This window comes from Bidens hawaiensis, unplaced genomic scaffold (assembly GCF_021521415.1).
Source record: "Bidens hawaiensis isolate Kalapana, Puna unplaced genomic scaffold, B.hawaiensis_p1.1 tig00014893_1, whole genome shotgun sequence".
Lineage (NCBI taxonomy): Eukaryota > Viridiplantae > Streptophyta > Magnoliopsida > Asterales > Asteraceae > Bidens > Bidens hawaiensis.
The window spans coordinates 1-72089 of record NW_027492315.1 but is presented as its reverse complement, the minus strand read 5'-3'; the positions used below and the strand labels follow the sequence as shown (position 1 = coordinate 72089).

Genomic DNA, 72089 nt, shown 5'->3' with positions numbered 1-72089 from the left:
TTGAATTGAAGTTTGGCACTTGGAATTGGCTGCAAAAAATGAAAATTGATGGCCTAGCTGCTGCCTCTTTGCGCCGATCGGATAAGTGAAAAGGGGCTAGGGTTTTTTTTTTATTATAATATAAAATATTACACTCTAGTCCCTTGAGTTGGAAAGATGTAGCAAGTTGGGTGAGAAGTTAGGTGAGAAACGTTTACGAGAGTGGCCAGGAGCTCTCGGAAGAAAGCCGGGTCAAGCCCGAAGGTGTACATAACACTACAAGGCTAAATCTTTTATTGGAAATTTACGGATGTTACATTTCTTTTTTTTCCATTATTCTTATATGTTGTTATTGGTTCCAAAAAAAAAACTCGTCGGTAACCTCATCGGTATAGTGCGCATGTGTAATAGTGTGCATTGCATATATGCAAACGTGTTTGTATTGCATAGAATACCACACTGTTGCACATATTTGATACATACTATTGTATATATGCAATATAAGATTAATACACACATCGAATACACATCAGTACGTATGTGTAATACAACATTAACGCACATGTACACCACATTGACTTTTATTTTATTATTATTTTTTTCCATATAATACAACACTACTACACTTATACAATACACAAATATTGAATATATGCAATAAAACACTATTAAACTCAAAAATACATAGTAATACACATGTGTAATACAACGGTATCGCACAATAATACGTATGAGCATTACAGCGGTTTTTTTTATTTTTATTTTTATTTTTTTTATATTTTTCGAGTGAAATATAAGAAAATATAAGAATAATGGCTAAAACAGCATTTTGAAAATATTTTTTTATTTTTAATTAAAAATAATTATTTAGGAGTTTTTAAGAGCTTTTTAGTTTTCTCTCTAAATGTGAGTTTTCTCTTGATCCTCTCCCTATACATATATATATATATACACATATATATATATATATATCCTAAAAACTTTTAAATAAATTTCACTTAACGATATGTATGTATGTATGCATGCATGTATGTATGTATGTATAAGTTTATATATTTATATTTTAATGGTTAAACTTATAATATTCGTTTAAAAATCAAATGTGACTTTTTTTAGGAATAATTAAACTAATAAAATTCCAATTACACTTCTATCAAAATATACTTAATAATTTAACGACTCCCAAATCCATTATAAACCCTTTTTTCCTTGTATCTTGTTCGTTTATTCCAACTAGGTATTTATTTTGTTTATACTTTAAAAATTAGGACAAATTGTCGGGACTTCTTGCGAAACCAACTAGTTTTCTTTGAATGATACCGTCTTCTCTTTACCGTTTTCCTCATTTCAAGTTAGTTCCTCATATCCCCTTTTTAACGTTTCACGTACTTTTGGGGTGTAGCACGACCACAAGTTTTATCTCGTTAGTTATGCGCTTGTTTACAAACCGATTCATATTTATCATTTGTGTTAATTTATTCTTGCATATTGTTTATGATTATACGTGAACTTGCTTTCAACATGTTTATTGTTTTAAAGGTGGAAGTTACACGAACGAAAACGCATACACATAGTGGGAGGGTCCGATGGGACGTACCTGCGCCGTCTAACGTTACAACTTCATTTGTTTTGTAAGATGGTTCTCATTTCCCCTATTACTACGGCTTCCACTAAAGGAATGGGAGGACGACAGTAGTTGATTTCATTTACTTTACGCTTGAATATTTATTGCATAACGATCGTTGAATCGCGCATTTATATACATATATATATATATATGCGCAAAAACTTATGAAAACTCACCAACTTAATTGTTAATAAATATATTATTTTCAACATGCTGCAGGTTGATACGATGAAGTGTCAGGGCAAGAAAACTAGTTCTACCTTAGGATATATTAAATGAATAGTATTAGCCTTGTTTTTCTCTGTATTGTTATTTGCTTTATTTACCAAACTATTTGTGTACTTTCGAATTTTAAGAAATATAATAATTATATTGTCACCATTAATAGTGTTACGAGCTTATGAGTGATCTGTACGTTGCACCGAACATATTATGCTTAAATCCGGGGTGTTACAGTTCGTTTACATGTGTTGGTGATGACCTCAAACCAAACTTCATTCCAATCAACCATCCTTGTTCTTTCTCCATTATTTGTAGTTGAGTTTAAAGAGCTTTAAAAGGTAATTTCCCAAGGGGCAAGAATTTCCATCAACTGCTCTACTTTGATGGTTAGTATTCTTTCTTTATGTTTTCCTTTTTCCGCAGTGGTAGCATTCGCTTCCTTTATTTTATGTGTGTGTGTGTGTATCTTCTACTTGTTTTTTAAACTTTTCTTTCGCATCTTTGTGGAAGGAATGTGTGGGGTCTTCAGGTGTTTTTTGATGATTGAAATCAATTGATTTGTAACTAAATTCCTTTTTATATGGATAGAATTTGTAAAACAGTAGAAAAAGGTGAGTTGACGTCTGACGATTTCTCCTGCTACAAGAAGGACAACTTTTTACTTTTTTCAAGCACGTGACTAGCACTTTCCCACTTGCTTTTATTTGAATTATCCCTCTAGATGTGTCTCTTAATGATTGAACATGTTTTCCTCTCTCTTTTACAAGCCACACTCCTCGTCTTAACTGCCATGGGCATAAATAATGACAGGATTCACCGTCGTTTCAGTTTTTTCACTCCTTCTCCATTTTTCTTCTAGAATTCTCCTTGATTTCTTCTGGGATTCTTTCCGTAGTGGTCAAAATTCCTCGAAGATTCTCTTTCTTTTCAGATCTTTACCATTCATTCATGGCATCCTCTTCTGTACCCGAGAAAAAGGGGTCTAGTCTGAATATGGATACTGCTACAATAAAATGGAAGGAGTCGGATTTTCATAAATAGGTTTGAATTACCATATTTTGCTAGAATAGGAGCCATAGCTTCCTATTGACTGCATCACTACCTCACAACCTCTGGTAGGCAAGATTACTCTCTATGCCGATTTTTTCGGATCTGGGAATTTTCGTTTACCCATACCAAGTTTATTCGTGACTTGCTGTTGGCGAATGAACTCCATATCACCCAAATTCATCTGATAGCCATGATGCGTGTTCGCCATTTTCAATTTTGTGTAAGTCCCAAGGTCTCTCTGTTATCGTTGAAAAGTTCAACGTTTTAACAAATTGTATTCGTAGGATAGTTGGTTTTGGTTTCACCTAAGAGACAAAGTGGTTCCATTCGTGGGTTAAGCTCTTTGAGCATACATGACTGAAAACACAAGTTCTTTTGCATCCATGCGGACACTATTCCCATCCCCATGGTCTTTCGTGATCCATCAACCAAAATTGTTGGCATGCTTCTTGTTGAGTTCAAGATCAATGCTAATATAGAACACTCACTGCTCATTCTACTCCTCTTTGCTACATTAAAGAGGCTGCTTTAGTTGCCGCTGGGAGGAGTCGTATCTGGCGTAACGCGGGAAAGGTTCTTGTGTTTTGTACTCGATGGTGTTTGTACGTGCTAGAAGGAAAATTTTTTTCTTTTATTTTTATTTATTTATTTTGAAAAGGAAAGCATCATCCTTAGTATCTTTCACTATTTTATTTGTTTTTCAGTGATCGGAAGTGTGCTCTTTAAGCTTCCAAATGATGCTACTGGCAAGATGACTAGCCATGATTTGTTAGGTGGGGAACCTGCCTTCTATAACATCCGGTCCTTTGTACCACCATGATTGTCCGCTTTGCCCGTAAAGAGCTCACAGATTTGTTTTTAGTTGCCCAGGTCTAGACTTCCTAGGAGGTCACCCATTACTACTTCCACCTGAGCAATCCACTAACATAAGCCCAAAATGCGTTGGTGATTTAAGAGAAGAACATTTACTTATGAACCAAGAATCTCTCTTATCCACGTCGATGTGGGATTCTCTTAGGGTGTTACAATTACACCCACCCCCCCCCCCCCTTATGGACTCATCGTCCTCGATGAGGTTTGCCCCATAATCCAATCTAGGATGTGTGTTTCGCCTAAGGTGTACCTAGTGACACCCACGAGGACTCACCATCCTTGCTAAGATTTGCCCAACCATCCTAAATAGCATAGGAGTGGCTCTGATACCACTTGTAACATCCGACCCATTGTTTCGCCAATATTGTCCACTTTGCCCACGAAGAGCTCATGGATTTGTTTTTGGTTGCCCAGGGTGAGACTTCCCAGAAGGTCACCCATCCTGGTACTACTTCCACATGAGCACGCTTAATTATGGAGCTCCCATGTCGTCCACTAGCATTAAGCCCGCATGCGCTGGTGGTTTAAGATGCGGGCATTTACTTATGAACCAAGAATCTCTCATGTCTATGGTTGATGCGGGATTCGCCAATATTTCACCAAACAACACAGGAGTGGCTCTGATACCACTTGTAACATTTGACCCATTGTTTCACCAATATTGTCCGCTTTGCACACAACGAGCTCATGGATTTGTTTTTGGTTGCCCAAGCCGAGACTGTAACGCCCGCTAATTTACGGTTTAAGGATTTAAATCATGTAAAGTATGTATACTTCTCGGGAGTTATCCGGCATATTTCGTTGGCCCTATCATCTTCCCTGTACATTAAGTCATCTAATCTTTCCTCACAAGTTGCCATATCCCTTAAATTAGAAGGCTAGTGTGTAACATGATTATTTATATCATAAAAATAAATAAATAAATAAAACCTAACCCTAGCCCCATTCAGCGCCGATCGGACCAAAGGACCCCCCCCCCCCTTTGCGATTTTCTTCTGTGCGGCCTAATTTAAGCCATAAAACTTCAATTCAAGGTTAGTTTTATGATTCCCCAAGTCTTTTACACCTTAATTGATCCTTATATTACAAGTATTGATCGATAAATGACTTGTTTTAGGTTAACCGGGTGGCTGTTCAATTGAGCGGTTTCGGGACTGTTTTGGTTGAGGTTTTTGCACCAAAATCTTCCTAGGTATGTCTAGTATAACATACTTAAAAATCATGTTCTTTGGTGTTCGTTAGATTGGTCAACTGGTTGTAGTTAACGACCGATTCAGCTCGGGGGAACTTGGTTTGATGTACGGGCTGTTGAAAAATCATTTTTATAAGTTATGGGGCTGAATTGGTTGTCGGTTATTCAAACGGGCCGGTACGACGCACAATTGCATTTATTGAATGGTTGGTGTGTTGTACTTGCGAGTTACCGACCCATTTGACCCGTGTAGCATCGTGTGGACTTGTTGGCTGTGATTTTATCATGATGGGTCCACACGGGGCTGATTTTGATGTTAATGGCCTAAACGACCCTTAAACGCGCGTGTTAGTGTCACCTAGTGCTTCCGGGGGTAAATTGGGAATTCTTTATCCTCGGGTGTATCTAAGGGTCGTGTTGGTGAATGTAAGGCCCCGGGGGCTGTTATGATTGAGTTTGATGAGGTCGAGACTTTAGGTAACTCGAACCATGTTAGAATGTCTGGTAGGATAAACGAGTCCTTTCGATGTCGATTGTAATGTTTGCATGTAAACCGACAGGTGTTTGAGTTTTTTGGGATTACTTAGGGATTATCTAGCTCGTGGTGAATACGTGTCTTGTGTCAGGTGAGTTCATGATGCCCCCTTTTTACTCTTTTAAGATTTTGGGCTAGCATGCACACCTAAAGCGATTTTGCTTGATGAATTGTTTAAAATTATTTTGGATGGGCTTACTTGTATAGGGTAGGCCTTGAGATGATATTATCGTATGTATGTATGTATTATTGTATGGCCAATATTTGGCGATGTTAGTAGTCGTTATCGACTACGGATGTTACGTATGCCTACTTTGTGTTTGCATACGTTGGATGAGATGTTACGTGTTTGGGTTGTACGTGTGCTCGACCCTAATGTTATTACTTGGATGAAGTATATGTAGGTATATAATTATAGGGATGTTTATATATAATTATAAGTATGTTCATATATACTTACAAGGATGTTTATATATAATTATAAGTATGTTCATATATACTTACAAGGATGTTTATATATAATTATAAGGATGTTCATATATGATTATAAGGATGTTTATGTACATATACAAGGATGATTACTTATTATTGATGATGGCCTAACTGTTGTAACCCATTTTATTTTTAAAACTCTTGGAATGATTATGACTATTATTATTTTAGATGTCAATTATTAAAACTTGAACTGACTCAGCTCAAGCTGAATTTGTGTGCATGTTAGTGTGAGTTTCAGGTTAGGAGGAGGATGCGTTTCCGCTTGGACGTACACGAGGCTACTTGGACGGTGGAGGGCATACTTAGTCAGAAGTTTTAATGATGAACACTTTTCTTTTAAAGTTTTATTAAATACATTGAAGTTTGGTTTTGGGCATAATTCCCGGGTTTTGGGAACTTGTTTTAATAATTATAATTATCCGCTGAATTATACTCTGAAATGGTTTTCGAAATGAAATGAATTGTTTGGGTTTAAGAATTTTGTAAGTTTCGTGTATGATCACCAACTGTAGGATTCCCGGGATTCGGGGTCTTACAGAGACTTCCCAAAAGGTCAGCCATCCTAGTACTACTTCCACATGAGCACGCTTAATTATGGAGCTCTCATCTCGTCCACTAGCATTAAGCCCGCATGCGTTGGTGGTTTAAGATGCGGGCATTTACTTATGAACCAAGAATCTCTCCTGTCCATGGTCTATGCAGGATACGCCTAGGGTGCTACACCTTCCTAAGCAAATGCGAGAGCAGTTTATCTTTCCCCTGGTGGGAGCAGAAAGAGCAGGTGAGCCCATCCATAATCCTCGACTTTTGTGTGTTATCGCGTCGGACGATGTGCATGTGATCCTATCTACAAATGAGGAATCTGATGATTCCACGCAAAATTCACTGACTCCGCTTCATGACTTGGGTTTGACAGGCGAGACTGCAAAAGTGGTGGCGGAGCTTCGTGAAACCTCTATGAATCCCTCTCATCGACAAAAGGCAAGTAAGGGTGGGTCGAAGAATAAGAAGATGGATGAAGATGATTATGTCATTGTTTATGAATCTAAGCCCTCCATGGGGGGTGCAAGCTAGGTCTCCTATTCACTCTGCTACCTTTTGAGGGATCTGTGGATTTCAACATTTTAGCACCGGTAAAAAGAAGGCCAAGATCAGAAAGAAGTTGGCTGAAAAATATGTTACATCTCACGGTATAATATTTTCATCTTTTTTAAAAAAAATATTTTTCGTGTGTGTGTATATTGCTTTGGCACGATATACTTTTCAAAGAAAGCCACAAGTGGTGGTCCGGGTGGTGGACCTGTTTTCGAGGGAAGGATCCCTACTCCTCCGTGTGTGTCTTCTTCTCATGCCGCTTCTACTTCTAAAAAGGGTAAAGCAATTCTTCAACCATCTAGGTCTCCTTCTCTTGTGACAAACCCTTTGACTACAGATAAGGGGTGACATCTCCGTAGGGTAGTTTCGAACTTCTTCACTTCCTTGAGACTTGGGTGTGCCTCTATCTATTCTTGGAGATATCCCACCTCCTTCTCGTATAGGACTGCAACATGTTGTGTCTCAAGTTTGGAATTCACAGTTTGTTGGTCCTAGTAGTGGTGGTGGGGATGTTGGTGGAAACAACAGTGGTAATGGAGGTGACGATGTTGGGGCTTGAGGTGATGGCGGAAACCGTGATAGAGTTACTGGTGGAGGTGATCAAGGTGGCTACTTCGATCTAACTCATTTTCAAGAGGATGAAATGGTTTATGTTCCTGCAAGGGACACTAGGCAAGGTACCCGTTTCAACGACATAGTTGTCTGTCACGAGTTTGCTAATTTCTCTCTTCCTTTTGTGGAACCATTGCATCAGTGTGGCCGCTCTCGCAACTAGGGGTGTGTAGAATTAGGGCCAGACCGAAAAACCTGAAGAACCGGCCTGAAAAAAACTCAATACCGGACTGACCCTAATATTATACATATGCATACAGTCCTTAAAATCTAATCCAATCGGTCACAGGTCGAGTTCAGGTTTTGCCCGTGAAGACCTAAACAAAACCGAAGAACCGATATGTCTAGAGCATCACCTTCGTCTTCATTATATTCTTTATGATTTGAAGATAACTCTTTTTACCATTCTCTTATTTCAGTATTTGTCATATTCCTTATGGTTTGAATAAATCTTTTCATCATTCTCTTATTTATTATCTCAATATGCAGATGAACTCCATGCTCTTCGTGAGGTTTAGAGTAAAAAATTAAATGTGATGAGAGAGAGAGTGAGTGAGGATAGATTAGGGAAGAATGTATGGTATATGGAGAACATATAAAGCAACCATACACACTTTTTTAAGTCTAGTAAATGAGTACTCTTAAATTTCTATTGGAAAGATAAATATTTTTTTTGTAATAATTTATTCATATCTAGTTTGTATAGAACTAGATTGAAAATGCTAGTTTCTCTAGTTGTAAATTACACACATCTAGCTTCATATCTTAACTTTTTATATTGTGTGTTTCAGTAGAGAAACATCAAAAAGTTACAAGTAACCTCTTGACTTTTGTTTATACTTCATATATCTCCTCTCTATTCAAAGTTCCACATAATTATATATTTCTTCAGTAAGGTTGCAGACACATGCTAAAGACTTATTTGTCTTCTTCACCTTCTTATTGTCTCTCTTCTTCTTCATTAACCATCAACAATCCTAACGGGTGCTAGCTATTAAGCAAAGGGAAGATGGATATTCAGCCCCTGTTGTTTTTCTCGGTTTTAGCCTTCAAACTCGAAGAGCCGAATCTAAAAAACCCAATACCAGTAATTTTTCTTAGGTCCAGATTTCGATTATTGGTTTTTTATAAATTTCGGTCTCGGTTCAGGTTTTAACCCAGGTTGGTTCAGGTTAACTCATTTGCACACCCCTACTCGCAAATATATCTATTATGACTATGTTAGAGGTGTTGTTCGTTCTTTTCGGGGATTGAGATGGCTCTTGAACGATAGACCATGAGGGATAACTGGTCTCTTATGACCGAGAGGCAACAGGAATTGAAGCAGGAAGCCGAGGGTTTTCGAACTGAAGCTCCTACTGGTCAGTGGGAGCTTGCAGATTTAGGGAAAATTCTAACAGCTGGTAATGCTAGCCATGCTGAGGCCCAGCGGAGGTGGACGATTCCTATCAACGTGAAAACTTGAAGTTGGAAGCTTCTCGTGAGCAGGCATTAAACACTAGTACCAAGTTTGATGCCGCCAAGGAGTTGATTGCGGCTTTGCAAGAGCAAGTGTCATCCCACGATGCCCTATCGATGGAGCGGGATGCTTTGATATCTTACCGCAACGCGATGGTGACTGCTCGTGACGAGGTCATTCAAAGTAAATATGCCGATGTAGCACGCATGTCTACCGAAATTGAGCATTTGAAGGCCGAGTCTGATGCCAATGATGCATAGATGGCAACTCTGACTTCTGAAAACGTGTTGCGTATTCAGAAGGCTGCTAATAAAGATGAGGAGCTTCAATTTTCTAACCTGACTGTTAAGACTCTTTTGGAGGATCAGGCCTGGCTTATGATGGATTTTATCCGCGGGGGTGATAGTCTTTTACTGCCTGATTTATTATATATAATTTTTTGAGCTCGTCCTTATTTGTGTATATTTGAAATTATAGATAGTTGATGTGTCAAGGATGGGCCTGAGCTGGCCGACTCTATGGCAGAGTTGTTATCAGCCGCTAGCCAAGCAGGTCGGAAGGTCGGGTTTGAAGAGGCCGTTCGATTTTCCGTGACTGGTCTTCCCTTTACAGATTTCGACCTACTTAACGTCGACTGTACTCGGGTCTATGAGGAGCTTCAGGAGAAATATGACAATCTCTCTTTTGTGGTAGTCTGCGTCATTTCCAAACTAGCCACTAAGGAGGGTGGGATTGTCCTGCTCAATAAGACAATAAGGCTTTTTGGTTCAACAACCCTCATATAGCTAAGACTGATGTTGGCCCCTCCTAGGTGGCCGATCATGGTGAGGACGACAGCGGTGTCACACCCCAACCAACGGTGGAATGTCGGGGCGCAAAGTGTTGGTTCATAGCTCATAATGCACTAACATAAAATATTAGTGGCAATATCTAGTTATTTTATTATATTCAAATCAAGTACACAATATTCAAAATATTATACAAATAATCGAATAAATTAAATACTCTTGTTTATATTAATATCCTAAAAGCCAAATAAACTAGGTTCTTCAATAACTTCAACAATCCAAGATAAGCATCCTGCAGTATGTGCAAAAATAGGTTTGTCAACAACACATGTTGAGTAACTAATCACCAGATTTTGATACTAATAATATAATATATAATAATATGCAAATCGATATCATGAGTATCAACAATTAAATGAAAGCAAGTAATTGGTGTCGTTTGGCCATGACTCACGAACACGGTCGATGGCTACTAAGACGAAATAAATACAAATAATGTTGTCAGTTGACTATGCCTCACGAATACGGGCTATGGCTACTATGACAGTCGTATGATCATACTATAATGTGATTATGATGCACCTTTCCGAATGCAATAAAATAAATAAGTAAACAAGTAAGCAAATACCATATAACATTCAATTGATCAACAACACAATATTTGAGATTTGCAAGTAATGTAAATAAGATATATGAAAGTATTATAAGGTGCGCATAAGGTCCCCAAAAAGTTTAAAAACTATAAAATAGAGGAGTGATTACTCACCTTATTAATTGGGCGAGTTAAACGATAAAATAAAGATATTAAACGATTACCGAGCTTTAAGCAAGCTGACTGAACCAAAACAAACTGATCTGGAACTCTAAGACAATAAACTATAATTAAAACCAAGAACAACACAATTGGAATCAGGTAAAACGGAGTTAAAAAAACTCAAGTTATGGGATTTTAAAGACTTAAGCGAGCTAGTACAGTTCAGAATGCGAACTCCGAGTCGGGAATCAGGTTTTGACTAGTACAATCAAAAATTAATGAGGAACAAAAATTTTTTTTGGCCCGAACGCTAGTTTTGACCAGAAGGCTGAGAAATCGAATAGTCAAAGAATTTGACTATTATGCCCTTAAGCGGGCCGAAAAGCAATTGACCGACGAAACCCCATCAATCAGTAAAATTGATTGAGGGATTTGTTCGGTAGATAAAAAGCAACGTTTTTCCGAAAGACAACTTACCCTGGAACATAAAGGAGAGATGGGAAAATACGAGTCAACGAGTCTTGAACACCAAAGTCAAACCGTATAATGAAGATTCTTGAAGAAAATCACCATGGACATCATATGAACAAAAATTTAAGATGGAGGCTGAGTTAAAAAGGTGTTTTAGGGTTTTAGGTTATGTTAGTTTAAATAATAATGTCCATAAATTCATTTATTTGGTAAACGAACTCGTTTAGGAAACAAAATAAGTAATTAAAGACAAAATCTGGCCTTTTAACCATCAAAATTCGTTTTTATTATCAGAGGTATGAAGTTGGACATGTTACAATATCATATGACTTATCTTGGGGCTTAAGTTTTGTTAATTAGGTCGGTTTAGGAAAGATTTAGCATTAAACGAGAATCGAAAATGAAATTTGACTGAACAGCGCTACTTCGCGCTACGCGAAGGGTGAACTTTTACCAAACTTTTATTTTTGAGAGTTTTAGTCACTAAAGTTCCAAAAATTCATTTTTAGCCATTTTAAGGATTTTAAGAGGTTCTAAGCATTTTTTGACGAGTTCGAAAGTTATAAGGATATAAAACAATTTTAAACCAAGTTATATACTAATAAATACAAGATTCAAATAATTTGAAAAATCTAAATTATATTCCTGGGTCAGGTTAAACATAAACAAATTAATATACAAAAAATTCGAGGTGTTACAAGTGGCGATGGTAGTGGTGGTGAAGGTGGGAATGACACTTGGGACAGCGAGGGAGAAGAAGAAGAGCTTGTCGATTACAACTGATTTATTTTCATCTTTCTCCCATGATTAAGTCGTTAATGTGACGTGGGAGTAGTATGAGTAGTAAAAGTTGTTAGCTTTTCAAAAGAGTTTGCTTCAGACAAAGTTCGAGTTTTATATTAATATAAAATTGTTTTTATATTAACTAGACCACACACAAGTAGGCAAATGTACCTATCGTATATGTAGTATAGTATGGTAAGAATGAGTATCGATCCATTGACACACTTGTTTCATTTTTACTACTAAATCATTGTATTTATTTTAACCGGAAGTAAACATCATAGTAGTTTTGGCTTGACAAGTAAATTTTTAAAAGAAATTTAAAGACATAAATAAAAGATATATTTTTGGGTTTTTATATTGTTATAGAGATGATCAAGGATAAAAGTGTATCATTTTGGTTAAAACTCCTCTTGACTTGGTTAACAATTAGCTGGTAACATTTGATATAAACTTGCTTTGGTAATTAAATGTGGGAATAACACCTTATTCCTAAGTCATGTTATTCCATTATAATAAAAGAAAGAAATATGCATAACTTCATGATCTCCACTAAAACATCACTTTATATAAAGAAGTTGGTTTGTATTAAGTATTCATAAGATAACTCACTTTTAAGATGAGACAATCCTTTAATTTACTAAGTGAATTGTCCTTGATATTTTAGTAAAAATAACCTTTGTATTATACTTAAAATACCAATTAAAATTAGTTAATTTGTAGGATCAACCTTGATTTCACAAGTATTAGCCCACACAACTCTTAGATAATTATAGAACCTTTGTAATAACCACCAAAGAGTTGTTTAAAATAGATTATGAGCACACTCACTTGACAAGTAAACAACCAATTTTAGTGGATTAATATTAACAATCTGTTTACACATCATTGTCAACATTCCCATTTTAAGATGATTAATAACTACTAATACTCCATTTGGTCCATGTTTATATTAGGTTTTATGTTTTTTTCTCAACCAAGCCCTTATAGGAATGAAAGTTCCCCGGCTTACCATCAAGCTCGGTAGGTAGTTGGTGTCTTTTTTAAAGTTTATTATCCAAGGCGTCACAAGAGTCGCAATTCGCCGGCTTATCATCAAGCTTGGCACTTGGTGTATCTTTTAAGAGTATTTAACATTCCTCATCAAGTGATAATTATAATATAACCATTAGTTTTTATAAACCGATCACATGTTTAACCAATATTATTAAATTTAGTTAAGATTCATTATAAACCATGATGATACTATGAAAATTTAGCCAATACTAATCATAATGTTATTCATCAAAGTAATAGATACAGGCATGATCAAATTAGAACAGTCTAACCAATTTGGATGACTAATCTTTGATACAATAACTTCTTCCAAAAGCTTAATCTCATTGATCTTGAAAAGGTAGATGGATGCGATAATACCCTTATTAATGGTGGTGAAAGAAGGTGGGTGAAGTCTATTAAGTGCTCTTCAAGTTTTTTTGATGATGTTTGATGGTGTATTGAATGTGGTGGATGGGCATTCAATTTATATGCTGAGCAGGGCACTCAACACGGCCCGTGTTGATATGGGTACGGCTGTGTTGATCATTTTGTATAATATTCTTAAATGCTTGTTGTCAGAAAGTACAACATGAGAGTTTAGTCTGGGCACAACCCGTGTTGACTCTGGACATGGCCGTGGTGAGTCTAAAAGCATCTATTTTGTCTTTTCGCTTGCACTATTAACAGGGGGCACATTGATGTCAACATGACCTGTGTTTTCGTCAGTTTTTTCCTTTCCTCTTGTACTTTCAACAAGGGTTGTGTTGGGTGTTAACATAAGCCATGTTGTGACTTCAGAATTTTGTCTTTTCGTCATATGCTTGTAACATGACCATGCCTTGCTTCACCATGGGGTGTGTTGAGTTGGCTTTCACTGTTTTTCTTTGTATATTAGCTCATTTTATTATTTAGGGCTATATTTACCTAGAAATAGAAATTATAAACATTAGTGGTTATTTATTCTAATATTATTGCCGATATTATGCTATTTTGGGGATATTTTAGTGCTGAAAAGATGTATAAATTTATATACATCAGTCGCCTTATTATGGATGCAACCTTTTTTATTTTGCTTCAGGCATGTGCTTGTGCCTAGTTTTTTTTAAATTTCTCTTTAGCTTACTTTGATCATCTTTGTAACCTTTATTCTCTTGTTATGTCAAGCTTCTTTTGATTTGTTCTGTTTCCTACTTGTATGTGTGTGTATTTTAGCTTTCTTGTAGGATTTTCTTGATAATGTGAATAATAAGAAAGAAGTTTATATAATCATCACTGAAATGGCCCTTGGCCTGTTTAATACTAGACTTAGATATAACATTTTCGTAACTATGTTGCATTCCACGTTTGCGGGACTGGTGTGTCGTTTAGTTTTTTCATGGTATAGGCCCTTCCCAATTCGGGAGCTAACTATCCTAGAGCTTCCGCATTGGAAGTTTCTCGTTTTCAAAACACATAATCCCATGTGCTTAATCTACATGCCTTAACCCTTACGTTGTAATATTTTTCGAGTTGGAGCTTGTACCTTTCTTCTCTTATGGCAGCCAATTCTCTTCTTTCTTTCTTTCTTCTAGGAGGTCCAGATTTAACCACAGTGTTGCGTCGTTGTCAGCAACAATTATCTGTACTCTCGCGGAAGATAATCTGATCTTTGTGGGTATCATGGCTTCTGAAACATAATTTTGGTCAAAGGGGTTTAAACCATGACTTGACTTCTTTAGGGTTAAGTGAGCCACAAGACATGTGGGGCCTCGTCTACCCATCCGACTCTCTTGGTGCCTAGTCTGGATTTGATTCCATCCAAAATGCTCCGATTAGCACACTAAACTTGGCCTACTTTGTGGATACGCTACTGATGTGAAAACTTGGTGTTTGTGTAATTCTTGAGCATCTCTTGAAGGTGTATCATTGGCTCTTACGATCGTCAGTGGTAGACCAAAGCGACAAATGATGAATTCCCAAATGAAGTTCTTGACAGTAGCTGTTGAGATAGAAGCTAAAGGATTGGCTTCTACCCATTTTGTGGAATAATCTATTGCTACAATTAAGGATTACACCCGTCTTGGCGCTTCCGAGATTGGGCCAATGATATTAATTGCCCAGTTATATAAAGGCAATGCAACGGTGATGGGTACCAGATTATTTTTTGGACAAAGAGTATTCGTTGAATGGAGCTGACATGAATTGCATTTGCGGATCTCTTTGATCGCGTCCACATGCATTCCCAGCCAATAGTATCATGCTTTCATGATCTTAGCTACAACCATCCTTGGGCCTGCGTGAAGTCCGCAGATGCCTTCATGGACTTCTCGAATCAGGTACTTTGCATCATCCAGGTCGACACATCTAAGAAATAGACCTAGAAAAGATCTCATGTTTAATATTCCATCCGTCAACTGGTACTACAACACTTTGTGGCGGATATTTTTGGGCTTCTGCCTTCTTTTCTAGCAAGGTTCCGAATGATAAATAAGCTTTTATGGGTGTCATCCAGGATTCCGTACCAGTTTGCATGACGTAAACTTATTTTGGTGAGACTGATGGTTCCGCTAAGACTTCCACCAGGACTTCTTTTGACAAATGATTGAAATTCGTAGATGCCATCTTAGTCAACATGTCGGTGGATTTGTTTTCACTCCACTTAATGTGGATGAGTATGTAGGAGGAAAATCAGCTCATTAACTGCTTGTCGTGTTCTAGATAGGAGGCCATGACTTCATCTTTCGCCACACACACTCCGTTAACTTGTCCAGCGATAAGCATGGAATCTAGGTGGCCTTCAACGTAACGAGCGTCAAACTTGTCCGTGATGTGCCACCCTGCTTAAAAAGCCCCATACTCTGCCTCATTGTTTGTGCTTTTAAATTCGAGGCGGATAGGATATGTGTATTCTTGCTTCTATGGGTTTACTAATTTCAAGCCTGCTCCTGATCCCTCTTCATTTCATGCCCCATCTATAAAAAGTGCCCAAACCTCGTCCTTTCCTCCTAAGATGTTGTGGGCTCTTGATTTGCCTCACATTCTTTCGCCTATTCGATGGGCCACTTCTGTCACAAAGTTCGCTAGCACTTGACCTTTTGTTGCGAGTCTGGGTTTGTAATGCAAAGTGCATTCCCCTAATTCAATTGCCAACTCTGCCAACCTTCCTAAAAGCTCTGGCTTACGGAGTACATTTTGGATTCTGTAATTCCTTAGCATGTTTATCGGGTGTCCATGGAAGTACCGGAGGAGGCAGCGAGATGCTAAAACCCGTGATAGCACCAATTTTCGCATTGTGGATAATCTGATTTCAACATTTATGAGGGTCCTACTAACATAATAAATGAGAGTTTGAACCGATTGTCATCCTATAGGAGTACCACGCCCGCCGCCTTATCCAAGGCAAAAAAATACAATCTTAGTTTTAGTTATTCCCCTACTCGAGGGGCTGTGAAGGTGGGTAACTCCATCAAACACTTCTTGACCTCTTTGAAGGCCCATTATGCCTCTAGATTCCATTGGAACTGGGTTTACTTGAGGCAATTTCTAAGTGTTGACACAAATGGGAATGACTTTGTGGTATGATTTACAAAATAGCAATTTATAGTTACCAATCGGCCATTTAAATTTTGAACTTCCTTTATTGATATTGGCAATGGCATCTGGCGATTGCTTGGATCTTCTTGGGGTTAGCCTTAAAGCCGTCTTTCATCACGATAACCCATAGGAATTTCCCTTCTTCAATCCTCGAACGAGCATTTACTCAGGTTCAATTTCATGCTGATTCCTCGTAATTTCTTGAAGGTATCTTCGATTTCGTGGAGAATCTGGTTCTCTTCTGGGGTTTTTATAATATGCACTTCCAGATTGGCTCCAATTTGTTCCCAAATTCTCAATCCATTAATCGTTGGTAAGTGGCTCAAGAATTTTTCAAACCAAAGGGCATCATTTTGTAACAAATCGTGTCGTTATCCATGCGAAAAGCTAATTTATCTTGGTCACTTTCCTACATGTGGAGCCAGTGGTAAGTTTTGTAGGTGTCTAGGAAACATTTGAAGTGGAAAAGGGCTAAAGCATCAACCTTCAGGTCTATCTCTATGTAAGACCACGAATCCCAGGAATCCTACAGTTGGTAATCATATCAAAAACCTAACAAAATTTTAAACCCAAAGCAATTCATTTTATTTTAAAACCAGTTCAAAGTAAGTCAGAAGTACTAAAACAAGTTCCCAAAACCCAGGAAATATGCCCAAAACCAAATTTGAATACATCTAGTACTAATAAAAAAAAGCATAGTTCATTATTAAATTCCCCGACTAGATATGCCTTCAACCGTCCAAGTAGTCTCGAGCACGTTCAAGCGGTAAGCATCCTCCTCATAACCTGAAACTCACACTAACATACACACAAAGTCATCTTGAGCTGAGTGAGTTCAAGTTTTAATAAACGACATTTATATAAATCATTCCAAGAGTTTAAATATAATACAGGATATGAACAAATAGGCAATGGGTAAATGATTAGTAGCTATACTTATATATATATAAATATATATCCCTATGCATAACATCCAAGTAACAACATCAAGGTCGAACACGCGTACGACCCAAACACGTGATACGGGATTTTAGGGACCCGTTATGACGATAATGCCACACGAGCCGCCCCCCTTACGGGCTTTCTAGGGCCCGCCACAGGATTTTAGAACCCGAGTAGTATAGTTTGGCCCGACCAAAATCATCATTCACACAACATTCCATACGATGGTGATCATGCCACACGAGCCTCCTCACAGGCTTTCCAGGGCCCGCCACAGGATTTTAGAACCTGAGTTGTATAGTTTGGCCCCGCCAAGATCACCATACACCGTATGCCAACACTCAGTAGGCATACGCAACCATCCTTAGTTAATAATAGCTAATTAACATCACTAATTATAGGCCATAAGGTAACACATGTGTATACATATATATATATATATATATATATATATATATATATATATATATATATATATATATATATAATCCCAAGATATACCATAATACAAGTAAGCCTATGCAAAATCATACAGTATTCATAATTTATTTCAAAGGTTATAGATCTAAAACAGTAGGAGGAATAATAAGCAAATAAATAAATAAATATCACCAAATACTACATTCATGGTCGAACACACGTACACAGGCCTCTCCACCATGAGTCAAGACTCGAGTAATATATTTGACCCGGACGTGGTAAGACATAAGCACGTGACACGAGCCTCTCCACCACGAGTCAAACCCGAGTAATATATTTGACTCGGTCACGGCTTACACATCCAAACACGTGATATGGGCCTCTCCACCATGAGTATAACCCGAGTAATATATTTGACCCGATCACGGTTTAACATACAACGGGCCTCTCCACCACGGGATTTTAAAACCCGAATAATATATTTGACCCGCCTTAATGATGATCACGCCACACGGGCCTCTCCACCACGGGATTTGAAAACCCGAGTAATATATTTGACCCGGCCGTAATCATCATGCACACACACATCAATGAGCCTACTCACATAGTTCTTAGTCACAAGGAACTAAATAATATCAACAATCGTAGGCTATAAGGTAATATATAAGAGTCAGTCCAAAATATGAACTAAAGTAAATAAGTCTACTCGTATTCAATTAACACCAGGAGTAATGACATCCTCGAGCCTAGACCAAAAGTAATATAAATAACCTTAAGGAATTTAAGACAAGTCTAAAATATCCTAAGGCCTAGATTATAATTAATATATATAATTTTTAGAAATATATAATTATAAATGAATCTAATGATATCCTCTGGCATGGGCTATCAATAATATATAGTTCTTCAGGAATATATAAAACAATAAAGGAGTCTAATAATACCCTTAAGCATGGACTATCAATAATGTAAACCTTAGCCAATCGATCAACCAAACAACATCACCACATGTAAACTATAAATAATGAGTAGTCTGGGAACTATTACAAGGCCCAATAACAACCTCAAGCCTAGACTATAGGTAATATATATATATAAGTTTCGGGATAATAAGATTATAAACGGGTTTAAAAATATTCTGCGGCATAGGATATAATCTAAACATAATTCAAGAAATATACAAATACCATTGAAACTGCACAATATCGTCCAGAACATTTAAATGGATAAAATCGTACGGAGGTGTGTATGCTAGCCCAAAATGTAAAATGAGTTAAAAAGGGGCATCATGAACTCACCTGTCACGGGGCTCACAGTCAACAACGAGCTGGAGAATCCCTAAGTACTCCCACAAATCAAACGTCTGTCGGATTACGAACAATAATTACTAACAGGCCGCATCAACTCGTTTATCCTACGAGGCGTTCTAGCATGGTTCAAGTTACCTAAAGCCTCGACCTCACCAAGTTCAATTATAACAGCCCCCGGGCCTTGTGTTTACCAAAATGACCTTTAGATTCTCCCGGGAATAAAGAATTCCCAAATTACCCTCGGAAGTTGCTAGTTGAACGAATATGCGCGTTTATGAGTCGTTTAGCACTTAACAACCAACTCATCCCCATGTGGACCAAAATTAATAAAATCACAGCCAACTAGTCCACACGACACTACACGAGTTGGATGGGTCGGTAACTCGCAAGCACAACGCACTAACTATCAAATAAACGCGAATTCACGTTGTACCGACCCGTTTGAGTAACCGACAACCAATTCAGCCCCAATACTTCAAAAAATAATTTTCCAACAGCCTGTATATCAAACCGAAGCTACCCAAACTGAATTGGTTGTTAATTACTTCAAACCTCGCGTTAAACGCAACAATTCACTATTTTAGACAACCGAATACTAGCTTTCAATCTACCACTAGTTGACCAATCAAACGAACACCAATGCACACGATTTCAAAGGATGTTATATTGGACATACCTAAGAAGTTTATGGAGCAAAAACCTCAATCAAAACAGCCCCGAAAGTGTTCAAAAGGACAGCCACCGGTTAAGCCTAAAACGAAAGTATCGATCAATAACTAGTATAACATGCAGATTTTAGCATGCAAAGATGTATTTTATTAAATAGGAAAACCATAGAAATAAATTATGAAATTTTTACTAGAGTTTAATAAATGTCATAGGATTTTAAAAATATTTTTTTTATATTTTTCCAATGCACATAAAAATCATAAAAAATTCCTCCAACACAGAAAGGTACGTGCAGCTATTTCAGTGCGCAGAAAAAGTGTTATATTTTTTTAAAAATCATTACCAAACCAAATTAAGCGATTCCAATTGGGTTGTAATATTAACTAAAAATGTGAACTTTCAGAAGTGAAATCAACCAATTTGGACTTGTCAAAAAAGAGTTATGATGTCGGGAAGACAGACCATAATCCGTCACCCCGCATCAGCTTTGACACACAATTTTATAAAATCATAAAAACCATTCAATTCTAGTCCAAAAATTACAAATTATACTTTTCTGGAGACAAGACTCAAAGAAAAACATCATGGAAACAATAATCAATCAAAAACAATCAATTTTCATCGAGCTACAGATAAAACAATAAACGAGTACGAATCTGTCAGCAACTGTTTTAATCAAAACTCAACCCTAACATATTCAACAAAGGGTTTAATGGTGAAAAATACTTGTATTAGGGTAGGACTAACCTTGAATTAGTCGAATAGGGTTGGTTTATGGCTGGAATCCTTGAAAAATCGATGATGGTGGTGGTGCTTCTTGACTGCCAATCGCAGGAACCAAGAGGGAAGTGGACAAGATAATTAGGTTTAGGAATTTTACAGTTAGGCCCCTCTACAAGCAAATTGGTGATACCTTGGACCAAAAGGTTTTAAAATGAACTTCTATGAAGTACCCGGAAGCCCCTCAACTTAAAAATCAAATCCCGTTTGACATGCAAACTCTACAACGTGCATACCGTTAAACAAAAATTAGCGGTGTTACATACTAAACTGGTCTTCAAAGAATAAGAGGTAATGTCTTGAGCAAAAGGATGGATAAATGGATTTTTAAAACGTATAGCAAGGCTCCTAAATTAAAAAGATAAAACCCTGCATTTTTAAACAACTTTTATAAACGATCAAGCCGATTAACGAAATTTCCGGGCGTTACACTCTAGGAGAGTGTAAAAGTCTTTAGGGCAAGCCTTATTCAAATATTTGTAAGCTATGCACATACGCCATGCTCCTTTGCTTTTCAGTATCATGACTAGGTTGGTTACCCACGCTTGATAACAAATCTCATGGATGATCCCAGCCTTCAGCAGTTCTTGGGCTTGATCATTCATTGCTTTCGTTTGTTTCGGTCCCATTTTCCTTTTCTTTTGTACAAATGGTGTGAATGTTGGGCTAACCTTTTAGCTTGTACCTAGCCAACCTATGTGGGACTCCCACCATTTCAGCGTGTTGCCAAGAAAAGACGTCCATTTTCTTATTAACATCTGCTTTAAAAAAGGAGCTTATTTTTTCTGAAATTGTGGGTCATGTCGTAATCGCTTGTTACGGGAATTTAGCATTTAAGACCCACTTTTCTAGTTCTGTTCTGGTGGAGAATTTTTTATTCTTCCGCCACCACGCAATCTTTGTTAGGGTAGATCAAGGTGATGCCTGTCAGCGTCGGTACCCTATTGCTCCGTGCATGGTGGAAGGATTCGCATTGAATTCCCCTATTGCTTCCCTCCACAAGATAATATCGTGCTTTGAGGTTATCGATAGAACCAGATACTCGAAATTCTCAGTTCTTGAATGATTCTCGCCGCTAAGGGTAACTAGGAATATGAGTTGACCCAACAGGTGGGTAACTTCATTTGAAAACCCAGATGCTGGTGCGTTGACTGATTCTAGTCTCGCTTTGTCTTCCTCTTCTAGATAATCGAAGCAATGCTGGTACAGAATATCTAGCGTGCTGCCTTAATAGATGAAGACATATTTGCTCCTATAGTGACCAAGCAAGGCTGTGATGATCAGCGGTTGATTTAAACTAGGCCCTCCTTTAATTCTTGGAAAGACGATGGGTTCTTGTTTCTATGTCTCACTTCCGCCTTTGATTGAGGTTTTTATTTGTTTTTTGGGTGGTCCATCTTCGCAACCAGGGCCTTGGTTTCTAGCATGCTTTCATGTCGCCACAACCAAAATGCTTCTTCAATTTCATAGTTTAGATCAGTGCTGTTGTCGGTTGTGTGGCCAATGACTTCATGAAACTTGCAGTATTGGGGTTGTCTAGATGTTTCCTGTTCGACACCGGCTTCAGTTTTTAAACTCGATGTTTTCGGTCGCTAATAAATGAAACAATGTTTAAGAAAGTTGTGTCCTTTAACACTTCTTGTATCCATGGTTTGAGTCATCGCCATTTCGACCCAATAATGATTTTGCAGCCTAGCCATGGGAAGGATCAGTAGGAGGTTGGATTCTCGACAAGAATGGCCCTTTGTCTCTCTTACGTCCCTTGTATCCCCTAGTCTCTCGTTTTGGTTTGTTCCACGGATATTCTCTTTTGTTTAATGACCTTTCTATTGCCGCATATCCTTTAGCAGTCATCATGATTGCGTCCCATGATTGGGGTATACCTTCTCGACCCAAAAAATAGTGGAGGAGGTCGTCACTCCTCACCCCAGGTAGAAGCCTTCTCTCATCATATCTTCACTTATGTTACTAATCATAAGGCCTTCCTTGTTGAACTGGTTAATAAAATCTTCGATTGATTCATTGTCCCAGCGGACCACTGTTAGCATGTCTGCAAGGCCTCTCTTATATCTTCTCTGTTGGCTAAAGTGTTGAGAGAAATTTTCTATTAAGTCTTTGAAGCCAGTAATATAACCCTCTAGGAGTCTTTCGAATCATTCGCGGGTCGCTCCATGAAGATTCAATGCGAACATGTGACACCATACGGTAAAGTTCCACCCATCCACACCACCTACCACTATAAAACTTTGTAAATGATCACTCAGGTCTGTCATACCGTCATGCATCCCTACTAAGGTAAGAATTTTTGTATTTGACGGGAGAGGAGCTTTCACGATTCTTGTTATGAACTTTGACTTTTCTGCAAAGGCTTTTGGATTATATGGTTTGGTGAAGTCGACGTCTGCAACAGAGTAATAGTTTACTTGACGTTTTATGCGGCTTTAGCTTCCAGAGTGGCAACTGTACATGTCACTATCATTATGATCGCTTCAGCTGTCTCCATGAAGGCTTTAATCTTTAGCAGACTTGTTTGCCATATGGGTTTCACGGCTCTGATCGTAAGTGTATTCACGGCTTTTGCCTTAACTCGCCCTCTTGTCTTTGGCCTGACCTTTATAATCTCCAGACCTTCCACTTTTGTGGGTCTTCGATTTAGGGCTTAAGCTAGTAACCTAGACACGACGGCATGATTGGGGTCCTTCATCACTCGAGGATCCTCCTCCCCTACTTATCTTACAGATAAGTTAGTATTCTAGGCATTACCCGTTATCCTTGCCCTATTTGTTGTTCTTGTAACCTCCGCTTAAATTCTGCACCTATTCTTTCTTGTTCATGCTTGAGCCAGTCTACCAGGTCTTCTTCGAGGTTTGTTGACTTAGATTGCCTCTTGAAGTGAGAAGATCAAGCATCCGCAAAACGAAACGATGGGTCTTGTTGCTACAGATGCTCAACTTTGATGTAAGCATTGCCATTTTAATTAACCACGTTATTTCGTCTTTCCTCTACCTGGTTGGGACCGCATTTGGTTATTACCAACCAGTTCGACCAAGACGGGGTGAACAGGGGAGGCTGAACGAAGCTCATAACTATCGGATATTGCTTAATAATAGGAAGTATTGCTTGTTCTAGCCAAAACGGATGGCGCCAATGAAAAAACATTACCCTCTTCGGGTTAATCCAATATCTCATCTGGTGGTTTACTGTAATCTGTCTTCATGAGTCATTACCGATCTAGCTTGTACATTGAACACGATGAGCTAGTTATGAGAAGGGAAATAGAGGGGGGGGTTCTTCTCGTAACAACCCTCTGGCATGTCAATTAGTATTCATAGTAAAAGAGTAAATTGTGTTGAGCAAGAGAGTGTGGATCCTTTTACCATTGGCATGGAAGTGGTATTTATATCTGGAGAGGTTGAGAAGGATTGGACCACCTGTCACTTTCAATCGAACCTTCTATTCTTATGGTTGAGCATATTTAAGGTTTGTGATTGGATGGACTAGCTGGCGTACGAAGACAGGTGTAATTTGATAGTATGATGTGGGCATCCTATGATTGGTTTATCATGCCATCGTGGTCATTTGGGGAATATTGGACTCTAATTGGCTCAGATTTTACCTATCGTATGCTCTATCTCTTTTATGGGTGACAAGTATTCCGCCCATACATGATGTATGGGTAATAAATTGGTAAAAGGCCTTCTGCAGGCGATTTGTTAATTAGCCTGAGGGTGATTTGTTGATCAGCCTGCGAACGACTTTCTTTGTTCCACGGCTATTCGGCATTGCTTGCTATCCATTGGTAGCCCTTAACTTCTTGTGGGTGGATCTGTGACCCTACCTCTACAGTATCCAATCCCGAATTTTACAATACTCTTTAATTGCTTGCTAAGTAACATTTGTAACCCATTACAAGAGTCATCCCAATTTTGAAGGTTGAGTTGAGTTGACTCAAAAGTTTTGTTACACTCTTGACAATTTCTCATCAAAGTTTCAAGTTGTGTTTCTTTATTTAGGGCTTCATGTATTAATTTCAAAACTTCTTGATCCTTTTCTTTGAGTTTATTTTCAAACTCATGTTTAGAATTTTAAGAATTTTTTCATGTTCTTATTCTGTTAAACTGATATTTACTTGTTTTATATTGACAAAAGCCTCATTTTTTAGTGTTAATTTCTCAAGTTCCTATGGTGATACTTATAAAGATATAACAATTAAGGTAGTTGTAACATTAGTATATTCTCAAGTTAAGGTAGTTGTAACATTAGTATATTCTCGGTTGCTGCATCAATTTTTAATGTGGCCATCAGCTAGCACATTCAATTCCGATTCTATCTTACCATTTTAGTAATATCAATAATTGTGTCATCAGTTGTTTCAACAACTCTTACATCAGTTGTTTCTTCCCCATCAATATAAATAAATAAACTGATAGGTTTATATTAAGTTGTTAGGCTACGTGTAGTATGGGGCTACAAATTGGGAATATCTAACATGTGGCGTCTAGTCAGCGAATGGGGCAATTTTTATTTTAGGGGTGTAAGACTATCTTCAATGCTAAGTGCGCCCTTAGGCGCCCTTAAATGCAACATCATTTGCCACACAATATCCTTACAAATCCTTAAAAACCTCAATTTCATCTCCAATCCTATAAATATCATTACCCTCTTTAATTTCCGCCTCATCACCTACCCATTATACACAATATTTATATAAAACTTAATTTTTTTTACTTTGGGTCCACCTTTATTAAGGGCGCATGCCCTTATGTAAGGGCACTTCTCCTAAGGGTCCATTGGAGTAATGGTTTCGTAGCCCCATGACATCGCCAAGTCATCTTTTTTTATTTTCTTTTTATAATTAAATTAAGCAAATAAAAAACACATTAAATTAAATAAATAAATAAATACATTAAAATTAAAAAATAAATATCGAAAAAAATACATAACAAAAAAAACCATAAACTTCGCGCATTTTTTGTAATCGTCGTTGTTTTAATAATGCGGCGTCTTTGGTAAACCCCTTTGAGATGAGGTACTCGTAGTCTCATTCCATTTGTTGCAATTCAAATAGACCGACAAGCCGATCGTTGGTTTCGTTGCTAGCACGGAGGGTAGGGAAACGTTTCGTGTTTTGGGTTTGAAATGACCGAGCATATTGTTTAGTCGGTCCAATTCTTCGTGGGCCCCCACATCGTAACTCATTTTTTAAACATATGAAAAATATATCAAATCTTGAAATAAAAATATGGATTTAATGCAAACTTAATATAAGTACTGAGATTTCAATATAGTGAAATCAAATGTTCATGTACCACCACAACTTTTCGAATTTTCAATTGAACCCAAAATAATAAACAAATTATATAAAGAAAACGAATTGAAAATCGACTATTCATGTATCACCATGATTTTTCATATTATTAATTCAAAACATGAGAAATAATGAATATATACCATTAAAGAAAATGAATAGAAAATCGATTGTTCATGCATCACTATGACTTTTCAAATTTTCAAATATTACTTAAGTTTATAAATAAAGAAAACGGGTTGAAACTCGACAATTCGTGTAATAGCACGACTTTTAGAAATTTCACACAGAAAACGAATTAAAACTCGACTATTCACATAACCCAATGACTTTTCAAAACCGCAATATAAACAATTGAGTTTTCGGAATCACACGTGGTATGAATTATCATAAATTGTATGATCCAATAAAAATTAAAAATGCGTAATCAAATCGAACCAAAAGAGGGGTATTCATGTATCACCACGACTTGACAGACTTTCAGCTAAAGCACACAAATCAAAATGCATAATCAGATCGAACCAAAAGCTAGGTCGCATGAATCACCATGACTTGTATGACATCCTAAGGAGTGTAGCCATATCCCGTTCACAAAGAGGACATGGTCACGTTTGAAAGCTTAAAGTTTTAATTCGTGTGGCGTTTGGTGTGGTACGCTTTGGTTTAATAGGTTTCATGCCCTTTACAAACTCTCCAGGTAAGCAACCAGGTCCCGCGGCTGATTGGGATTTGTGCGCATTGCTTATCCTTAGGTTTCAATAACCTTGGTTTCAAGAGTTTGGAACACAAGCACGTCCCCCTTACAGTTACCACATACCCGCCACGTAAAGCCGTCTTTAAGAAGAAGAAATATCAAAAAAACTAATTAAAATTGCTTGAAAATGATTGAAAATCTTTGATTTAGGTCTAAGCCTTGGACTTGTGTGTGTGCTTGTGTACATGAGGCGTAAATGAAATTACAATAAAATAATAATAAGTGCATTCGAACAATCAAGTAAAGGCCCACTAATTTCTAATCATGCAACTTAAACAAATAAACAAATAAGCTATAACTAACTAGAAAACTACGTCTAATGTCCTATCTATGGTCACGGCTCTTATACCAATCTGTAACACCCCGACTAAAGTGGAAACGTCCGAGTGTGACGTACAGATTGTTCAAACACACTTGACACTATTAAGTGAGCATAATATCATTAATTCATTTAAATCACAAGTACACAAGTGTTCAAATAAACAAATACATTCAAATAAAAGATAAACTATAATAACTTATTGATTATTATTGATAACTTAGAACTAGCGTCTTCGTCACTTCAACCTCTAATAATTGTACCTGCAGCATATATATAAAATACGGTCAAGTAATTGAATAGTTGGTGAGTTCACACAGATTTTATATATGTACGTAAAAACCATGCAATTCCATGAACAAGTGTAGTAATAGCGCATGCAATGTCCTTTCCAGTGGGTACATCCAACGTACTCGGATCAGCGGTCCTTTTTCCACTCATAACAAAATGGTCCTAAGTGCAAAAGGGGCGTATGATCATACTTATTGAGGCAACCATGAGCAAGTAATCAAGTAAACACACAAGTCCATGATATGAATCACAGTTTTGTAATGACTCGACAAACCATTGAATAGATAGGATATATATATGCTACCCCAAATTTTTTTTAAGCACGATAAAAAGGGGGTGTGAGAAACTCACCTTTGATATGAAGCGTAAATAAAAGAAAAGCCGAAAATACGTCAACGAAGTCGAAACAGTTGAACCTCATGAACTATAAATAAAATAATACAAAAATTTAACAACTAACTAACAGGGTTATTAAAGTTATTTATTGTATAATTTTATGGGAATATGTATTATTTTATTATAATTTTTACTAATTTTAAGGCATTTGATTATTTTAATAATATTTTATGTTTTAACAGAATTTTAACGGTTTAATATTATTTAATTAAAAACTTAATGTAAATATGAGAATTATGGTATTTGCAAGGCACGATTTAATGTTTACAAGATAAACTAGTTTTAATGTTTTAGCGAATTAAAGTTAGATAACTAAAGTTTAATGAATTTAACAGATAAATTATAATTAACAAGTTAACTATTTATGAAAGTTGGTTTTGCATGGGAAATGATGAAATATAATTTATACTTATTTTATAAAAATTTTATTTGGTTTAAAAATGTTTATATTTGATTTATTATGATTTTTAAATAATTTATTCGATTAATAAATATATGAAAATGGTGTAAAAAAATAAATAGTAGGCATGCACTGACCGGGGTTTGAATCCGGGTCTGGTGTGTACTGTCCCTGTGACTTTGCCATTGAACCAGCCCATGATATTAGTTTAGGGATGGAAAAATAAATACATAATAATTAACCATGTTAATCACCATTTTCATAAAAACCCTAGAGATCTAATTCTCTGATATGGTTTCATATTTGATTGATCTATGTTAGTGCTTTTAGTTATTGGCCACAATTGAATAAAAATCATAACTCAATTACCTGGACAAGTTATGTTTGGACGACGAACGGAGATGGCTGGATATAGTGTCTTTGACGGAGAATTTACGAGGTTTTGAGAAATTTTAGTATGATTGGAAGATATAAGCAGGTTTGATGGAGAGTTTATTTACAGTCCTAATTGAGCCGTTGAGAGTTTAATTACCGTTAATGCTTGTTTAATATAATTTCGGTCGTTTGGAGGTTTAATTCAATCTTAATATCTTCGTTATTACACGTTATAATAGTTGATTAATATTAGTCGTTAGTGGAGAAGCAATTTACAATCATTTATTGATGTTAAACTAACGTTTTGATGAGGTTAATGGTTTGTCGGAAAAGTTCACATCGTCGCCGGCGGGGGTCGCCGAGAAAACGGGGTAGGCTGGGGGGAGCGGCTGGTGATATATATTATTATTATATTGTATTTCAAAATTAAACTTACAATTTTGATCCCTTTTTTTAAAGTTTCTTTTAAATCAAAATATATATATATATATATATATATATACTCTTTAAACCTTATTGTTGATACATGATTCGACGTCTCGGTCTTTATAATGTATTATTATATTAATTTAATGTATCAAGGGCATTTTGGTAAGGTCGCCGAGAAAACAGGGTAGGCTGGGGGGAGCGGCTGGTGATATATATTATTATTATATTGTATTTCAAAATTAAACTTACAATTTTGATCCCTTTTTTTAAAGTTTCTTTTAAATCAATATATATATATATATATATATATATATATATATATATATATACTCTTTAAACCTTATGTTGATACATGATTCGACGTCTCGGTCTTTATAATGTATTATTATATTAATTTAATGTATCAAGGGCATTTTGGTAATTAATGTAAACTGCTCATTCGCCTAAATGTAAGGCACATTCATTATCCCTTAACGAGTCTGTCCATTCATATAATGTAAATCATATTCGTTATCCTGACTAACGAATGAACGCTATTCGTGTAATGTAATAGAGATGAATGACTTAGTGTCATTCGTGTCATTTAATGTAACGAATAAGGAGTCATTTGTTAAGAAGTACTTAACGAATGAACTCATCATCTATATATAGCACTATACTTTATTCAAAAGCAATGAGAATTCCTATTTTACGATTTTGCACTGTTACTCTACCGAATTCTCTCCAGACACATACATGACATAATCGTATAATCTTCATCCTATTCGTATCAGTTTAATCGTATTGACTCGAATCACATGTTGTAATCATATGAACTAGATCCGTAAGGCTCGATTGAATTCTCAATTGGTATCAAAGCCAAGGGATTCAGATCCACATGTTATTCGAGTGATTAATTGTGTTAATTGATTGTTAAAGTCAAAATACAATCTGTTAACAAGCATACGTAAACCGTAACTGTAAATTGATTCATTAAACATCGATTTGAACCTAATTGAACAATATAATGGATTCGGATTGATAGTTTAGGCTGTTATTGAAGGATTTGAGGTTTAATTGTATTGAATTTGAGGTGTGGATTGGATTTGAGAAATGTCGGGAATCGTGTGAGTTTGAATTTTGAAATTGGTTTTGATTTGTGGTGAATTGAGTGTTTGGATTGGTTCGGACGTGTTCGAAATTGGATTCCGAGTGGATTAGAGTTAGGATTGTGTTGTTTCGATAGGATTTGGTTTGAGTCTGGATTTTTGGACAAGTTTGAAGGTCATTCGTGCGTTTGAATGCCCATTCATTATTGCCTATTCGTTAAACGGTTGTAACAAATATTTGCCAGCTGTCAAACAGTTATAACTGACCATTCGTTAAAACTTGCCGTATTCGTTATCAAGAGCCTTTGTCAACACATTCGTCAATCAACTCACTCATTCGTTAACGGATCACATTGGTTAAAACAGTGTCATCAACTCATTCATCATTTTCATTCGTCAAGTTCATTCGTGTCAATCATTCCTCATTCGTGTGTCTTTCGTTTAAACAGTGAATCACTCATTCGTTAAAGTATCTTGTTCATTTGTGTCTCATTCGTTGATCAATTTCCAATTTTTGTCAAAATCAGTCCTCATATTTTCAAAAGTTGACAAAATGGCTTTTCCAATTTCGTACTACGCGTTAGCTTCTCAGAAAGCGTTAATGCAGCAAATGTTAACTATGGACAACGAAATAGGGTCTCATAACAAGTGTCCAAAGCTGCTTAAATTATTTGACTTTTCGAGATGGGAACCGAGATTTAGAGCACATTTGGGTTCACTTCATCCTGAATGTGTTCGTCATTTAGATGTCGTTTGTCTACCACCAAGTTGAAAGCGTGACTACTGGATATTCTGACAAGTTGTTCAGTATGTATGAGGCTAACGAGAGGAAAGAGATGGACAACGAGAAAAAAGCTTATTCGACAGTGACAATGGCTTTACCTGAGAACATCTTCCATCAGTTCAATCACATCAAGCCATGTGTGACTCTATTTGCCCAATTAAAGACAAAAAGCTTAGGTAATACGTTGGAGAGCAAGAAAACGATGGTGAAGTTTCAATTCCGAAACTTTTGATTGCTCAAGAAAGAGACTATGGAGGAGATGATTTGCAGGTTCTGTCATTTGATTGCTGAGATGTCAACGGTTAAGTTATAACCGAGTGAGGTGGACAAGATAGATACTTTGAAGAAAGCATTACCAGCAACGTATTCCACATTCTTGCTTGTATTAAAGGAGAACGGCTATTTCAATAATGAAAACCTCACGACCGAAGAGTTTATTATCAAACTTGAGGAACGTGAGTACGATATGAAGTGTCAGACTTCATTGAAAGATATCCAGAATCCTACTCTGCACGGTGGAGCGTTACCTACAAGCAGCAATGGAAGTTCTATCCCGATTACAGCTTTCTATACTCAGAGTCCTACTGATGGTAATCGTAGCAGTAATCAGCCTCCTAACATATGCTTCACGGCATCGGGATCCACAACTGGATCAAGTCCGTCGAGTTCACCCCCGAACGAAAACATGAAAGAGGCCGAATAACAATTTTCTTTCATGTGTGCGTTCATGACCTCATATGAACAACTTGTGGGAAGTAAGATAGCCACAAGTGAACTTACCAATGAGGACTATGATCAAATCGATCTAGATGATCTTGAATTTATGGATTTGAAATGGAATATTATGACATTCGTGATAAAACCGGGTACACCTTAGTATTCACACATCGACTAAGCGATTAACCGCTTATTGCGTAACAAACAAACGAATAACCGAACGGATTTGGTTATGACCCGGATATCCCGGGGGGGCATATATAAGTGATAAACGTTTAATATAAGCCAATATATTGATATTATGGCTTTAGTACGATAGAAAACCAGTTAAACGAAAACATGCTCGTTTAACTACCCGCAATGGCTTTAAACGCGAGAGATAGTTTCAAAACAAGCGTTGTATCATCCGAACCTGAAAAAGACCTACAAAACATTTATTGGGGATGTTTTAAGCAATCCGTGAAAATAATTTTGATTATTACAAACAAATAGTATGTTTTTCTAAATTTACAAGAAATTGGCCAAAAAACACTCATTTTCGCACCGTTTGTAGTACCCGATATATTTTTCGCGTCAAAACCTGAACCTGAAATAAATTTGGACTCGAGATTTCACGTTCGGGCATGCAAAATGAGACTAATGGGCCAAAATTGGGCCCAAAGGGGGTCCAAAAAGGTATAGCCCGCCAATACTCCCCCGTTGAATACTAACGCTACTCTCAATAATGATAATCCCCCACCAAACTAAAACAATGGTCGTAACAACCCAAATCCCCCACAACAGGGATATCAACCTAAAAACCTCATGTTATGTAAACCTATAGATTATAGTGGTACTGAAGGACCAAATGGACTGATTAAGTGGATCGAAAAGACTGAGTCCATTATCAATATCACTAACTGTCCACCAGATTGTGTTGTCAAATATGTTACTTCTATGTTTATGGACCACGCCCTAATGTGGTGGAATACTAATGTGCAAATTCGGGGACAAGAGGCAATCAACCATATGTCTTGGGCAAAACTTAAAGATCTTATGATAAAATACTTTTGTCCGATAAATGAAATTCAGAAATTAGAACAAGAACTTTGGAATTTAGAAATGAAGGGTGCAAATCAATTGGGGTACACCCACCGCTTTAACGAACTGGCCCGTCTAGTTCCATGGTTAGTTACTCCAGAATCTAAACGTATCGAACGCTACATTTGGAGTTTAGCTCCCAATGTAAGGAGTCTGGTTAATACAACTGGTCACTTAACTTTCAAAAATGTCATCATTGTAGCTTCTGACTTGGTTAGAAGTGGTGTGTTGAGAATGCCCGGGGAATTATCTGGTGCAAAACAACCCGATTATAAAGTGAGAGTACAAGAAAGACAACCGAATAAACGTACACGCTTTACAATGTAAAATTACGCCATGATCAGTTCTGACGTGAAGCAAGAAAAGTTTAGAGGGTCTTTGCCAAAATGTGGGGAATGTGGTTATCATCACGTAGCTGAATGTCGTACCAATGTGTGTCACAAATATGGGAAGTTTGGACACTATGCCCAAAATTGTAGAACTGCTATGAATACTATCAACCAAACAACCCAACTCCAGGAGTCACAACCACCCCGACCTCAACCAATCTGACAACAACCAATCCACTAAAACCAACCCATATTAAACCGTGGTAGTGTGGAACACATCAAGAAAGACTGCCCTAAATTGAATCCAATTGCAATGGGAAGACAAACGAAGGACCGGCATCGACGTCCAACTCAGCTAGAGGTCACGTATTGTGATTAAATCGGATAGAGCAAGTGTAGTAACAGGTACATTCTTAGTTCTGCCTAATATACTTTAGTTTTATTTAATACGGGCACTGATAGACATTTCGTTCCTACAAACTCTTACTTTGGAAAAATATACCAACTAGTAAAATAACAAATCCTTAACTATAGAAACCACTAAGGTAAGACTATAAATACTAACCATACCGTTCAAAAAACTGCCCTCTCAATCTAAATTACTAACTATTCCCTATCGACGTACTCCCGGTGGAAGTGAGGAGTTGTTATGTAATAGTCAGTATAGACTAGTTAATTGATTTCACAACGGAAGTTGTATATAAAGATAGGACTGTTATAATACCTCTTCTAGATAAAGAAGTGATCCAGTACATGGAGAAAAACCTTGTACCATAATGCCTTTCGTATCCCATCTTAAAGTAGATATTGAAACAGTTACATCAAGGAATTTATGTGGACCCCAGCAGGATGAACACTCTTCCAGTATTACCTAAATATTTATCCTCTTAACTCAAAAAGACGGAGATTATAAATGGAAATGAAACAAAGTAATAACATATACCCCCCAGTGACTAAAAGCGAATAAGAAGACTTACATTATCGGTGACCAGAAATATGGAACGATTGCTTTTGTACCCAAGTTCTAGGGGCATTACTTGTATACTACTAACTGTACAAGTTACACAAACCACAAAAACCTAAGATCTATAAGTAATCAAAAGAAGAAAATATGAGGCAATGGAGATTGGGTAGAATTGTTAAACAATCATAACTGTGAAAACCGATGAAATACCTTACGGTGAGAACCAAAACTTGAACTTCAAGATTTTATAGCCTCAATGATCGGATTATGAACGAGGAAAAGGCAGTCCAGATGTTCTGTTAAACCGAGTACTAGTATAAGGTGTAAAGTTGTAAAGGAAAATTATGGATGAACTGGAATGAGAAAGACCATAGTCACATGTGTTGTAAAGATATACCTATAATAAGTTAAGATGGAATATCAAAAACCCACGGGAACGTTACAACAGTTTGAAATACCCAATTGGAGGGGGAAACAAATTACAATGGACCTCTTAATACACATTCCTAAAACATCCCGAGAAAGTAATGCAACCTAGATGATAATTCACTGACTGACCCAACCAGCATACTCCTTACCGATCTATAACAACTACATAACTGAAAAACTCACCTTATGTTAACAAAATCGTATCCCGACATGGTGAGCTTATTTTAGCTATTTTAGGTCGAGAAAGCCATTCCACCTCTTATCTATGGTGAGTTGTATATGAAACTTGAGACCGGAATAGACCTGAGCACGGTCTGCCGTCCTCTAACAAACGACCGAACCAAATAAATTATTCAAGCATTAGAGGAAAGTGGGAACGGTACCTTCTACCAGTTTAATCCTCGTACGCAAACAGTTATCGTAATATTATATAAGCGGCTATACCCTGTGTTATACGAGCAAAAATGTAATTCGCCACTTTATTAAACTGAAAACTGGCGACACCCAAAATACAAAATCCAATTCGATTTCGGGAACCAAAGGTAAAGCCCATAATATTAAAAACAAACTGAAAGTCGCTTGAGGTTGACAAAAGAACTATACCGACATACTTGGAAGTTGTTGATTTAGAAAGGGTAGTTGGGTTGATGAAAACAATGAGTTAACTCTAAAGTACATAGAACCATACAAAGTTGCCTCGAAGGTTAACCTTATAACATATTTACCGAAACTATTTCACTCACAATATTATATATATATCGAATTAGAACGAGTGCCTTACTGACAAGCCGAAATTAGTACCACTTGAAAACTTACATACAATTAAAATTTGTAAAGGAACCCGTGAAAATGTTGAACGGGGAAATCAAATAGTTACGACACAATAAAATTTCATTGAATAAAGTTCTGTGGAATCCACAACGGAGAATCAAACACGTGCGGAAATAGAAGAACGAATTCCGAAGCAAATATTTATAACTTTTCCCTAAAAGGGCTTAATTGGTATATCGAATTTCGGGGACGAAATTTCTTAACTGGGGGAGAATGTGACATTCGTGATAAAACCGGCTACACCTTAGTATTCACACATTGAATAAGCGATTAACCGCTTATTGCGTTACGAACAAACGAATAGCTGAACGAGTTTGGTTATGACCCGGATATCCCGGGGGGGCCATCTATAAGTGATATACGTTTAATATAAGCCAATATATTGATATTATGGCTTTAGTAAAATAGCAAACCAGTTAAACGAAAACATGCTTGTTTAACTACCCGCTATGGCTTTAAACGCGAGAGATAGTTTCAAAACAAGCATTGTATCATCCTTTAAGACGAAAAAGACCTACAAAACATTTATTGGGTATGTTTTAAGTGATCTGTGAAAATATTTTCGATTTTTACAAACAAATAGTATGTTTTTCTAAATTTACAAGAAATTGGCCGAAAAACACTCGTTTTCGAACTGTTTGTCGTACCCGATATATTTTTCGCGCCAAAAACCGAACCTGAAATAAATTTGGACTCAGGATTTCACGTTGGGGCATGCAAAACGAGACTATTGGGCCAAAATTGGGCCCGACAAGCCTAGCCCGCCAAAGTTGACTAAAAACCCCTTATTATTATTATTTTTCTCTTTAGTATTAAATAAGATTAGATATTTTAGAGACATTTTCTAGAACTTGAAGCATCAAACTCTCTTCTTCTTTCACACACACAAGAAAACCTAAGGTGATTTTGCTATTTTGATCAATTTTATGCATGTTTAAACTTGTTTAATTTCTTATAAAAATAGTTTGATTACCAAAAATCACTTCTAACCTTGCAAAAATCCTAAAAATTGTCCAAAAACATGTTTTGATCCTACACATGGTTAGGAACCTAGTTTGATAAGTTTTTTTTGGCCATAAACACGGATTAGAGGGTTTAAATCGTCTTTTAACGGTTCAAAAGTTTGGTTTAAAGCCCTAACCGAAACCCTAAGTTTCAAGGCTATTATGTTGATGATACATGCTTGGTTTGTGATATAGGACCTGCACCTATCTTACTTAGGAGAACATAAACCCAGAAATGGGATTAATAGAGCGAAAACGGACGAAAACCGCAAAGATAATGCTGAATTGCTCGATTACGGGTTGTTTAGGGTTATATTGTTAGCTTGTAAACTTTTGCAGGGGCATCAGGGACCATATGAATGAGTGCCTCTCCAAATTTGGTAATTTTTTGACCATCCGAGAATATTTGTCGAATTTATTATCGAATAGGGGTGTTTATTTGGGAAAGAAATGCTTTAAAAATTATGAAATTTTGTGGAGAACTCAGATTTGGTATAATATGTTCACATGTGAAATTTGAGGTCATTTGAAAATCCTAGCTATGCATTGTGGATTCGAGTTTATTTGGATTTTCATAATCGTTTTTGGCTCGAAAAGGATATTTGGCAAGGTTGTTAGCTTCTGGAAATTTTACATGTTGTTTTGGGAAGTATTTGATCACTCAGAAATTTTTCCGGATTTTTCGGAAATCGTTTAGTATAAACGGACGATTTTCGGGCTAACTATACCATATAAAATGAATTTTTGTAAATTGATAAATCAGTAAAATAATCCATAAATATTTTTATAAAAATCTACATATTTTAATTAATAGGTGTCTAAATTTTCATAATTAAATGATAAACAGATCATTAATTGTGCTAACTTGAGCATTAAACAAATTCAATTCTGATAAAAACCGACGGGTTTGCGATTAACGAACGTGTTAGAATATCAGAACATCAACATCGATAAAAAAAAGCAGATTTTCGGGTTAATTAAGTAAAATCAAACTTTTTATGTGAAATCCGGACAATTTGGATAGGTTGTGCGCGTTTTTCTCCAAACCAAACTGAATAAAAGGAAATTAGTCCCGTAACGAATCTAGACCCCTAAATTGTGATCTTTCTTTATAACTTAATAATTTTATCAACCAACACGTTTACCCAAGTTTACATACTCATACTTATTTTCCAAACGCGTAAACAAGCAACTTGGCCCAGCTGGTGAAACGGGGAAACTGAGCCAAGTTCGGTTTTAAATATTAGACATTGAACAACATCACAATCGAAGCCTACTGACACTTTCTGGACATAACAGCTATGCCAGACTAGCTATACAGCCCAGTTTAGTATGAACATTATAATAATATTAAACTATTAATAATATTATAATATTAATTATAGGGACTAAGTGATAGCAAGGGAAACGAACTTTCGGGGTGAACAGCATGTTTATATAGATGAAGACATCGCATTGAACAACTATTAAGCCGTTAGTTTCATGACCCCCTCTTTTCAAACTGTTTACGAACTTTCGGGGTGAACAGCATGTTTATATACGTTATCTATCTGAAAACGGTTCAGGATGTAGCTTATCTGAACACTTTAATACGAAAAGTCCCTATAAACATAATGACTGACTACGTGCTGATGAAAGGTGAATAGCATTGTTGATTGATAAATTAGATGAAGACAGTACGAATGCCAAAACATTATGAAATTACACGTGACTATATGTCTATACGAACACGCTATGAAATGTTAAACCTAACAAATTGGCGAATAACGTAGTCTATGAAGGCCATGGGTATAACGTGCTCTGTGAAGGCCATGAGGCTATTGTGGGCGGAAGGGAGCCATAATAGTAACAAACTAAAGTTGAGTATGGCCTATTTGCCAAGTTCTGCTGCAACTTAATAAACAAAGTTGAGTATGGCCTGTGTGCCAAGTTCTGTTGCAACTTAATAAACAAAGTTGAGTATGGCCTATGAGCCAAGTTTTCCTCTAAGGAGAGGGAGTAAAAACAAAACTCGGGAATTCTTAAGGAATTTCCCAAAATAGAAGATAATCTACCAAAAATAAAAGATTTAGAAAATATTTTAAATGGTGAGGCATAGCCTCGGAATTCATGTGCGTGTGCAATAAATAAATAAGATAGAATAAAACAATTAACTTAATTAAGCTGTAAACAAATTTAATAGCACATAAGGCAGTTCAGATAAGCATGTATAGGGTCCTAAGCATATGTCTAGGACAATTTCTAACGACCTATCTTAAAACCTTTGGCTCTAATACCAATCTGCCACACCCCAACCTAAGGCAGAAATGCTGGGCATGAGCATGATTGTTCACAGCTCGAAGATACTATCATGAATATAAATGACAAATCTATTTAATTATTTTATTTCAAATAGTACACACAATTTTACAAATATGACAAACAATTTAAATACATGAATATAAACTTAAATAATGATTGTCTTCGTTAAATCCTAAGGTCTTGTCTAAGTGTCCAAACTTCAATTCAAAGCAACCTGCGTATGCGTAGAAAATAACAGAGTTTGTCAATAACACATGTTGAGTGAGATGATCACCAATTTTGACACTAACAATAATATGTATATAATATATGATAAATTTTTAATGCGCAAACAAACATATGTAAGTAGTAATCAGTCAAACCATATACAAACCATAGACATGCTAGTGTGCCACTAAACCATTGCCAAGCAAATGGGCATTGGTTACAAAGACTGAGATTGTCGGTTTACCATCGCCAAGCGAATCGGGCTCAGGTTACTACGATAGCCTTATGATCATACTATAGTGAGAATATGTTGGACCTCTCCAAATGCGATAAAGTATACAATTAAGCAAGTAGCAATTAACATTTAATTGAGATACACACAATAAATATGTTTGCGAATTTGTGTATATATATGATATAAATATATAATAAGTACGCATATGTCCCCAAAACATTTGAAAACAATAGATAAAAAGGGGAATGATCAAACTCACCTTAGACTAAAGGCAAATGAATACAATTACGAATAAACGAGTTAAATATTAAGCGAGTCGTCCATTAATGCGTCAAACGAGATAAACAATCAGAACCTGAAACTATGAGATATGATAATATAAGTAAAAACGAACTCGTTGTCATTGGAATCAATCCAAACAGATGTTTAGAACTCAAGTTATGTTAGATTTAATATTTAAACGATTCGGTACTGATTAGAATTCAAACAGCGAGTCGGAAGTCAGGTTTTGGTCAATAGTGTTAAAATTTCGTTACGAGAATAAAAGTCTTCTGGACCGAACGTTGAATCCGACCAGAAGTATGAGAAAATGTAAAGTCAAACTTGTTGACTATTTTGCCCTTTAGTGGGTTTTATGAAATTGACCAGTCAACACCCTTCAACCACCGAAATTGATTGAAGGTTATTGACTAGGGAATATATATGAACGATTTCACAAAAGAAAACTTACCCGGATAGTGCTTGAATCGATGAGAAACGAAAGTCAAAGGTCCAAGTATAAACAAAGTCAACCGATTAAGCTTGTATCTTCAACAATAATGCAAAAACCAAAGGATTTTATGAAGGATAGGAGAGGGTGATGGCTAAGGATGATATATTAGGGTTTTGGGGAAGTTTGTGGCAGAAGAATTAAGCTGTGTTTATATAGAATACACAAAAACGAACTGTATTTAGTTAATTTACTCGTTTAAGCAACCGAATATGAAATTAATGACTAAATCAATGAAATAACCTATAGATTTCATGCTTGATCAGTAAGTAATGAATATGGACATGTATTTTAGTTAAATTCCTTTTCTTGGACCTTAATTCAATCGATTTATGCCAAAAATAAGCGATTTGCATGATAAAAACGAACTAGGTAAGGTAATCAAGAACCAAATCTGATCAGGCACGCCAAAGCGGCGCGCGAAGACAAGGGGAGGTCTGGTCGCACGGTGCTCCGAGTTCATAGAGGGGAAGTTTGATTTTTGTCAATAATGGCCCTTGTAGTTTGAGAATTGGTTAAATATTGAACATTTTATGCATAAAACAAGAAATGAACATTCTATGAAGTACAAAGGGTATAAAGTGAATATGAGAAACTTAAATACTTATAAATATTTGATTTTGATTTATAATAAAGATCTAAAAATGTTTCCGGGTCGGGTTAATGTAAACGAATATGAGTTCGAAAAATCCGAGATGTTACCAAAAGCTCTTGGGGAATCAAGCTAATCTAGCCATGGTCGAACCTTCAGAAAAATTCATGGATGCAAGTGGGGATAACTTATCAGATGAGAGTGATTCGTCTGAGTCGGAGACTGAGTCTGACAACTCAAGTGTGAAGAAAACCTAATCTTTCGCTTGTATGGCGAAAATAGAAGAGGTTTGTACTAATTCCTCATTTAGGTGGTGTTTGTTTTTTGTCTGAGGATCTTCCTGGCCTCTTATGTCTGCGCCACGCAGACCACGCGCAGACCTTTAGGATTGCAAACTGTTTGTTTTTCTGAAGACATCATTAAAAAACATCTTCGCGCCCTCTTATCCTAGAAGACATGGACCTTCCTCTTTTCAAGTCTTCTGCATCTTCTACCTCATTCAAAACCCTAGCCCCCCTTCATTCTATCATCTTCTCCCCTACCATCTCCTCCATAGCCGCGCCGCACCACCGCAACCTCCACTACCGGCGCCGCACCACCGGCGACCTCCACTGCCGGCGCCGCACCACCGGCAACCTCCAACCCCAGCGCCACAATAGCCGTCGCTCCCGCTGCTCCTCTCTAGCCGACCACCGCCACTGCTCCTCCACCTAACCCAACCGATCGCCACCGCTCCTCCACCTACCCCAATAGAACGCTGCTGCATTCCTTTCTCCCCACATCACCGCAGCCTGTAACGTCCAACTTTTGTTAAGCATTTAATAACAGAAAGTTTTGTTAATAGTTGTGTGTCGTTAAATTAATCGTGTGTTATGTATTTGAGAGTTGGAAGTGGGAGTGAGTGGTGGGACCCATGAAACCCCTATATATATAGAGACCAACCACTTCTTTTCTTTCTTCCCTTTCCTCTCACAACACACAAACACACACACACACACACTCAAGAAACACACACACCATCTCTCTCTCTCAAGACCCGAATCCATTCTGGGATTAAACTAAGGAAGAGTTTGGTGATTCAAATGTTTTCAACTAACAAGAATCACGTCCAGATCCTCGAGTTGCCAAGATCTGAACTCGAACCCACAAGCAAAAGGTAGGTTTCGGTTTAAATGGTTAAGTTTTATGGTTAGAATCGGCATGCAAACAAATATAGTGATAGATCGGGTTGTGAAATGTAAGAAAAATATAAATTTGGTAAGTTATAACCTCTCGGGTGCACTTTGTGATAAAAAGGTGGTGTTTAGACCTTGAGAGATGGGTTCAGGATCAGGTGCATGGGGTCAGAATGTGTCGAAGGTTGGGAAAGAGTAAAAAATCAGGTCCTAAGGAAGAGCCGCGAAGTAAAATGGCTTAAAAATGGTAAAAGCGAAGAAAGGCAAGCATTTCGCTTCGCTCAGCCATGAGAAGCGAAACAAGCATTTCGCTTCGTTTAGCCATGCGAAGCGAAACGCTTCCATGCAAAGCGAAACAGTCCCATGCGAAGCGAAATTCTTCCATGCGAAATTTTATACAATTCATTTTCTGATGCATTTAATGAAATTTTATAAAATTCAACCCCAACCAGGGGCGCTGCCCCTTGGACCCTACTAGGGGCTGCCGCCCCTAGACCCCGCTACCAGGGGCGCTGCCCCCGGACCCCCGTTAGTTGAGGGTTTCATAAATTTAGATGTAGGTAGTTGTGGTAATAGATAATTGACACGCGTAATGCGTTATACAGTTAGCCGTGCTCAACAAAAGAAGGGAATTACTATTAACGGCGAGAGAAACCGACTTCAGGTGAGTTTCTAGCCCCTTTATCTGTTATGTTTTTGGGGTGTGTGCATACTCCTTTGTGATAGTTGTTAATACACTTAACTTAAGTGGTAAGTGTATGATATGTGTATGTCATATGTATGACTAAGTATTGAATGTTATTATGGAATGTTCATACGAATGAATATGTCATATGTATGACTAAGTATTGAATGTTATTATGGAATGTTTATACAAATGAATATGTACATATACGTATATCCATGACCAGAAGATATGTAAGGTATGCATGAATGAAAATGAATGTATGATCGAGTGACGTGACAGGTATGATAATATCTGAGACAGAAGGGACCAGACCCTAATAATATCTTAGACAGAAGGGATCAGACCCTGAAAATATCTGAGACAGAAGGGACCAGACCCTGATAATATCTGAGACAGAAGGAACCAGACCCTGATAATATCTGAGACAAAAGGGACCAGACCCTAATAATATCTGAGACAGAAGGGACCAGACCCAAATAATATCTGTGATGGTAGAGATAGAACAGCCTATGGTAAATTACAAGGCCTTATGAAAGAAAGTAGGTAAGCGTGTGTGCATGTATATAAAGTTTGTATGAAAGAAGTAAGAGTAAATAAGGTATGAATACGTATCTTCGGATGCGTATGAGTAAGGATATGAATGTATTGTATGTTAAATGATTAACTAGAACTCACTCAGCGTAGCTGACTTTTAGTATGCACGCAGGCAAATATATTGAGGCAGCTGGCTTGAGGAGGGACACATGGCATAGACAGAAGAGATTGGCATCTACGATGAAGTGTCAAGATTGTTTTAATTAATCACGATTTGTATGTTAAGACAAGAATGAATGTTTTGTAATGTGATGTATGAAGTTTTAAATTATTCCACGAAAGTTTTAATTAACTCTGATTTTAGAATTGTGTTTATGAGTAAATCCAACACCAAAGTAGGGTTACCGGGAACGGGGCCTTACACAGCTGCACGCTGCTCCGCCAACTCCAGCCCTAGCTGTCACCTCCACCACCGTCTACCTTAGCATGCTTATTTCTTCAAGATTTGACAGTCTATTCACCATTATTTTGATTGTTCTATTATTACTAGCTTGTTGTTGAATAAAGTTTATAAAAAGTTTAGATTTATGAATCTGTCGTTTGATTTTGCTAAAATTGTACAACTATTACTAGTTTGTTGTTGATTAAAGCTTGTAGAAGGTTTATGAATGTTTGTTGTTTGATTATTGTTAAAATTGTACAATTATTACTAGTTTGCTGTTGAATAAAGTTTAAAAAATCAGTTTATTTAATTTTCCGTTTATTATAGCAGTCTGCAGACGTTAAAAAACAAACAGTCTTCTTGTTGCAGACTGTAAAGTTTTGGTCCACCTCTTCTGCTGCAGATGCCTGCGGATATGGTCCGCAGACTGCAGACATTTTACCTCTTAAAAAACAAACAGCAACTTAATGTATGGGCAAATGAATGTCATGAGACAATCACCTCTAGAGTAATTACTGAGTGTGATCAATGTTGCGAACACAAGTGTAAACTTGAGTCGGCTTTGCAACAAAATGATCAACTCATAAGTGAACTTTCAATGCTTAAGGAATGCCACAGACAGAAATCTAAACTTTTAGATCAATCCACTTTGAAAATTAAAAATCTGTTTGTGAGCAATAACGATTTAAAAGCAGAGGTGAACTGCAAACTGGTAATAATAGAGCAGCATTTTCAAGAAATCCTTAAGTAGCGAACCAATGTTACTAAACTTGAAAATGAGATTTTAGAATTGAAAAATAAAATAAGCAAGTTTAGGGACTCATCTTTTCTTTTGAATAAGCGGCTGACCGACGGTAGTTTTTGGCTGGCAGTAGGAGGCTGGCGGGCAGAAGAGATGGCTTATGGTGGCTAGGGTTTTGATAATGTTAATCCCCTTAAACTTTTTGTTTAGGTTAACTAGTTATAATAAACTAGTTAAGCCAAAACGGGCCATCAAGCTCATCTTTAATTTCCAAGCCCAGTCCATAAATATCACTAATATCTGTCAAACCCAGTTAACTAACTTAAGCCGATTTAATGCTCGTTACCCAATGTGTAACTCTCACAGGTCATAACTCGATCAGCCGCGTTGACTTAACCGAACAGGTCCATAAATCCAACACTATGAACACCTCTAATCCCGATTGCCACACCGTCTACACTTAGAATAATCCAAGAAAGCACATCCAAACTAATTCATTTAATTGCCCTTAGATTTAAACTCACATAAATTGTAGCTTTTAAGAAGATGTATATGAGCTTAAAATCGGCATATTACATGTTAGAGTCTAGATGCATTATGGTACTTATGTTCATGGGTCTCATGTACTCGTCTGCACCATTCATCATCTGTTCCACGATATATCTACTCGCTCTTTCTGTCGGGGGAACGCGTCCCAAAAGACAAACTTGTCTCTGTTGTCACACAACATCGACCACGGAGTGCATAAGCCTAACCCGTTGAACGGTCCTTGTCCACAGCATGCGGTATTTGAATTTTCAAATCCTGCAGAACAGAAAAGTACATTAAAACTGAATAATAATAAGTTAAGATAAAAATGATATGAATTACCAAATGCTTGAGGATTGGTGATGATATTATTATGCATCAGTTTGGTATTGGCTGTGATGAAAACATGATCACCGAGTTTAGCATTAACCCCTTGAACCAATCGGACAAGTTGTGGTTCAAACAACTCTGATGCAGCCTGAAGATCGCCAGCACATTCACCATTTGAACTGTGTAGAGCCATCTCTGCTGGTGCACAACCCAGTGGTCCAGTACCCATTAGAATTGCCCTTCTAACTCCACTCTCATACAAATTCTGTTAACAGTGATTCATATTTTAACCAAGGAACCTTCAATTAGAACATCTTTTTTTATAGTACGTTTAAACTATCATAATCAATAAGCTAGGTCTCTATAGCATTCTACTAAACATTTACAGTTATGATCATTAAGAGTACATTGGTAAGTAGAGTATGTTGCTTTCTAGTATGGGTGGTTAATGGGTTTTAGCCTTTTAGGTTATTGTAAAACAATAAAGCATTTAGTATAGAATAATTTAAGTCAAGTTATCGATCTATTAAATGTATATGTTTCTAAAATGTATACACTAATTGTTACTTATACACTAAATCAGTAGTAAAAAATACAAAAATAAATAATAAACCTCTTTAATGTTGGCAAAGCCTCCACATAATTTTAATTTGGCAAATTAGATTTTAATAATCCCAACTAGAGGTGCACAAATCGGGTTCAACTGGAAAACCCGAACCGGTTCGAAACCGTTTTTTCACACCGGGTTGTAAAATGGCACCGGTTCCAATCAAGAACCGGTTCGGTTCCCGACCCGAACCGATGCCCAGATATGCTAACTTTTAAGAACCGGGTATGGTATGAACCGGAACCGGTTTTTACGTAAAAACCGGTTCCACCGGTTTTTTATGAAATTTAAATATTATAGCCGTTAGAAACCGGTTCCAACGGCTATATAGCCGTTTTTGACCGTTGGAACCGGTTTTTTTAACTATAAATAGGTTATTTTTTTACTATAAATAGCAAGGTTTGTTTGTGTACTTGTTAAACCACTTCCAAAACTATAAAACAAACTCCAAACCACAATTAACCTTAAACCGACAACAAATGGCAACTAATGATGACGTTGTTATGGTGATCGAAACAACAAGATGCCCCGATGTTTGGGTTCATTATGATTTGTATCTCATGACCGACTCACATGAGTTGGCACGTTGCAAATATTGCTCGAAGTTTCTTAAAGCAGGGTCCAACTCGACATTACGAAAACATACGAATAAGTATTGTCGAGAGAAAAGAAGTTTGGATGCTAAAAAAACGGAAGTGGGAGAGTCGTCCGGCTCTACAACCCAAAAATAAGTATTCCCGGATTAAAACGACGGACTTTGTTTTTTATGTTTTAGTTGTTATGTTTAGTATCGTTTATGTTTTAATAATGTTTGTAATAGTTATTTTTTAAATAAATAAAATATTCGTCGTTATTAAAAAAGTAACAAAAATTAATCATGAGTAACAAAAGTAATTATAATAAAACAAATCAAAACTAAATATTAGTTGAACAAGTTACAAATAATTTTACCAAAACAAATAATTACAACTCTTCTTCGTCTTCATTCTCGTCTTCACCCTCGTCTTCGTTATCGGAAGAAACCCCGTCCTCCGCCTCCTCATCATGAATATGACGCTCTATTGGTATTTCGTCTTCAAAGTTCGCCTTGTGTTGTACAAGATCCACCGCATCCAAATGGTCCTTTAGGCAAATGCAAACCTCTAGAGACTCGGGAGTTAGTTTTGTTCTTCGCATAGATAACACCCTCCCACTAAGAGAAAAAACCGATTCGGAAGCAACCGTTGAGGCTTGTACGGCAAGAAAATCACGAGCCATGGCGGATAGAATGGGAAATTCGTTTTGTTTACCTTTCCACCAAGCCAACAAATCAATATTGCGAATTCCGTCGACCGTTGCGCCCTCAACATAGTTTGCTCCACTATATCGACCAAGTTCGCTACTTGGTGTGTTTCCTCTTTGCCTCTTAGATGCCGATTCACGAATCCCATTCATCAAGTTTATAAGTGGGTCATTGCACGGCCTACTAGTTGTTGTTTTTTTCACAAAAGACGATCTCGTGCTTGGACCATACATTTGAAAATAATGGTCATAAAGGTCTTGAAGGTTTTTCTTGAACTTGTCCTTCGCTTCCGTCGACAACTTCGGGTCAATCTCGTGCATACCTAAGTTGTCGAATATTTTCTCAATCGTTGTTTCAACCCCATTAACATTCCAATAGGGGTTTAATGCGGCGGCACAAGTAAAGACCGGCGGTATGTTTTCAAAATATTTTATGAACTTTTCTTTCATCACCGCAACAATATTTTCGAAGAGTTTATTCTTCTCCGCAAAGCTTTTAAAAACACAAGACATATAGTACAATTCTTGCAAAACCCAACAACTAGTAGGGTAATAGACTCCCGATAATTTTGTTGTTGACTTTTTGAACACGTCAAGATACTCCAACAAATAACCGACTTGGACCCAAACACTTTCCGGAAACATATCGGCCTCGCGTTTTTCAACAAGATTGTTATGAAAAGCTTGTAAAGTTTGGCGTTGGGCAAAAGCACACTTTAACATATGACAAGTTGAGTTCCAACGGGTTGGAACGTCCCAATTCAGCCCCAAATACTTTCTTTCAACCGACTTGCAATAGTTCTTATATTCAAGATGTCTTCTTTTACCACTTTTGAAGACATCTTGTAACATAAGTCTAAAGTATTTTAAATAATCACAAATGTTTTCATTGTCAAGACCTATTTGAACAACCAAGTTGATGATATGTGCAACACATCGGACATGAAAAAAATCCCCGAAACAAGGTGGTGAATATTTAATGATAAATTTTTCAGCCGCCTTAGTATTATTTGAAGCGTTGTCAAACGAAATCGAAAATATTTTATTTCTCAAGTTGTAAGTCGTTATAACTTCATCAAGTAATTCAAACAATTTTTCAGCGGTATGTGGGAACGGGAAGTTTTCAAAAGCGATGGTGCGTTTCATCAATTGCCATGTCACTGGATCAACCCAATGAGCGGTGACACATATGTATGATTCTGGCAACCCGTGTGGTGCCGACCAAACATCGGTAGTTAAACTAACCATGGCTTCTAAAGAATGAAAAGACTCGATTAACTCTTTTTAGCACACTCCCACAACCTGATACAATGACGTCTTAAGGTAGTACGACTTACATGTGTGTATCTCGGTTGTAGAGTTTCGCGAATCAACGACGTCAACTCCGGGTCATCAAAGTGGTTAAACGGCAAACCTCGTTGAATAACGAACTTTGCCATTCTATCTTGAACTTGAGTCGTGTTGTAACGAAATAGTGTACCATCTTTACCCAAGTCAATTTGATCGGTCGCGCCAATCCCTTTCAACGCCTTGCAATATGGCTTCTCGATGTGCTTTCTCAAAGTAGAGTTGGAATCGTGCTTTAATATTGAACCACATAGTTTGCAACGAGCCTTTTGATAACCTTCGTCATCCACAATCAAATCCCAATTCTTCCATATGTCTTGGTTGCGGTTATGGTTGACTACCGTAACAACCCTTGGGTCCTCCGTAACAGGAACGTGGGCAACAAAAACACTCTTCTTAGCCTTCTTGTTAGTTTTTTTGATGGGTGCCATAATAATATTTAGTTGGATGGTCGGGTAACGGAACGGGTTTGCTAAAGGAGTAGTATTTTAGTTTGTTTTTGAGTTTGGTGGTGAAATTAGTGGTGGAAAACAAGTTATATATAGGTTTGGGCATCAAAAACCGGTTCCAACGGCTATATTACCGTTGGAACCGGTTCCAACGGCTAATTGGTGGCTAAAAAACCGGTTCCAACGGCTATATTACCGTTGGAACCGGTTCCAACGGCTACTTTGACTTTTGTTTGACTCTTCAAAAAAAAACCCGCCGGAACCGGTTTTTCCGGGTACGAACCGAACCGGTTACAATTAAAAACCGGGTAGGAACCGGGTTGGAACTGATACTAACATACAAATATGAGAACCGGGTACGATTTTCGGGTAAAAAAATACCCAAACCGGGTATTGTACCAACCGGGTTGGAACTGGAACCGGTTCCGGTTCGGTTCCACCAGTTAGGTTCCGGAACTGGTTTTTTTGTGCACGTCTAATCCCAACTAAATGTTATTGGCCGATAATAATTTCTACTTCGTCTATTGCCGCTGGTGGTCCCAAATTTAAAAAAAAATTGGCTCTTAATGGTCCCCCGTTAAAAAAAACTTAACGGCGTTAAGTTTTTTTCGAATTTCAAACTGATTTTTCAGGTCTTTTGATCGGAAGAATGAAACGAACCGTATGATGCAAAACGTAGCTCAAAACGATGCTCCAAATAACTTGAATAGTGTTTTAAAGAGGGTGTTTGAATAAACAAAGTTGGAATTATTATCGGCCAATAACAGTTAGTTAGGATAGTTAAAATACAATTTGCCCCTTTTAATTTTAGTGTGATGAATATAATGACTAAATTAGAATAAATTTAATATGATATAATTCATCAAAACTCAACTTGTTCCATTTTTACACCTTTTAAGGTATTTACTTTCAAGTTCAACATTTCTTAGTACGCTGAGTAACAAAAAGGTAGCATTTAGTGAGTATCTTATTTTTATTTTAAGCAAAAACAATTTGATTATATTTTATGGATCAATTTATTCTACAAAAGGAGACAAAAATGAGAATGATGAGAATGATTTATAGTCACAAACCTCCTAAAAAAATTTAATAAATAAAAAATCATAACTCAAAATTTAATAAGAAAAAACAAAAAAAGTAAAAACACAAAAATGTTTTCATCGTCTTACTCGTTCTTAAATTAAAAAAAAATAAAAAAAACACAATGGTGAGGGGAAAAGATCATTGTGTCTTTTTGTTTATCATTGTGTTTTGTGTTTATTTACGTAATTAATTGTGTCTTTTTTTTTGTTTTTTGACATTGTGTTTTTTTCTTAGTATTGTGTTATATTACTCAACATTGTGTTATATTTTGTTCGGCATTGTGTTATATTTTGCGATCTATTGTGTTTTTTCTTAATTATAATTGTCACTTTTGTCTCTGCCTTGTGTCTTTTCGACATTTTTTTTTTGGAACAGGAATGACAAGGGAAACATTTTTGTTTTTTTAATTTTGTTGTTTTTTATTTATATTTTGATTTATAATATTTTTTATTAATTTTTTGGAATTTTTTAACGGTTTTTTGTGTGGGTACAAGTCCTTCTCACATTTCTCATTTTTGTCTCTCTTTGTATTTTAACCTTTCCCTATTATATATTACTCTTAAGCTTTAACAATAGAATATAGTTTTTACATATTAAAAAAAAGGTGTAATATATGGAAAATGTATTATTTATCTTTTCATATTCATATATAGTGTTTGTTAAATGAGTTTCTCTTTCTATAATTTACTATGTTTTAGATAAGTGAGAAATAAGTGCACAACAAAAAGTTTACAGGATTGATTAAGAAAAATAAATGATAAAGCGTTCAGTAAAATAATAGATTTGGTTTTCATAAACTGAATTAAACTTGTGTCATATTTGAGTGGATATTGGTAATGAAGGATTTTAGCTAGGCCTTGTGCAAATGTTGTCAGTTCGAATCCTGAGCCCACCCGGTTTTTCGTCTCACCGTGTATTACGCCAGAGAGTTCTGCTCTTGTGGTGGCACAACGGCTGTCAAGTGGCAGTCGGCGATATGATTTCCCAGGGAATGCTCAAGTCAAACTCTGAAACCAGCGTGGGCCCGGTTAAGACAACATAGTCTGGTCAGAGTGAGATATCGGGGCTCTCCAAATTTAGAGAGTGCGGTAGCATAAATATAAGAAAGTCGCCGTTCTAAAAAAATAAACTGAATTAAACCTAAGAGAATTGTTGAGGAAATAAAAAATGTTTCCACCAAAATCAAGAATTTTATAGTTGTTTATTATTATTATTATTATTATTATTATTATTATTATTATTATTATTATTATTTTATGTTATGTTATCTAAATTTATATGTTTGTTTCAAGTAAAAATGGATTGTTGGCTGATATGAACTTTTATTTTTCATCCCCAGTTACTTTAACTCTAAGCATGTAGTATTTCCAAAATATATTTAGTTTGTGCTTTTCAACAATATTCGGTAAATAAAAAGACTTTACTCTGTATATATATTAGTTAAATCTTTTGATACAAAAATAATGAATTATATTGCTTCTTTATTTATTTAAAATTAATTTCAAAAAGTAGTGTGATTACACATTAAAGAAAAAAGAGTAGTGTAACTGTGTGAGTGGAGTACTGGACTGGTTGTAATCGTTTGTCCTATACACATTATCTTCTTTCATTAAATATATATACCAAGAAAAATTAATATTTTCACTACTTTTTTAAAGTAAAAGAATACAATATTAACAGAGATTAAAATTTAGAATAAATTATTCAATAATTTGAATCAGAGTTGATCGTTTGAAATTAATATAGAGTTATATCAATCACTTTTGTAACTTTGTAAAAGCTTATTACAATTTACAATTCTAAATATAGAGTTTAACATCTTACAATTTAATATATAGGGACAACTTAATACAAGGGAATTTGTAAATAATGCGTTTGTCGAAGCATATTTGATATTCTATGATTTAATAATTGTATCACTAGCAACAAGACTATATTTACTAATAACGTATTTACTTGTGAATACATTATTCCTTAAGCATTATAGTTTCATAGAAGTGTATTATTTTATATATATCTATATCTATATCTATAATATATATATAAATGAAACCCCTAAAATCCTACATGTCGCGATGTGGTCGCCCCCCTTTTATGGAAGCCACCAGATTGCTTGATTTTTAAATGAATGCCTCTCATTGATCTAACCCAAATTCATGAGTATGGGTCTTACCAAAACCAGATAGCTCTTAAACGGGTTACAACATCTCATTAAATCAAAAATTAATCTTACCAATTATTTGATAGGAAAATCCTATAAAATAGGGATATACTAAAATTTAATATCTAATTTAAAAAGAAAAGGATATTATTTATAATTAATAAACAATTTTATAGTAAAAAACATAAGCGGGTCATGGGTCACCAAATCCAGATAGCTTTTAAACGGGTTATAACATATCATTTTTTATGAAACTCTTTCATCATCAAACCATAAGTATATTATTAACTTTCTTATAATAAAGAAAATTAAAATCCAAAAAGTAAATATTAAAAAACAAAAAATGTAAAACAATCATTCTCTCAAGCCATCAGATTGCTTTATTTGTAAATGAAGGCTTCTTACGCATTTGACTCAAACTCATGGGTAAATGTCTCACCGAACCCATATAGCTCTTAAACGGGTTATAACATCTCATTATATTAAAAATTAATCTCATCAAATATTTGATATGAAAATCCTATTAAATAGGGATATACTAAAAATTAATATCCTATTTTATTTAAAAAAAGATATTATTTATAATAAAGAAAATAAATGGGTAATGGGTATCATCAAACCCAGATAGCTATTAAACCAGATTATAATATATCATTTATTTGTAAAACCATTTCATCATCAAACCTCAAGTATATTAATTATTAAATTTCTTACAACAAATAAAATTAAAATCCAAATATACATATATAAATATTGAAAACGAATAATGTAAAACAACCCTTGTAATACGGGGGATAAAATCTAGTACATATATATATATATATATATATATATATATATATATTCTAATAAAGAAAACAATTATAGACACATGTCACTAAGAAATTTATTCCTAGCCTAAATTTAACACTCAAACTATTCTTTTATTTTTAATAAAAAAATATATATGTCAATATAATCAAAACATATCAATGCATCTTTTAATTAAATAATTAATTACCTAAATGATAGAGATTAATAATATACGAATATTTATGTCAATGTAATCAAAATATTTATATCTTTAATGAATTATGTACCTTTTTTATTATTAAATCATTTTATATAAACATATAAGTGTAGAAGATGAATATGGTAAAATTCAATAAACGATATTTATATGTTTAACATGATAAAGCCAAAAAGAAAAATTATGAATGAATAACAATTTTATTCTAACATATTCATTCACCATCTATGGATGCATGGAATTTTTATCCATCTCTTTTGAAACTATAATACAAAAACGTGTTTTATTCAAACTAATTTTATATATGATATTCTTTTTTTTATGTTATTCATAAAGAAGCATCTTATCATCTTTTGTAAGAATTCATTATTCCATTAAAAAAGTATAATTACAACTTATAAAATTACTAATTGGGTCTTTTTCTTGATCATGAAAAAATTGCGTTAAACTACACTACATATGAATATTTCATTAGAAAATATAATTTAAACTTATGTAACTATTTAATTTGATAAAATATAGTTTTTTTTTCTAAATTTAACATATCTATTTTTTATAGCTTAATTGTATTTATTTTAAATATTCCGTGCATCACACTCTAGTTAATGAATATAGTAAATAAAATAACACGCTATGAACATTTAGTGGTTTTCACATGCAAATTGCATATCCTTTTTAACTTAATTAAAGCTTACCATCATAATCTTGCGATACTCGGAGGGAAACATAATCAGGAAGATTATATTGTTGGCGCCTTGCGGAGAAACTAGTCAAGTAATAGTTGTTCACAAAATCATTGCCACCTAGTGAAACGAGGACCAAGCCTTTGTTTACAAGCTCTCTTGCTTGTTTTTCACCTACTATTTTACTTATTCTTTGTTGATACTCTCTGAAGTACTGTATTTGTACGGCCACCCGAAGTACGTTTGCCTGCACACAGTCAATTACTATTATTTTGCTACACGCTGGCTAGATTATACAATAAAAAAACACGAACCTAATACCCATAAAAATGTAAAGAGTCTTGGAAGCTATAGTTTTGCTCTCAACATATATGAATGAATTTCATAAAATCTTTTACTTGCAAGATCAATTCGATTTACTCAAATGTGCAACTTCCATGTCTAAATTGATACGCGATCACTTTTTGAAATGTTCTAGGTTTAGACCTTACCATAATAACATAAAAAATAGTATTACTGAATTTAAAAACTTGAAATAATTAAAAACATGGATTTGTTAGGTGCAAACTAATGTATTTTATATATTATGTCGGTTTTTTATGAGTTTGAGATCGAGTTCTTATCATGAGAATTTTAATTGGTAGCTTTTAACCACATCAGAATTAAATGGTGAATTTCAAACCTGCGGGAAAACTCATGAACCCCAATGGGTAATAAGCAATCAAGTACCCAATGGATATTAGATAGGATATGAGATATAGTTTAAAATCATGTAGGAGACTGACATTACAAAACTCATTCCAAATGCAACCAATTATGTTATTTAACCAAAGAAATAAGCTTCTTCATATACTTCGTGTTAACCTGTCATGCTATTTTAAAGATTTTTGTGTTTTATATTTTAGGTTTATTGGATTTTAATAATTTTAACTAAATGTTATTGAACGATAATAATCCCAACTGAATTTAACGCTACTGGTGGTTCCAAATTTTTCCGAATTTCAAATTGATATTTTAGGTCTTTTGTTTGGAAGAAGGATACTAACCGACTGACGTAAAAGTTAGCTCGAAATAGTGCTCCAAACGGTTTGAATTTTGTTAATTGGAAGTTGAAATACCCGAATTGAAGCAATAATCAAGCCGTTTGGAAAACCATTTCAAGCTAAGTTTTACATCAATTGACAAGTACCCTCTTTCCGATCAAAAGCCCTAAAAATTATTTTAAATTTCAGAAATACTTAACATCGTTGAGTTTTTTTAACAGGGAACCAGTGAAGGCAATTTTTTTTTAATTTTGGATTCACCAGTGACGATTAACTCAGTTGAGATCATTATTAGCCAATAATATTTTGTTGGGATTATTAAAATCCAATAAACCTATATTTTATTAAAAACTAATAAGATTTGGTTTAGTTCATTTTTATTAACGATTTCTCATTAATAACAAAAATACGATAAATTTAAATAATGTTTGTGCTGGTAATTAATGTGTTTTAAGACATTATTAATGCATCTAAATGTTGTTATCAAACTTTTAATATAAAAAAATAGCTTGTGTTATATGTTTCAATTTCTGCAATCATACAATTTTATCTATTACAAGTTATTATTGATATCTAATTATAATTTATACAAATATATATGAGGTAAGCTTACAAATTGGTATCCGGTATCATTGAGTATTCCTACTCCTGCAGACGCAAAGTTTGCACCCTTAAGAAGCTTTGCTTCCGTCATTTCTGGACTCAAATACGGTAACACGGGTTCAGATCCCAAATGTTCACCTGTCACAACACAGCACTAATCAATTATCACATATTATTAAACAAACATTTAAGATCCTATTGTTGAAAATAATTCTCTGATATTATTTAAAATAACATTGTATATAAACATAACCACATAGAGAAAGATGAGAAAAAAAAACACGAAACTGATGATGTCAGGGATGTTAAGGCCATTTGAGAAGCGGCCGTTTGGACGATGTGATGGAGTGTCGATACCATAAGGTGGCATGTCAGCTCGTGCATAAGTCACCAAAAAGTTATTGTTCCCATTATCAACCAGGGAATCTCCAAAGACGAAAAATGATCGTGGTTGATTCGCTTCAGGAGCCCCGTTAACCCCGATCACCAAAAGAGGGATGAGAAACAAGGATAGAAAATCCATACTATAAAATAATTTAGAGAGGAAAAGAAAAGGTGATTGAAGGTTCTTGTTCCTCTTCTAAATGGTGAAAATAGACATGATTGGTTGGTTTCATGATCTATTAATACAAATTTGAGACAACTCATTTAATATATCACATTTCAGTCATTAGAATAATATTATATTGTGGTTTAAAAAGTCAGCATAGACTTTTGCAAAGCGTTTCATCACTAAAAGAAGTGCTATAATTCCTTGAAAAGTAATGAAATTTGAAATAACATTAATATATTATCAAAATTTATTGTTGCCGACTTCTATTTACTGAATTGTTTTGACTCACTTTTTTTGTTTTGAAAAAATAAAATAAAGGTTTCAGGTTAGGTTAAGTTAAGAGGGTTTCTCAACTACAGTAAGTTTCCTGCTAAAGGGAGACGGGGTGGTCCGTTATGGAAGGGCCATCACGAGTGATGGCATCACGAACACCGCCGCCGGTCCCCCCATCACGCGTGATGGGGGTCCGGCCGTGATGGCCATCACGTGGTAAATACCAAGAATCCGACCGTTGGGTGTAAAAAAAAAATTAAACATTATAAATTAACAACCATTTCAATCCAACTCAAAATTAAATCTAACTCAAAACACTCTCAATCTTCTACTACAAAAACCTATTTCTTCAACACTTCAATTCAAAACAAAAAAATATGGATTTTCCGAGCAACTCGTTTCCGCTAGACACCGATAGCTCTTCGTCTTTGGACGATGACATTGTTGAATGGTTCCCGTTGTTATATAACGAACTTGAAGGCCCGAGCCGTCCAAAGAAAAAAATGGTAGATTGTGATCGTATACATGCCCACGAAGTGCTAATGAACGACTATTTTGTGGAGGAGCCGAAATACAATGACGAGACGTTCAGGGATCGGTTTCGTTTGCCGAAATCTTTATTTTTAAAGATTGTAGCGGACGTCGAAGCAAGCGAAGAATGGTTTCAAGAATCTTACAATGCGAGGGGCAAACGAAGTTTTACGGCGCTTCAAAAATGCACATCCGCTATTCGTCAATTAGCGACAGGTAACCCACCCGATCAATTCGATGAATACTTACAAATGTCTCAGAGAACTTCACGTGAATGTCTGCAATTCTTTTGTAACGCGATTATTAAATTGTATGGCAAAGAGTTTCTACGAAAACCAACTGGACACGACATTACACGTCTTTACGCCGCGCATGAGGCTAGATGGCATTTTCCAGGGATGCTCGGTAGCATCGACTGTACACATATCGAATGGAGGAATTGTCCACGGGAGTTTCGAGGGGCGTATGTTAGGGGTGATATCAAACGACCGACTATCGTACTTGAAGCGGTTGCGTCAAATGATTTATGGATTTGACATTCTTATTTTGGTGTTCCTGGCTCAAACAACGACATCAGTGTTCTATACACATCACCGTTGTTTCAAAGCGTGATAGATGGTACCGCACCCTTCTGTCCGTATTTTGTCAACGGGAGATATTACAGACGTGGCTACTTTCTTGTCGATGGTATCTACCCGGCATGGTCTGTTTTTGTGAAAGCCTTTTCGTTTCCTGTCGAGGTCAAGGAAAAGGCGTTCAAGAAGTTGCAAGTGTCGAGAGAGCTTTCGGTGTCTTAAAGGATAGATGGTGCATACTTAGTCGACCGGTTCGTGCAATGAAAAAACCAATGATCTCTAGCATATTATATGCATGCATCATATTGCACAATATGCTAATAAAAGAAGACGGACGTGCAATTTCTCCAGATTGAGTGCCGGATCTCCTACTCAAGTTCCCGTTCCTGAGAACGTGCAATTAAACTTGCGGAACGAAGATATTCACCATCGGTTGAGATATGATCTAGTTAAACTTATAGGTTCTTTAGGTTTGGAATTTCCGAATTCGGACGAGGAGTAGATTGTTTAATGTAACTTTTATTTTTTTTAATTTACTATTGTTTTTAATTTTTAAGTTGTAAAAAAATATCAAAAAAAAATTCCATCACACCACACCACACCACCACCCCCACCAAAATTCCATCACTAGTGGTGGGGTGAGGTGGCACACCGTGATTGGTGGGAGCAAGTGATGGTTTTTAAACCACCCCCACCTTCCTAAGGGTGGAATGAAGATTATTAAGTGACCCCATCGATAATCAAAATGGTCATTTAAAAAAAGAGTAAAGATTTTTGTTTCTTTTATTATAAAAAGAACAAAATTCAACTTGTCCAAAATTTAATTTGATATGACAGAATGATCGAAGTAAATTTAAAGTGAACTTGTTTTAGATGTATCATCCTTGTCATAACATCTTGGTATGACGACAGTTATTTTAGTCAAATCCTTCATTTGTTCAAAAAAATAATAATAATAAAGATGTTTGTGGATTAATAGTCAATGGTTCCATGCATGATTAGGTTAAAATAAAAATTATGATTTTTTTTTGAGAAAGATATGAAAGCATCTGGTCCATTGATTTTTAAAATTAGATGGCTAAGATTAGTTTTGAGAGAAAATTAAGTATTAAAATTAGATGGTTAAGATTAGTTTAAGAGAAAATTAAGTATGAAATAAGAGAGAAGGGCAAAAAAGTAATCACACACATTTATTGACTTTTTTTTCTACATGCAAGTCACATGTTAATTCCTCTATTATTTTAAAACATATATAACTTTTTTGTATGACATTTTTTAATAAAAAAAATCTCCATAATAACAAGCGTTTTGTTTTCTTAAATATGAATATCATTTTGCTATATATATATATATAAAAAAAACTAATGGGTCTTTATAGATTGTGTTATAAGTTTTGACTATTGTGTTTTATAAATTGTGTTTTAAGAATGATTTTACCATAGTGTTTTTTATATTGTACTTTAAACTTTTAATATAGTGTTTATTTATTGTTTTTCCATTTAAACAACCATTACTCTCGGAATAATTATCATTAAATCTTACTATACTAATATAAACAAAAATAATGATGTTTAGTTGTTCTAATCACATTCAATCGTAGTATATAATTCCCTCTTAATCTTCTAATCTCTCTTCTTCTTAATCAATGCTATTTATGAGTCATGGGTGAAAATTTATTTGGGCCATGAGTTACAAAATTTTCAATAAATTTCAACATATTTTGCACACATTAATGACAATATACAACAATTTAATATCTAAAATAGGGGTGAGCAAATTAACTGCCATAACCGTTAAACCGAATCATAACCGACATAACCGAACCCATTTTAGCCGATAACCGACATCAGTGGGTTTTTTTAAAACCGCAAAATACGGGTCGATTTTGGTTAAAGATAATTCCAAAACCGATATAACCGAACCGACCCATTTATTTAACCAACAATATGTTTGGGATTAACTTCCACCAAACATGTTGGACTATATCATTTTGATGTTTTTGATTCAACGTTTTTATCAACTTAAGTTGAATTTCATTGTTAGATTATATAATGTTATTCTTTTTTTGAATATTTGGTATTACTGTTATGGATCATATACTTTGTTAGATTATGTCATATAGTTCTTTTGTAATAATTTGCACCAAACTTTTAGGCCCAGTTACATTGTTTTGGTTATAGTTAACCGACTCATTATAACCTACAAAACCGATTAACCAAAACCGTCATAACGTGTCGGTTATGGTTATCCGTTAACCAACATATCGGTTATGGTTATGGGTTTGGCTCAAACTGCCCCAAGCCGACCCATGCACACCCCTAATCTAAAATACAATTATGCCCATGTATATCTTATATTACTTTTCATTAAATAATTTAGCATTTTTTTAACAATAAGACTTGTGAATTCAGTTTGAATTATACAATGCTTTTCGCTTCATATATATATAAAGTTTTTATCAATTATGCTATTTAACTTAAATTTCCAATTAATGTGATGATTTAGTTTTGAATTTTTAATTTAGTTTCTAAACATAATTATTCTAAAAAAAAACTTTTAAACATTAAAACATGATCAATTCAGGTTTTTTGCTAAAAAATTATGAATTCGAGATGTTTGTTTTTCCGAAACGTCAGTTCATTTTTTGAATTTCATAAATATTTATGAGATAATCAATTTCAACAAAAGAAATCTACATATGCTAATAAACAAAAATAATGAGCATGATACATCTTAACAACATTCAATCATAACTTCAATTTTCCTCTTATTTTCTAATCTCTATTATCCTCAATCTATATTATCCATAGGTCATAAGTTTAACTGGTATGACCCATTAGTTGTAACATATATGAAAAAAAAGGTAGTTAATGTAATTTATATTACACTAAATTTTTTAATCCGTTACATCTAACTTTACTATTAAATATAGAAAGTTCGACCATTATTTTTTAAAAAATAATATATAACTATTGAATATCTATAGTAAGTTTCAAATCAAATGGTGAATTACTAAATTAGTTAAACAATGATTTACAAACCATTATCATATAATAATAAGCGACCTATCTTTATAATATATATTTAATTATGTGTGTACTTCAAATTTCGTTGATTAAATGCAATATTTATAATTTTACAATTTGTAAAACTCTGTTTACCAATATTTGGTTTTATGCCATCCAAAAACATTATTTCAATCTTAAGAAAATGTAAAATTTAAATATAAAATATTTGAAGTGTGTGTGATATAATATTATAATTAATCTATAAATTCCAAAGAAAAACTCTAAATTATGTATGGTTAAATACCCGAATTTTACTTATTTGACAAATCCCGTGTAATACACTGGTTCAAAAGCTAGTATGATAATGCAAAAACACAATTCTAGAAATTTTGTGTTATGATTTAACAAGAATTAACACAAGATTAGTGCTAAAACTTGAGAAATTTAGAAACTTTAGTAAAGAGAGAAAGTAGTGAAATGTATCACTTATGAATGCGTATGTATGAGGTGCATTTTCTCCTTTACATTGAGCTAGTATATATACTACAAAAGATTAGCTTTTTCTCTAGACAAGATTAACTATTTGATGGTCATGTAGTATGGCACATTATTAATAAGTTTGACAAAGTGCTTATCCACGTGCTTGGAAGATCTAGATGGGTAAATCTTTATTGTGAAATAGATATTCATAAGTCATAACACTCCCCCTTGGATGACACTTTGCAAATTTTGGGGTCTTGAAGTACTGTCTCGTTAAAAACCTTGCTAAAGAAAAACCCAATGGGTAAAAACCTTAGCTAAGGGAAAAAGAGTGCAGTTTGTAGCTCCCCCTCAAGTTACAACATATAAGGTGTTACATCCTCTGTACATGGCGCATGCCAATGTCATGAACGTGTTTCCGAAATGTTGCTGTGGGAAGTGCTTTTGTGAAGAGATCAGCTGAGTTGTTGCTGGATTGGACATATCTCATCTCAACCTGATTGTCTTTAATAAGGTCCCGAGTATACTCAAAGTATCTTGGTGGTATATGCTTTGTTCTGTCACTTTTGATATACCCTTCCTTCATCTGCGAGACACAAGCTGCGTTATCTTCATAAATAGGAGTTGGACTTCGATCTTTCTCTAGTCCACTAGAGATCAATATGTGTCGTGACATAGATCTTAACCATACGCATTCTCTTGAAGATTCATGCAGTGCAATGACTTCAGCATGATTTGAAGATGCTGCAACAAGTGTTTGCTTTTGTGAACGCCATGAAATCGCAGCTCCTCCATTCTTAAATATGTATCCAGTTTGAGATTTTGCTTTATGGGGATCAGACAAATAAGCTGCATTTGCATAACCAACTAACCCTTCTTTTAAATCGTTAGGATAAAACAATCCTAAATCAACAGTACCACGAAGGTATCGAAAAATGTGTTTAATCCCGTTCCAGTGCCTTTTAGTAGTGGCTGAACTAAATCTTGCTAACAAATTAACTGCAAAAGAAATGTCAGGTCTTGTACAGTTAGTAAGATACATAGAAGCTCCAATTGCACTGAGATATGGTATCTCTGGACCAAGAATCTCTTCATTATCTTCGCAAGGACAAAATGGGTCATTGTCAACATTGAGTGATCTAACAACTATCGGGGTGCTTAAAGGATTTGCTTTGTCCATATTGAAATGCTTTAAAATTTTCTCAGTATAAGTTGACTGATGCACAAGTATGCCATTATGTATATGCTCAATCTGTAAACCAAGACAATATTTTGTTTTTCCAAGGTCTTTCATTTCAAACTCTTTCTTTAAAAGAGCAATTTATTCATTGATGTCTTTTTGCGTTCCAATTATATTTAGATCATCAACATACACAGCTATGATCACATATCTTGATGTTGTCTTCTTAATAAAGACGCATGGACAAATAAGATTATTTGTGTATCATTTACTTATCAAATAATCACTCAAACGATTATACCACATCCTTCAGATTGTTTTTGTCCTTACAAGGATCTTTGTAACTTGATGGAATACATTTCCTTAGGCTTTGAGCTTAATGCTTCGAGGAGTTTAAATCCATCAGGAATTGTCATATATATGTCACTATCTAGTGATCCATACAAGTAAGTTGTGACAACGTCCATAAGACGCATCTCTAAATTTTTAGAGACTGCTAAGCTGATTAAATATCTAAAGGTTATTCCATCCATAACAGGGGAATATGTTTCCTCATAATCAATCCCTGGCCTTTGAGAAAAACCTTGAGCTACAAGTCTAGCTTTGTATCTTATAACTTCATTTTTCTCATTTCGTTTTCGTACAAAAACCCATTTGTACCCTATTGGCCTTACAACCTTTGGTGTAATATCAATAGGTCCAAAAACCTTTCGTTTGTTAAGTGAATCTAATTCAGCTTGCATAGTGCCTTTCCATTTATCCCAATCATGTCTATTTTAACAATCATTAACAGATTTTGGCTCAGGATCATCATCTCCACTCATGATGTCACTTGCTACAGAATAAGAAAATATTTCATCAATATTTTCCATTTCATCTTGATTCCACAAGATATGTGTCTGACCATAGTTTATTGATATTTCTTTATTATCATCAACATCCTCCTCATAGGAGGTTTTAGTATTCAATGTTTCATCAGGATCATTCACTTTGTGATTAACTTCCTTTTCAAGAGTTTTTTTCTTTCGAGGATTTTTATCCTTTGAACAGATTGGTCTTCCACGTTTCAAACGTTTCTGAGATTCATGAGCCATTTTGTTATCTACTTGATTATTTGGAATCTCAACTCGAGCTGGGGCATTAGCATCTGGTATATGAGATTTAGTAACTCTGTTTGTATCAGTAAATGCATCAGGCAATTGATTTACAATTTCTTGTAGGTGCATTATTTTTTGAACCTCTGTCTCACATTGTTTAGTCCTTGGATCAAGATGTAACAATGTAGGTACATACCATGAGACATCATTTTCTTGTTTTTTTTTCTCCCCCTAATGTAGGGAAAAATACCTCATTAAAACAGCAATCAGCAAAACGTGTTGTAAATACATCACCCGTTAAAGGTTCAAGATATCTTATGATGGAAGCGGATTCATACTCAACATATATTCCCAACCTTTTTTGAGGTCCCATTTTTTGTGCGTTGTGGTGGTGCAATAGGAACATACACTGCACATCCAAAATTTCTTATTAATGGGATACATCAGGTTGTTGGCCAGACGCAAGTTGTAGGGGAGAGTATTTATGATTTGCACTTGGTCTCACACGAATTAATGAACCAGCATGTAAAATTGCATGACCCCAAACAGACACAGGAAGTTTTGTCTCATTATTAATGGTCTAGCTATTAACTGTAGATGTTTAATCAATGATTCAGCTAAGCCATTTTTGTGTGTACATGAGCAACGGGGTGTTCGACTATAATTCCCATAGACATGCAATAATCGTTAAAAGCATGTGATGTAAATTCACCAACATTGTCAAGTCTCACCCTTTTAATGGTGTAATCAGGGGAATGCGCTCGTAATTGAATAATTTGTGTAAGAAATTTAGCAGAAGTTATATTACGAGTTAATAACAAAGAGACATGAGACCATCTACTTGATGCGTCTATTAAAACCATGAAGTATCTAAATGGTCCAGATGCTGGATGAATTGGTTCACATATATCTCCTTGAATTCTTTCAAGAAATACAGGTGATTCCTTTTCAACTTTTACAGACGAATGCCTTGTAATTAATTTTCCAAGATAACAAGATGTACACACAGGAATTTTATCCGATTGTGGAATCTTTTGATATTTCAATGGATGCCCATGAGTATTTTCAATTATTCTTTTCATCATTGTAGATCCTGGATGGCCTAATCGGTCATGCCATAAATTAAATGTCTCAGGATCATAAAACTTTTCTTTGACTGCCATATGTGCCTGAGGCACATTAATATGTGTATAGTGTAAGCCAGAATGGAGCATTGGCAGTTTTTCCAATATCTGATCTTTGCTTATGATATGCAAATATTTTTCATTACCAACAGTACTTGACTGAGTATCATATCCATTATGATATATGTTTTTGAAACTCAACAAATTTCTTGTTGATTTTGGGGAAAATAAAGCATTTTCTATTATGAGCTTTGTACCATTTGGTAATGCTAATTAGCTTTTCCCACTCCTTCTATCAAATTTGTAGGACCTGATATTGTATTCACGATCCCTTTTGTTAGTTTCATTTCATAAAAATATTTTTTCGATTTAAGTATAGTATGCGTGGCTCCACTATCTGCTATACATCTATCTTCTTCATTTATTTGATCTTGTGCTCCACTGATATTCATTTTAATCTTGAAAGTATTAATAAAATAGTAAGTGCATAACGAAGACATTATGATATTTTAATTAAAACTTTATTTAATCGAAAAACAAACAGTACATGAAGGAAAACACATAATTAACGATAGTGGGGAACACACTTAGTTGTTGCATATAATTATTGTGGTCAAGCAGCATTTGTTTCAGAGTTCCACATCAAAGTCTACAGTGTTCAGCTCAACATTGAGATCATCAAATTTATCCACATGGTTCACTTCCTTCTCTTTTCTTTTGAGAGAGGCTTGGTAAAGCTCACATAGATGCGGAGCTGTGCGACAAGCCTTTGAACAGTGGTTTGTACTTCCACATCTAAAACATGAAGTGCCATTGTTTTCGGACCTACCAGATTCATTCCATTTATTGTGTTGGTTGGAATTGTTATTTTGTGGAATGTGATAATTGGTAGTTCTTTGATTTCGACCACGACCACGACCACGATCACGTCCACGGCCATGAAAATTGCCTCGGTAATTATTATTACCTTTGAAAAGACGGTTTCGACCATTAAAGTGGCTTTTATCAAAATGACCACGACCACGGCCTTGTACCCACTTTTTCCCAGAGTCTTTAGTATCATTATTAATAACAAAATTTGCTTCTGGGATTGCTAGTGATCCAGTGGGACGAGATTGATGATTTTTCATTAAAATCTCGTTAATCTTTTCTGCTACAAGGAGAAATGAATTTAGATCGGAATATCTTTTAAAATTTTGCAACCTATATTGTTGTTACAAATTTATATTTGATGCATGAAATGTGGAGAAAGTTTTCTCCAACATGTCTTCCTCAGTAACAGTTTGCCCACAAAATCGGGGCGTTGAGCATATTCTGAACAAAGCAGAGGTTTACTCATTTACTTTTTTGAAATCTTGGAACCTAAGATTGTTCCATTCATCTCTAGCAGTGGGAAGTAGAACTTCCCTTTGATGGTCAAATCTGCTTTTTAAATCTTTTCACAAAGCGTGTGGATCCTCACAATTTGAATAATCAAATTGTAACATCTCGTCAATGTGTTTGTGGAGGAAGACATCGGCTTTTGCCTTGTTTTTTTCTTTGCAATTATTTCCCTCCATTCAGTGGCGGATCCAGGAATTTTTTTTAGGTGGTTCCCTCTTAATTTATAAGGTGGTTCCTACGCGTCTTCTATATATCCGTACACTATTATTTCGAAACTCGGGTGGTTCCGGGGAACCACCCGTTTGTATGCTGGATCCGCCCATGCCTCCATTATCATTTTCAAAACACCCATTGATTTGAGATGTCGTTTAACATGTGTCGTCCATGGCATATAATTATCTCCGCTGATGTTAAGAGCCGGAAATTCAAGTTTTTCGATGTTTGTCATTTTATTACTAAACACAAAAAAGATAAACATTAGGATTACATACTTATTAAAATTGAAAGAAAATACAAAGGTAGAGCTAGAAATAGATAAAAGAAAATGAATAAAACAAACTTCTTATGTGAGAGATTATAAATTAAGAACAATAATATTATCAACATTATGGTGGTTAACACCAAAACCGGATGGATCATTTCTTGAAAATTATCTTGAGTAATCTTGAGTTGAAGAGTGTTTATGGTGAAAGAAATGAGATTGAAAATTAGAAATTTATAGGGTAATTTTATACCCGTTTAATAACGGTTATATTACCGTTATAGCCGTTACATAACGATTATATATATATATATATATATATATATATATATATATATAAATTATTTTAAAGTAAGATAGTAAATAAGATATTAAATGAAGTTTATTTTATAAAGTATATAATTAGTACGCACAATAATAAGAATAAAAATGTTATTAAACATAAATAAATGTAAGCTCTAACTGAAATATTAGCGTGTATGTATAAATAAAAGTTAGTTGCGATGAAAGTAAAAGTTAGATGCATAATGAAAAGTTAGATGCGTAAATAAAAGTTACTAAAAGTTAGATGCTTAATTAAATGTTAGATGCATGAATAAAAGTTAGATTGTTAGTAGTTTCATTGTCAAATTTTAATAACATTCTTTATACTTATTATTGTTTTACTTTATATATGTATGTGGGTTCCAATGAAAACTCCTTTTAAAGAGAAAACTTAAAAACTTCTAAAAAACTATTTTTAACTTTTTTTAAAATTTTTTTTTTGAAGTTTTTTTTTTCCATTATTCTTATATGTTGTTATTGGTTCAAAAAAAAACTTGTCGGTTACCTCGTCGGTATAGTGCGCATGTGTAATAGTGTGCATTGCATATATGCAAAAGTGTTTGTATTGCATATAATACAACACTATTGCACATATTTGATATACACTATTATATATATATATATATATGCAATATAAGACTAATACACACATCGAATACACATTAGTACGTATGTGTAATACAACATTAACGCACATGTGCACCACATCGACTTTTATTTTATTATTATTATTTTTTTCATATAATACAACACTACTATACATATACAATACACAAATATTGAATATATGCAATAAAACACTATTAAACTAAAAAATACATAGTAATACACATGTGTAATACAACGGTATCGCACAGTAATACGTATGTGCATTACAGCGGTTTTTTTTATTTATTTTTTTATATTTTTCGAGTGAAATATAAGAATAATGGCTAAAACAGAATTTTGAAAATATTTTTTTATTTTTAATTAAAAATAATTCTTTAGAAGTTTTTAGGAGTTTTTAAGTTTTATTTCTAAAGATGAGTTTTCTCTTGATCCTCTTCCTATATATATATATATATATAATGTATAAAATTAAAGAAGTGTTTATGATGTTTATGTGGATACCTTTGTGCCTAACACCTTTCTTGACTATGATACAAGCAGCTCGTGCTGATAACGTGTTATGATTTAACAAGAATTAACACAAGATTAGTGCTAAAACTTGAGAAATTTAGAAAATTTAGCAAAGAGAGAAAGTAATAAAATGTATCACTTATGAATGTGTATGTGTGAGGTGTTTTTTCTCTTTTACATTTAGCTAGTATTTATACTACAAAAGATTTAACTTTTTCTCTAGACAAGATTAACTATTTGATGGTCATGTAGTATAACACATTATCAATAAGTTTGACAAAGTGCTCATTCACTTGCTTAGAAGATCTGGATGGGTAAATCTTGATTCTGCCATAACATTTTGATATTTCTTTCTTTATTCGGTACAGAGACTCGTTTCACTTTTCAGATCACTTTACACTATTGTGGTTCCTTCCACATACCCACTTGCATTCACTGTTCAAGCACCCCTACCAGGTAGAATAAAAAACGCAAACATCAATCATGTAAATAAAACACACAATTCAAATTAAAACGTAAATAACTGGAAATTGAGTAGATTACAAAAGAAATGCAAATGCGTTTGTGGTTTTAACAATCTGAAGCCATCACACAATTTCGATCTCAAGAAGCTTCTACGGTTTGTGAAGGTAGATTCAATCAATCAATCGTCGATCAGAACGCGGCAGAAATATTTGGAGCTAGAATCACGATTTAGATCTAGTAATAATAACTTTTCCTTGTCGGAGAAAGTGACAGACAGTGGGATCGAGAGACTGATGTTCGAAGCAACTAATCAGATCCAGAACCGATTGCTTTCACGGCGTTCGCTTTGATATCTTTTTCCGTCAACTAATCTACCAGAAATCGTGATTAGGTATTCGAGACACAACGGTGGTTGCACCAAACGCTGGAAATTTTGATTGTAGATGAAAGAGTTTACATTAGTAAGTTATAAAGTCTGCACCCGTTTAACCAAAACCACGAAGGCTCGTTTGATCAAAAACACAAAACGTATATAAGCGTGCACATTAAACTAAACTGTCATAGTAATGATAGTATATTAGTATGCATTCAACAATCACAACACAGACCACGCGTCTTGCCAAACCTCAGCAACTTTCAATATCCTCCGGCCACACAAACTGAATATTAACCACATATACCTGCATATCAAGGCATTCCTACATTCATATCTAAAAGTTCATTCATGATTGTCTTCAAAGTGCGATGTAGCGGCAGCATTTTGGTTCACGATCAAGAACACTTTTGTGGAAGCGTTTCAAAGGCAGATACGGTGTTTTCAAATTTGATTCGGTGAAGAGGGGCCCCGCTTTGCTTAATGGCACACGCTTGCTTGTCTTCAAGAGGGCACCGAGCCTTCAACATTGAAAACACGTGATTGTTCAAACGTCTCGCTTTCTTCATAGCTTCTAGTAGCACTTCCCATCCCTGTAGATAAATATAAGTGTGTTGACGAAAATAATATTCATACAAACATGTAGAATAAATAGAATCAACACGAGCCAACAAGCTTAGATTGATGCAAGTAGATATTATACTTGTGATAATTAACGTTTTAAAAAAAAGTTATCGCCATATCAGAACCTGAGATAAGTGAGGACTCTTGTTTGACGGTCCGGTTGTGGCACTATCAACTTCGGCAATATTCAAAACTTGATAAGAGAAGTCAAAGAGCTCAAAATGGAGTTGTTGACCAAGCAAGTAGATTATTGTGCAACCGCCCCATGCCACCGAATCCCCCAACATTTCATGGTTGTTTGGAGGTGCTTGCATACAATCTTCCAAGTATTCCTGCAATTAAACATTTAATACTAATACAATTAAAAAATTAGCTTAATAGGAAACAAGTCATATATTAAAATAAACAAATCCTTGACAAAAAGTGACCCACCCATTTTGACTCATTGCCCAATCATTTGGTTTTGGTTTTTCGGTTTTCGGTTTAGGTTCAGTTTCTTCAACTTTGTCATTTGGGCTAACTCATTTTGTTTAAGTATTAACTTACTGATCATACATCTAGACTAAAAGCCTAAAATATTTAGGTTACACTATTTATTAAATTCTTATAAATTATTTAAAGCTGAAAATTAAAAACGCAAATCAATAATTAAAAATAAAAATAAATAAATTCGGTTCGGTCCGGGTTTAGATTTTGTCATTTGGGCTTTAAATATTGGGGGCAAAAAACAAATTTGGCCAAAGATTCAAATTTTGGGCTAATTTTATTTTTGTTAATTAATAATTAATTGATTATTATACTTTTGGACTAATATTTAGGTTACATTATCTATTAAATTATTATAAATTACTTAAAACTCAAATAAAAACTGAAAATCAATAAATACGGTTTTTTTCGGTTTTAATTACTTGCAAAACCGAAACCAAACCGAAGGATCGGTTTTATGAAAACATAAAACCAAACCATCGGTTTTCATTTAGGTTCGATTATTTCGGTTCACTTTTTTCGGTTATTTTGGTTTCATGCACACCGATGGCCACTTACTATTTGAAGACCACTAAAAATTCGATAAAAATCCTTTGATGTTGTAATATCAATAAAACCCGTCTTCGGTGCAGCACTCCATTTAGTGCAATATTTATCAAGTGCAGCACTCGTGAAGGCAAGTGCATATTCAAGCACACTTCCAGTATTTAAGTTGGCCTTGTACAATAAATCTGCAACCAAAAAACACTCAAATTCTGTAATAAGATTATTAGAGATTGTGTGTTGTTAGCATACCAGCAGCTTCCGCTTGTTTTGACATTGTGTAAAAGGGTGCGGGATTTACACGGTTGCTTGAAACAATAGCAGCAGTGGCTGATTTAAAGAGAGTGACTACAGGGGTATTTCCGTCTTCTTGTGATTGTAGGATTTGACCATCGGTACCAGGTATTAGCCCTAACCATGAGGCTACTTGCATGAACTGAGTTGTGTCAACTTCTCTCTGTTAAACATCAATATTTATTTATGCAAATTTGTTACTGTAAATAAATAAAAAGTAGTTATTAGATGTTAAGAAAATGACAGCTCACCAAAACGATATCGAGCAGACCCATCCAATATAGAGCACTTCCAACTTCCTTAATCCCGTGTAAAATCTCGGTTTTGAGTTCGGTTTTGGATTGCCACTTAAGAAGTTCTTTCACAAGCCTCATACACCCTGAATAAAGAATAAATACTTCAGATGGCTCCCACTACAAAATTTCCAAAATAGCTTTTTTTTTATTATCATATTTAAAGCATTAACTGTTTATAAATTATACACCTGTTACGCCACCATCAAATGGGAGCAAACCGATAGACTTTGGAAGTGCTTCTTGCAATCCAGTTATCATTGGCTCAAGGGTTGTTATCTGAATTAGTTGCAGCAAACCATAAAAAAACATAGTATTCGGCTAATTCGGTTTAACCAAACAAACCAAATTCAAAATTTTGTATATCCAGTAACCGATACGACAACAGAATTCGCAATTCAGATCGAATTTTTTTGTCACGGATACGGTTCAGTTTTCAGATTTTTTTGGTCTTCGGTTATTTTCAAACCCCTGCTTTTACCATATCCTTATTAGTCCAAACCAGGGGTGTGCATGAAACAAAAATAGCCGACCGTACCTAAATAACTGACGGTGTTATGTTTTTTTAAAAACTGAATTTCCAGTTTGGTTTCATTTTGCATGTACCGAAAACCGAAAAAACAAACCAAAACCATAAAACCCGGAACAACCAACTTTTGTTACGAAAATTTATGAATTGTAATTTTTATTTTTGATTGTTGAGCAACATAAAAAAATTAATAAATGTTGTAGCCCAAATAAATTAGGCTTAAATGTGTAATAATTAATTGCTAATTAACAAGAGAGTTTCAGGGGCAAAATTTTCAGACCTAAATGTGTAACAATCAATTAACCATCAAAATATTTTAGGCACAAATTCATTATTTTGGGCCTTTTCTTTTCGGCCCAATGACCCATAAATCAAGCCCAATTGGCAAACCAAAAAAAAAACGAATGGTTATCAAAAACCCAAAAACCGAATTTCGGTTTTTGGTTTAGATTAAGCCCAAACCAACCCGTGCACACCCCTAGTCCAAAATATTTAAAAGTATTAACTACAATTTGTAAACACCTTAGTTGAAATATGATCCAGTAAGGCTCGAATAAGCCATGGCAGTGATCTGGTACCAAGAAGCCGCACAATGGAGAACATATGAGGTAAACCAAAGAACCCACTATGTAATCGAGCAAAGCTTTGGTGTGCTGAGTTTAACTCCTACAATCCCGCAAATTAATAAGATAACAGTAAGTAAAATGAAAAATAAATCAATATGGTGATGGTTTTATGTAGTGATTAAACTTCTTACTGGAGTTCCACAGTAGAAGTTTGGTTTGGCATATGGAACTGATGGTTTCTGAACAGGAGCAGATGGTACTTTTGATGATCTAACAAAGCGTTGAGTTGTGTTACATAGGATGAAGTTTGGTAAAAAATCATTTTGCATCTCCGTCCAAATCTAGAAAAAGACAAAGTTACCCTTCTTAACATTGGATAAAGTAATATGCATAGCATAAAGGTAATTAACATTAAAAAGGTCTAAAGGAACTAGTTATCAATCACTGACTGTAACAAAGAGAAAGATAAGTGAAATATGTAACAGCACAAGACATTTTATTAATATAACAATAATAATTATGATGATGATGACGGCGATGATGATGAATTTAAACCTGAGAAGCAAGTCGACTTGAGTAAGAAACAAGAGAGACGTTTTCCATCATCTCACTTAGCATAATACTGAAAGAATCTATAGTGAGATCCCGTGACAAGAATTCATGAGTCATTTGTAAGATTTCCAATAGCTTTTCTAGTTCCTGAATAAAAGTTAAAAAAAAAACAACAAATCACAACAAAAATTACAAAGTGCCCATTACAAAGCTTTCAAAAACAAGAAAAATAAAAGTTATTAACTTATTATTACTTACAACT

General features: G+C 35.2%; 1 protein-coding gene and 1 pseudogene across 1 annotated transcript; both read right to left on the bottom strand.

The window, feature by feature from the left end:
- Positions 1–44422: 44422 nt before the first annotated feature.
- On the bottom strand, positions 44423–55497 carry LOC143547911 (GDSL esterase/lipase At5g33370-like; annotated as a pseudogene).
- Positions 55498–68322: 12825 nt separating this feature from the next.
- Positions 68323–71986, bottom strand: LOC143547908 (protein PIR-like). The gene is made up of 9 exons (XM_077039209.1): positions 71831–71986; positions 71467–71616; positions 71232–71375; positions 70372–70459; positions 70139–70266; positions 69846–70050; positions 69609–69781; positions 68690–68896; positions 68323–68533 (listed from the first exon to the last, which is right to left on the bottom strand). The coding sequence occupies exons 1-9, from the start codon at positions 71942–71944 to the stop codon at positions 68339–68341; spliced, it is 1404 nt and encodes a 467-aa protein (XP_076895324.1). The 5' UTR covers positions 71945–71986; the 3' UTR covers positions 68323–68338.
- Between the last annotated feature and the right edge of the window lie 103 nt (positions 71987–72089).

Excerpts from the sequence above, each read along its gene's own strand:
- LOC143547908 (XM_077039209.1), bottom strand. The coding sequence starts at position 71,944 with ATGACTCATGAATTCTTGTCACGGGATCTCACTATAGATTCTTTCAGT. Across the intron at positions 70,051-70,138 it reads GTCTGCTCGATATCGTTTTG|AGAGAAGTTGACACAACTCA; the intron begins GTGAGCTGTCAT and ends GATGTTTAACAG. Across the intron at positions 68,897-69,608 it reads TTTTTAGTGGTCTTCAAATA|GAATACTTGGAAGATTGTAT; the intron begins GTAAGTGGCCAT and ends GTTTAATTGCAG.